General features: G+C 43.7%; 3 protein-coding genes across 7 annotated transcripts; 2 read left to right on the top strand and 1 right to left on the bottom strand.

The window, feature by feature from the left end:
- The first annotated feature begins 447 nt into the window (after positions 1-447).
- Positions 448-2,181, top strand: LOC101169770 (transcription factor JunB). Of its 2 annotated transcripts, XM_011480690.4 has the most exons (2): positions 448-683; positions 906-2,181. In XM_011480690.4, the coding sequence occupies exon 2, from the start codon at positions 944-946 to the stop codon at positions 1,850-1,852; it is 909 nt and encodes a 302-aa protein (XP_011478992.1). In that variant the 5' UTR covers positions 448-683; positions 906-943; the 3' UTR covers positions 1,853-2,181. The 2 variants fall into 2 exon arrangements, with proteins under 2 accessions (XP_011478992.1, XP_004066340.1); XM_004066292.5 differs by having other exon boundaries at positions 580-2,181.
- A 2,740-nt stretch (positions 2,182-4,921) lies between these two features.
- prdx2 (peroxiredoxin 2) lies at positions 4,922-11,492 on the bottom strand. Of its 3 annotated transcripts, none has more exons than XM_011480675.4 (6): positions 11,316-11,492; positions 10,540-10,670; positions 10,265-10,418; positions 7,296-7,418; positions 7,078-7,208; positions 4,922-5,190 (listed from the first exon to the last, which is right to left on the bottom strand). In XM_011480675.4, the coding sequence occupies exons 2-6, from the start codon at positions 10,640-10,642 to the stop codon at positions 5,108-5,110; spliced, it is 594 nt and encodes a 197-aa protein (XP_011478977.1). In that variant the 5' UTR covers positions 10,643-10,670; positions 11,316-11,492; the 3' UTR covers positions 4,922-5,107. The 3 variants fall into 3 exon arrangements, with proteins under 3 accessions (XP_011478977.1, XP_020561900.1, XP_078808131.1); XM_020706241.3 differs by having other exon boundaries at positions 11,296-11,380; XM_078952005.1 differs by lacking the exon at positions 11,316-11,492 and adding an exon at positions 10,959-11,111.
- Positions 11,493-13,111: 1,619 nt separating this feature from the next.
- LOC101173041 (protein Wiz) lies at positions 13,112-28,419 on the top strand. 2 transcript variants are annotated; one of them, XM_020706232.2, is made up of 9 exons: positions 13,112-13,205; positions 15,955-16,017; positions 18,131-18,622; positions 18,753-19,544; positions 22,040-22,363; positions 23,317-23,531; positions 23,606-23,750; positions 23,821-23,974; positions 27,762-28,419. In XM_020706232.2, the coding sequence occupies exons 1-9, from the start codon at positions 13,151-13,153 to the stop codon at positions 27,916-27,918; spliced, it is 2,397 nt and encodes a 798-aa protein (XP_020561891.1). In that variant the 5' UTR covers positions 13,112-13,150; the 3' UTR covers positions 27,919-28,419. The 2 variants fall into 2 exon arrangements, with proteins under 2 accessions (XP_020561891.1, XP_023821020.1); XM_023965252.2 differs by lacking the exon at positions 13,112-13,205 and adding an exon at positions 15,396-15,632.
- Positions 28,420-54,912: the final 26,493 nt, after the last annotated feature.

Here is a 54,912-nt window from a genome sequence, read left to right as displayed (position 1 = left end):
TTCCCCCATCATGACGCGGAATCAAAGACGCCTTTGGGGAGAGACAGGAGTCGGGTTTGCATGAGGAGCAACTTGGTGGACCAGGTCCCCGTCAAGAAGATGAGTCTGACGTTCTGAACTCCTGCCAAAGCCCATCCCGCCTTCACACATTGTTGGAGGCGTCAAGCCGAGCTGAGGCTGCTGGGTGCACCTCCTTCTCCCACCTCCCTCCCAGGAGCTGGATGCGCGCCAGGATGGGATCGGCTTCCTCATCCCGTCAGGAAGGACTTGGATCGACACCCAAATATGGAGAGACCGAACACCAAGACATGCTCAGGTGGAGCAGGAGACGAGCCAAAGAGGAGTGCACCCTCTATGAAGAAACTATATGACTGTGGTCTGGGCGCGCAGGGGCTGGTGGGTCGAGCCCCGCAGCCGTCTTTGCGCAGCAGAGGTCTGGTCTTGCTTACAGCGCTGTTCCTGGCAACAGCGTCATCAGAAGTGTGCGTGAGGCCGGAGGCGGGAGCGCAGAGGGAAAAACCAATCAGCTCGGCGCGCGGCGCGCTATAAAGGCGGCGCAGCCGGCCGGCCGCCTGTCATAAGGAAACTGAGGCGAAAACTTTCAGCAGAAGCGTCTCCTTTGCCCGCAGTGGAATGAAAACTCCCGAATTTATCAGTGGATCCCGCTTTGAATCCAACTAAAGGTACAAATCGACGACGTGGTACAGTACAGTTCCAGTGTTTGGGGAAGTTTTGCTGTTTCTGGTAGCTTTTGCTCGTAATTCCGCGGGACTTTGGACAGTGACTCCTTGGGGACACTGACGCCGCAGCGCACTCTGTGTTTGACTGTCTGATTTGAAATATGTCCACAATTATGGAACAACCTTTTTATGACGACTCGTTTCTCTCTGCTTATGGCCATCCAGGCGCAGCGCTGCCAGACTACAAGCTGCTTAAGCAGAATATGAACTTGAACTTCACCGATTCATATCGGAACTCCAACTTCAAGCCCCAGCTCCTGCGCGCCGACACCGATTTCTATCCGGCGGGGACGGCGGACGTGAGCTCGCTGAAGCTCGCCTCTCCGGAACTCGAGCGGCTGATCATCCAGAACAGCAACGGGATCATCACGACCACCCCCACGCCCGCGCCGTACCTGTACAACCGCGGCATCACCGAGGAGCAGGAGGGCTTCGCGGAGGGCTTCGTCAAAGCTCTGGACGACCTGCACAAGATGAACCAGATGGCTCCGCCAAACGTCTCCATCGGTTCCGGCGGGGTGGGCTGCCCGGCTCCGTCCTCCGTGTTCGGCGGGTCCATGCAGCCCGAAGCTCTGGAGTACACCAACCTGAGCAGCTGCACCACGAACAGCGGCCTGGGCGCCGCGGCCAGCTACCCCCCCACCACCATCAGCTACCTGCAGCACCACCACCACCACCACCACCAGTTCCACCAGCACCCCCAGGCCGTTGCGCACGGCTCCCACCACTTCCAGCACTCCCTGTCTGGGGCCCCCGTGCACTCGCAGCGCTACGGGGGCCTGAAGGAGGAGCCCCAGACGGTCCCCGACATGCAAAGCAGCGACAACGGCTCCCCCCCCATGTCTCCCATCGACATGGAGAACCAGGAGCGGATCAAGGCGGAGCGCAAGCGGCTGAGGAACCGGCTCGCCGCGTCCAAGTGCCGCAGGCGCAAACTGGAGCGCATCGCGCGCCTGGAGGACAAAGTCAAGGTGCTGAAAACGGACAACGCGGGCCTGTCGAGCACGGCCTCCCTGCTGCGGGAGCAGGTGGCGCAGCTCAAACAGAAAGTCATGACGCACGTCAGCAGCGGCTGCCAGCTCCTGTTAGCGCCCAAAGTCAAGTCCTACTGAAGAAACGCTGCACTTTTTTTGGTTTTTGTTTTGTTTTGAAACACTGGACATGAACTGCACTGAAGGGACGCGCAGTCTGCACGCACGCAGTGCACGCGCGGCGTGAACTGAGCCTCCGTGGTTTCTTCTGCGTCAGGAGAAGACTGAGAAACCTCAACCAGAAAACACTTAAGGCATTTCGGAACACAAGTGTCGTCCCGGTTTGACCCGTTTACACTTTCTTTCTTTTCCATTTGTTGTAAATTATTTGTGCTCATCAGGTTGAACCGGGTGATCCTCTTATTTTGTACTTGTAAAGTATATATTTAAGTAAATGAAGTGAAGAAGTCTTGGCTTGTGCTGTGGTTCTGGTAAACGTGGCCCGCTTCTGAGCAGAGAAAAACGCCCCGGTGGAGGATCGTTTCCTCGTGACGCACGCGCGTCACGCCTGTGAAGAAGGTGAGAGGAGCTGCCCGACCCGGCGTCATAACGCGACAAGGTTTCCGGGAACTCCCTCCCACGCTGCCGGTCACAGAGGCTGCGTTCTCCCCTTCCGAACCACAGACTCAGGCGTTTGTCAATGAGTGGTTCTTTCGAGCGAATTGGGACTTTCCCGCCGCGCGCGCGAGCGCGCGCTCGGTTTCCCAAAACAAGGCGCACGAGCTCTGGCTCACGAACAACCCAAAGGTTCCATGTAAACATGCAAACCAAAAAACTTCAGAGAAACTTACAAGAACTGATGCTCAGTAGAAGAAAAACAAAAAGTTATTTTTAGCTCAACAGTTCAGCTTTTTATCTGCTGAATCAGCAGCTTCCTCAGAACCTGCAGCTCAGACCAGAACTGCAGCAGAACTGACGTCACTATGTCTAGGGGGGTCTGAAAGCCTGAGGCTCCGGGGGCCACATGGATTTTTCATTTGATAAGGTCACTGTAAAGTATAAGAAAGTAACTTTATTGACAAACAGTTAGAGTACGCATCACACCTGACTACAGTACCCACAATGCCTCAGGAATCTATCAAGAGGTTTGGCTTGCTAGTTTAAGAAAGTCGAGACAAGCACACACAGATGAAGGTGCGCCTCTTACAGGAGGGACTTTCTATTTATGATGAAATTCAAGGAGTTAAGAATGGTTCAAAAATAAGAAGAGTTCACTCTACGGGCTCGGATTTCATTTGTTTGTTCGGTTGACACATTTGTGGCTAAAAAACACGGAATCGGTCAAATAAACTGCTTTTAATGTTTGTTTTTACTTTTTTTTTGACAGGACATTTACCGTCTACATTTGATTTGATGCATTTAGATGATTCTATGTGACACACGGTGCCTTTTCTTTTGAAAGGAAGTCTCGTGAACTTCGATCAATTTTATTTTTTCTCTTCATCTTCTAAATTGTTTTGTCCCATGGGGGGTCACGGGGATGCCGGTGCCTATCCCGGCCGCTCGTGGGCGAAGGCTGGGGACACCCTGGACAGGTCTGTCCCAGGGCCACAAATCATACAGCCGTGCACACTCACATGCACTCCTAGGGACAATTTAGAGTAACCAATGACGCATGTTTTTGGACGGTGGGAGGAAGATGGAGTCCCCGGAGAAAACCCACGCATGCACGGGGAGAACATGCAAACTCTACACAGAAAGGCCCCCCCCCTTGGTGTTCTGGTTCAGGCCTTTTGCTGTAACGGAAGGGGGCTAACCGCTGCGTCACCGTGCAATGTTTTTATTTTTATGCCATAAAATACCCATTAATTTATTTAACTTTATCGTAACAAAAATACACTTCAGTGTCTTTTATTTTATTTTTTGAAATGACTCATGAGACGCCGAGGCTCCTGTTGGGTTGGGGTCAGTAAGAAATCGACCTGAGCGGCTCGTGTACCCCGTCCCGAACAGAAACGCTCTCAAACTGTCCCCAATTTAAAGCTGCTTTGAACACAGAGGAGAGCAAAACTAAAATAAATCTTTTGGAGTTTGTCAGAAGTTTACCACCATCTAACGTCTGTATAGATATTAGGATAAAATGCTTTATCATTCAAGGACCAGAACAACATTTGAGGCGTCCATCATAATAAGGTGCATTAGGGATCTACAAACTATGGAAAGCAAAATAAAAGCAGTATAAATACGTACACATGCAAAAATGTTTAAATATTTCCCTCATGAGCCAGATGCACTATGGGTAAAATCTGTTTGGTCCTGTCTCTGTGGGATCTAGATCTAGTTTGAATAAGTGATGTCCTGAGTGACAGCAGTGGTCAGTTTTTGTCTTTGCTCGACCAAAGCTAGCGATGTTCTCCAGATGGCAACCGATGACCTTTCCTGGTCGCCCTCTGCTGGCCCCTCCCATCTACAGAGACACAGATGAACGCTTCCCTCCTGGTTGGCGGCGCCTTTCGGATGCGTCGACAGCCCGGGTAGGGTCCTCAGAGATGACCTTGAAGGGGGACACGTTCTCCTCGCCGTTTGATGGACAGCGGAGCGCCATTCCCCTTGAAGTCGATGGTCACCTTTTCAGTCTCTGTGGCGTTTAGCTGCAGGTGGTTTCTGGCGCTCCGCTTTGCACGCGCCCGGATTCCCTCTTTGGCGTTTCATCGAGATCCGGGCCACCACTGCTGTGGCAGTATCCCCTATTTTAGCCATTTATACATACCGCTTCCTAAAGAGATCCACTGGCCGCCACGGTGACGACATCCAAGTTACTTGATGGAAAAACGATCCGTTTTCCAGCTCCGAGGCCTTTTTCCAGTGGTTTCGGAGAGGAGTAGATGACAGTAGCCCCAACCTGATCAGCTGGTTCTTTTATTCTGGAGTTCCTATGAAATGTAGGCAAAAGGCGGAACCAAGAGAAGAAGCAGAAGCAGCCAACGTGTCGGCAGAGTGAAGCGTTCTAGACCTTCAAAGGACTGAAAGGGGACATTTTTGTTGGACTGGAGCTCGTTCTAAACAAGTTTGAAATGAGTCAAAGGCTGATATAGTATGGAAGTTGGACATCCAAGCAGCAGACCATCAAAATAAAATGTGAAGAATGCTGCCCCCTAGAGGACAACAAAAGCTGGTGATTTTCTTTTAACCTGAAATCAGACACTCATGAAGTCTCCCCACGGTTTTTATTAAAGACAGTTGTAGGTCAGTCATACCAGCAAACAATAAACAGTCAGTGCTTTGGACTACAAGGTGAATCTCTGCAGGCTGGACTCTAAACAGCAGAAGGGCCTTAAAGGGACATCTCTACTGACGGCGAGCGCTGTGGTCATGGAAACGGCCGGCCGAAAACCTTCACTGCTTGGAGAAGAAGGCTTTGCTCTTCTCCACGTCTGGGACGATGGTGTCGCTCCCGGGTTTCCAGCCGGCGGGGCAAACTGCGGGGAGGAACAGCGGTTATTCCAAGCTGCCGGGTCATTTCTGAGCGGTGCCACAGCTGAGGGCAAAGTGCAGGCGTGAAGGCCCAGGGGGGGCAGTAAAACCCCGCCAAGCACCCGGCTTCACAGCAAACGCTACAGACCTGGAAGCATGTGGCCTTCAAAATAAAAGTCCACACTGCTAATGCGGGACTGATGTTACAAAAGGGGAAAAAATGTCTCCTTTACCGTCACGCCAGCAAACAAAAACGATCTTAGTTGGAGAAGATTTTTTAAAAGGTTTTTCAAAGAAAAACTCATGCGGTCAGCAGTTGCATGACGGTCTGTGGACTTCAAAGACTGAACCGAGACTACATGCCAAAATCTGTTCTGAATCTGATTCTAATGTGAACAGACTGGATGGTTCCTGCAGGGCCGGGAGACGGGCGGAACCAAGGATCCGACTCTTTGGTCTTCAGCCTTGGATCCACATATTCAGTAATGAACGAAGAGAAAAGCTGCACTTGTAATGAACGACATGCATAGTTGTATTAGGAAAGTAATCAAGCAGCTCTGGAGTCCTTCAGGTAATTAAGTAAGGCCCTGTTGACAGGCCCTGACAGTTCAAATCAACGTGCAGTGTTGCTACCGGATCTGTGCCAGAAACCCGATCGGTACCCTACACGTGCCGATCGTCTGTCGCTTTTTTCAAAAGGGCCGCCAACTTTGTGTAAGACGTCTGCAACTCGCCCAAAAGGCTTCTAGCACAAATGCCTCCTTTGGTGTCCAGTTCAATTCAAAGTTTTACTTTGACCTTCCAACCCTCTACTCTCCGGCCCGGTCCCTGATGTCTGCCCACCAAAAACGATGACATATTCCAAAAAAAAAAAAAAACGCTACAAAACCAGAGGAGACCTCGCCTTTCGAGCGGTTGCTCCTCATCTCCGTTTTAAAAGTGGGGGTTTTATTCAGAAGAGCTGAATTCAGTAGTTAATCTCATTTTTCCCTTCATTGTCTTACTTTGCCTCTTTCTGATGAATGGTTGTAAATGGATCGTTTTTCACTATTACGAAGTACTTGGTGATTTTTATCTGAGAATCGTTCTATAGAATTAAACATTCAATTACTGGAACTAGATCAGCTCCTCGTAGTATTTTCCAACAGTTGTGTCTCCTTTACAATCACCAAGCTCTTTCAACAATGAACACCTCTGTGTTCTTGAACAACCAAAAGCTTCCCCGGCTGAATTACACCACCGTATACAACACCGTTTAATCCTAGATTGTGCTTTAGCGCGGACGTTTCCCGCCCCTGAGACCGCTAAAAACCCCAAACGCCAACTTAGATCGTTTCCGTTTATTTCCTGATACTGAAGGAACTTTTATTTTGGAAAACTACCGGATTCTGTTAACCACATCCGTCCGCCTTGACGCGTCACGAGACCATAAGCTGCTGCTCGGAACGGTAAAAGCTAACAAAAACCAAACAATAAGACGTGTTTGGAAAGTGTCTTCGGGGAGAAGAGAGTCGGTGAGGAAACTGAAGAAGAGCCTTCGGCTTCAAAGAAACATGAAACTGCTGCTTCCAGACAAAAGAGGGAGTCTTCCTCCAAATGCCAACCAGAGGCCGATCCGGAATGCAGATCAGGAACAAATCAGGGACTTTGTTCGGTTTAATCTTTGTCATTTGAAAAAGAAAAGTTTTTAAACTACATTTCTTGTAGCATTTTAATTTGAAAAATACGTTTTTCAGAAACTGGAAGCAAAAAAAAGAAAAAGGTAAAACTTTGGCCCCGTTTGGACCGGACCGTGAAGATATTGTCCGACATTAAACCGCCTGAAAAGGGTTTGCCTTAGTGGACTCGACACATTTAGCGCATGTTCGTGCACGGTTTTTCTTTTTACTCACCCTCTCCATATTTATCGGTGTGCTGGAAGGCTTGGATCAGACGGAGAGTTTCATCCACGGAGCGACCCACGGGCAAATCGTTAATGGTGATCTGTCTCAAGACGCCGTTGCCGTCGATCACAAACAGACCTCTAGGGACAAAAACAAACACGTCCTGTTGGGATCCTGCGTTCTCCCACAGCTCAGAAAGCCGGACGACGGAAGGGAAAGAATCGGACCTGTATGCGATTCCGTCGTCCTCCTTCAACACGCCGTAGTCTCTGGAGATGGACTTGGTGAGGTCGGCCACCAGCGGGATCTTCATGCTGCCCAGACCCCCCTGCTTCCTCGGGGTGTTGATCCTTTTGCAGGTTAGGAACATAAAACATGTTTAGACTTTACCACAGATCCACTTAAGATCCCACGTCTCCAACAGGATTCTTTAAATTAAAAAAAAAATAAAATAAACATATTAGGGAATTCACGAAAAAAGCAGACACGTTTCTATTCAGGGAAGCTCCGCCCCTTTTACAATGTTCACAAAGTTTCAGAGCGAACCGAAGCTGTGGGGCAAAAACAGCCAGCAGCAGAGGTCAGAGTACTTGCTCAAGGGCACCACAGCTGTGGGCCGTTTGTCCCGCACACATGTGATCTTTGTTGGGGCAGGAAATTCCAACCAATCAGAAGTTCCCGTCCAAAAATAACTCTCATGCCACCTTTTTTATCAAAACGATGTACATTCTGCTCAATGTCTTGAAAGGCAAAGGAATATGGGCAAAAAAAAAGAAAAGACTAAGTTTGAATGAAGAGACGCCAGATTTCCACCAGTCCATCTGTCAAGTGCAACCTTGGTTAATCAATAGGAATGTTTACGTCGCCTCCGTCACGCCAGCGTCTGGCGTCCGTCCCTCTGCAACGCAACGGTTCCATTTCCAATCCCACGACGCATCAAAAGCAAAAGGCCGGAAAAAGTAAAAACTTTCATTGAACTTTCAAAATAAAACTTTAGGAACTTTTATATTTAAGGTAACGTGCCAAACCATGCCCCCAATAGAAAGGGGGGGGGGGGGGGTGGAATGGGGTTGGAATTAGAAATGTGAATAAGGAAGCCAAGTCAAACAAGGTATTTTCTGTAACTATGACTATCGTCATTCTTTTTTCCTTTTTTCCTATCAAATCTACACATTGCAGTTCTATACTTTAAGATTTTTGCTCTGAACAGATGAAGCTGTGCACGTCCAGCTTAGAGGTAAAATCTTAAGCCCGGGCTCGAGTCTGAACGGTTATTAAAGTTAATTGGTCAGGTTCGGACCGGGTTCGGCTTTAATGCCCGCGGGCCTGTGTCGGGTCGGGCTGGATATTTTAGGCCTGATCTTACCTCTAGTCCAGCTCGACTATTTGACAGATTTGTGTTCAAACTGTCCTGTTTCTATGTTGTTTGTCTGAAAATTCCCCTTTTCACGACAAACGTCTGCAAGTCAAACTGAGCAAAATGTGATGATGAGGGAAGTGATCTTCACCTTTTCCTTACTGCAGCTCACTGCAACTCAGATCACACAACCTGCAACCACGCATGTTGACCTGAAGGGCCGCATTTACGGGAACGCTTTGTGGAAAAGAAAAAAAAAGTTTCGAGTGGAAGAATATTGGGGGGACTTTAACGTCTGACAGGGAGGGGCAGGTTTTTACTCCATAGGCTTTAGGTTTAAATCTGGACCAAGACCCGGACTGAAGAGGAGGAGCAGCTTAAGGATGAACTTAAGGGAGGAGCTGTGAGACCGTTGGGTCAGCACTTATCAAGACCCTGCAGCCAGACCCTGACCGGAGATAAACCTGGGTGTGTGTGTGTGGGGGGGGGTCTTCAGAACCAGCTGATGTAAGCTGTTGTACCACATCTGCTCTCTGGTTAGAAAGTGTTCCTATAGAATTGCTCCACGTTTGTAAATACTGCCGGTGCAGACTCAAATCCTGCACCGCCCTGTGTGTGCGTGTGTGTGTGGGTGTGTGTGTGTTTATGGGTGTGGGTGGGGGGTTCCCCAGTCCACCATAAACTGAGATTCGGATTTAAATTCGAGGACAACGCGTCGATCCTCACAGGTTAAACCTCCGCCTGCGTTCCCCTGCCGACCTTTTCTTATCAAAGCTTTCCGACTTGTCCTTGACCTTTGCAAAGACTCCCAACCCGCTCAAACGCAGTTTTTCCAGGAACAGGTTCTGATAGCAACCCGCTGACTCATCAGGAGCTGCGCTTACATGGACAAAAGTAATCGGAACGAACGCCAGATCAAAAGAAAAATGTGTCATGTAAATACGCCGTTCCACCAACACGGATTATGCAGATTGTTGATCAGATCATGGTGCATGTAAACCGTTTACTCTAATCGTGGGTCACTGCTGCCCTGGTTTACGTCACCTATAGACGGTGTGACGCTCCGGAGGAGACTTTGGAGCACAAACAGGACCGACCGCCTGCTCCACCCGTGTGAAGCGTGTCTCTGATCAGAGCAGAGACGTGTAGCTTCGTGGGGGGCGTTTTGTTGCGGTGTGGCGCTCCAGAAGAGGCTTTGAACCGCCGTCCGTCCTGCTTCTCTGCGTGAGCGAGCTGCTGGACTCAGGAGAACCGGGTCTCCCGATAGAACCGGGTCTCCTAGCAGAGGAGCGGCTCTGGGACGGATGTGAGCTAACGGAGGCGGCTATTCAATGGAGAAACGCTGCAGAGTCCTGAGAAACCGTGGAAACAATCCTGTGAATTCATGTTATTTCTGAATAAAGGCTGATGTTGTTCCCACATGTTTACATGCAGGCAGCAGAGATGCAGATTGCAGCATCGACCGCATGGATTTGAACTGCATCCACGGCTAAATGTTGTTGTTAGCACGTGTTAGCCTAAGCTAACCCTTCTTCTGGCTCTGTGCAGCCAAGAAAACATGTGAACAAGCACTAAAATCACCTCTATGCTGCAGCTTGTTTACAACAGAACTCAATGTTTCGTCTTCTACAGACGTTTCCGGTATTTTAGAGAGTTCTGCTCGTGTCACAATGATTTAATCCGAACCAAAAGTGTGACATATGTAAACGTTTGTTATAATCGTATAAAGTGTTTCTGGGCCCATGAACACGGTTCAATTCTACTCCGATCAAAGACATTTTGCACACGTCACCGCGGCTGCTGTGGGTGATCTCCGGTTCTTCCAGCAGGAGGACTCACCACGCCAGGTGGCTGAAGTGAGAATCTACGGAGCAGCCGATGACCTCGCACCCGATCTTGCGAAACTCCTCCGCCCGGTCGCTGAAGGCGATAATCTCGGTGGGGCAAACGAAGGTGAAGTCCAAAGGGTAGAAAAAGAAAACCACATACTTCCCTGAAACACACAGAAGGAACCGGTTACTCAACCCAGAGAGGATGAATCCAGTTACCCCAACGATGGCGTCGGTGACACCAATCCAAGCAGGAGCAGGTGCAAATACTGAATAATGGAGTACCTTTGTAGTCCGACAGCTTCAGGTCCTTAAACTGTCCATCCACTACAGCGGTGGCTTTAAAGTCTGGGGCAGGCTGGCCTATCTGAGCTTTTCCAGCGGACATGATGGTGGAGGATGAGCAACTGCAGGGACTAGAAGATCCACGGATGAAGAAGACAGAAAAACAACACGTTTAGGCACTGCAGCTGAAACAAAGTCTCACGGTTTGAGATCTCTGCATTCATCCCCCCTGCACCCCCCCCCCCTCCTCCTCAAGGAGGTCACGCGGCAGTCAGGAGAACAAAAGCCTTTAAGAGGCGCGCGGAACCTACAGCCTTAAACGACTCAAAAGGAGAAAGATAAGAAGAAAAAAGAGAGACGCACTTTTAAGGCGGGAATGAAGACTAAAGGTTGTTTAACTGAAGTTCAAAGTTCATTACCTGAAGTGTTACACACACACACACACACAAAGAAAGCACACATGTTCCTTCATTGTCTCTTAAGTTGGTCGAAAACCAACAAACGCCGCGCGGCTCCGGTTAGATCAAAGGCACCGCCAGCGACTTTCAAACGCGTCTCCAAGGCTGTTCGACCGAACCAACCCGGACCCAAACAAAGACGGAACCGCAGGCAGGCGGGCCCGGACCGTCGCTACTAGCTAGCTTCTTTTAAACATTAGCTTAAGAAACCGGGTTTTTTCTTCTTTTTTTTTTTGTTGTCAGTTTCTTCCGGAACAAACCGCAAAACCCGGAGACGCTGACGTCAGACCAGACTGACCCCGTTCACTCCCAACACACCTGACTGCCCGCCGAGAACTCGGAGGAAGGTTTGAAGCTTCTGGAGAAAAGAAGCGCGGCTGCGTGGAAACAAGTAGACCCCGACAGCTGCGCCCCCGGAAGTACTACACCCTTCAAAATAAAAGCCGCTCCTTCGGCCCTGAGAAATCTTTGGAAGAAGTTTGTGCGTTGGGGCTCACTAAAGCAGTGACACTACTAAGGAGTTAGGAACGTTGTTATTTACACGAGGACTTTTCCTATTCGGTCTGAATATTGAGGGAAAAAATCATGTGAAATCACTAATAGTGAAGAAGAAACACAATTTTCATCAGGTTGATTTTTATTACCCCTAGAATTAAAACAAAACCAAAATAACAGACATTGACTGTGTCAATAGCACTCTTACACAAGTGCTACATGCAGTTCTGCTCAGGTCACTTGCATGTCTCTGCTTCCGCTGATCCCCGACCTGCTCTATTGGGTTCAGGTCAAGGGTCATTGCTGGCTACTAGAAAAGCCACTCCCACTTCCTGAAGTCCAGCTGTGACAGTTCTGGCACCATGTGGTGGATCATCATCATCCATGAACAGGAAGTTGGGGGTGTTCTGGTGGAATTGGGGGATGATGATGGTTCTATAACGTCTCTGAGGTCAGAACCTGCAGTGACTGGACCGTCTACAAGAACCTGGTGATGCCGGTCCAAACTGTTGCTCCTCCCCCACCAAAGTGAACCCTGGAGACCATGTTGACCTCATCGTCTCGCTCCACCTCGCGTTCTCCAGCAACGCTGGTGACCATCTTTTCTGCACGGTGACCCGACCCTCATCCGTGAACAGGACGGCAGACCGTGGCTGCATCGTCCAGGTAACATGGTCTGTATTGCAAACGTTCACGGCGGCGTCTTGGTGTGGGTGGGGTCACCTGCAGCGGTCGTCTGTCATTCCAATGTGGTGGAGTCGGTTGGGAATGGTTAGTGTGGAAACCTTACTGTAAGTGTAAATTCAAAGTGCCCAACATGCTAACTTTTAAAATAAATAGCTTACAATATAACTCAAGATCAAATTAAACATGAAACTTGTGACATTTACAATGCACAGCCTTATTGTACTGTAATCTAACGTGTGTGGAAATAGATGAAATAAAGATGATCTGCGGACTGAAATCCAGTCCATTGTAAATGTTGCTTTATTTATGCTATGTCAGTCTTTTATATTTGTCCAGTTTGTAATTATTATTTACATTTTTGTATTTGTGGCCTTAAAAAAAAGAGTGGATCAGGTCCAAGTCCTCTCTGTTTTGCCAACCTGTTTCGAATCATCACTTAGCAGTGTCAGTTTTCTTTCCTGTTCCTTTTTCAGTGATGTTTTTTTGCCCCCCTTTGTCCCTTCCTGTCGCCCATGACTGAGAGCTCTCACTTATGCTGCGAGCTCCTGCTAGCTTACAGCCCCTCACACCCCCATCCTAATATTACCTGTGCAACAAAAACGGTGAGCCGCTTTAGATCCAGATACCAGTTCAGAAGAGGTGATTTAAATAAAGAAATACTCAGAAATCCAATGTTGAGCATCATTTTCTTTATATTTGTCCTTTTCCATCAGAAAAAGGCTACAAGAACATGTTAGAAATCGGAGTGGGCCTTTAAAATACTTTTGCATTTGACAACTATGTTCTCTTTCATACACACATTTACAAAACAGTAATAAGTCTGTCATCGAAAAAGCAAGTAATATGAGATGTGGCAGTCCCCCCTAGCAGTAGGTAGGAAATGCCAATCACCCACAGTTTTATCGGGTCAAGTCTCATTTTAATGCAGTAACCCAACACTTCCGGGAGACGGCAGTAGTGCGTTGGTATGTATGGGTTGGTACAGTGAAATCCATAGAAGAAGAACTCTGTGGAGCGCTACTTCCGGTGAGCTAGCATATCCTGATGTTTCAGGCACTTTCTGAGAGATTTTAAGTAGATTCACGACTTTAATAAATGTGTTATGAAGTTAACACGTGTCTGTGAGGTAGATTATAAAACTTTCCGGTATTTAACTGAATAAAAACGGATCAAGCAGTCACTGCTGTACCTGCTGCAGTGTAGCAGGCAGCACACAAACAATGGCGGCTGCTAGTACTACAGTAGAGTACTATCTTAGCTAAATCCATCGAATACCTTTGTACGTTTTTATATTTTAATCCTACTAACGAAAAAGTACGATAATCGAAATGGTAAACTGGTAATGAAACGAGGAACAAAATAAAAAGAGACCTGGAAAAGAAAATGCTTTCTACGACTCATCGCGACAATTGTCTGATCGCGTGTTTTTTTTTTTTATTATTATTATTTTTCTTATCGCGTGGGTTCAGGAAAGAGTGTGGATGATAGCATGCAGGCGTCTGCAAGCTTTGACTCTAAAAGGGCCGGTTTTGAATCAAAATTATTGTGAATTTCGTAGTTGAACACCAAAAATAAAATACGTTTTAGACTAAAATTAAAAGTCTGTCTTGAAAAGAAAACCTTTTGTCAACATAAACCTGAGTTCCTGACATGTACAGTATATTTTTCCACAATTTAAATGCTCTGAGTAAACTTCTAAATTGAAATCACATGAACAGGAAAATAACAGAAATAGTTATCTTCTTCAAAAGTATAAACACTGTGGTTTTGATCACAGAAACGAATAAATCTGTTCCTCTCGTTTGGCCCTCAAGGCTCTGAAGGTCCAGTTGCCACAGGTTGTTGTTACAGGTTTACAACAGCTTATAGCCTAATTTAGCCAATCATTATCAAGAAATTTCTTGAAATGTTCTTGGAAAGTTCTGGGGGATGCATATTATTGATTTTATGACAAGAGTTTGCGGGCAAACGGAAATTTGAAGATCCTTCTGCAGCAACAGATTTACTAGAATAAAAAAATGTAGGAAAGTAATGGCATAGCCTGTGATTATGACTACTGTGCAGTCGTTCATATCCTCCTTTTCCTACTGAATATAAACATGACCAACAAAACTACAGAAACTAGACACTATTGTGCAGAAAAAACGATATTTGCCATATTTCTTTTCTAATAAATAACAGCCCTGACTGTAGTTTATATATTTTACCATCATTTTGCTCAGTTATCTGACATGCTTGAATTCAGGAGGAGTGGGAAATCACACAAGACCTTTTTTTTTAGTGTAGTGTCAACAGTTGTAAAAAAAAAACATGTTCATCTATCTATCTATCTATCTATCTATCTATCTATCTATCTATCTATCTATCTATCTATCTATCTATCTATCTATCTATCTATCTATCTATCCATCCATCCATCCATCCATCCATCCATCCATCCATCCATCCATCCATCCATCCATCCATCCATCCATCCATCCATCCATCCATCCATCCATCCATCCATCCATCCATCCATCCATCCATCCATCCATCCATCTATCATCTACATGCTATAGAAGTAAATGGTCTCAAACCGTAAAGTGTATTTTTTTAAACAGTAGAGTGGGTTTATTGGTCCTTTTGGTGTGAAAAGGTTGCAGGTTCTTAACAGTTCTTCCTGCTGCTGCTCTGCTTCATGGCTCATAGTTCCATCAGTGAATTTGATAAACTCTACAAAAAAGAAAAGGAAAGTAGACATGCAGAAATGACAAGAATATGGCAGATTTATTGCAGTGTGAAAACGATGATCCTAATGGGCCTCGTGTCTTTATGTGTTGTGGGATAAATTTCCGTCTCTAATAAAACGCTGAAACTACATCAGATCTCATTGCAAGTGAAGGATACTGACAGATTCAACCACTTTCATTTCAATAAATATTTTAATTTATGATTTCCTTGTATGTAGTACAACTTAAAGTCGGTAACTTGCGAATAATGACACATTTAGTTTTATAAAGAATCTGCATCTTTAGTCAAAAAAACCGGTTCATGTTTTTCTTATATGTCGACGATGTGATTGTTTTGTTCAGTGACTTTTTCTGTAGTTTCTTCACTTATAACTTGTTTGCCAGCGCTGGTCTTTGGGGAACACTGTCCTGCATGTCCTCCATGCTTCCCTGCTAAAGCACACCTGAATCAGGTCATCGTCAGGTTCTACAGAGGCCTGACGATGGCAGTCATCAAATGCAGGTGTGTATGAGTGGGTAAGGATAAAAAAAAACAAAAAAAACATGCAGAACAGTGTTTCACCAGATACCAGGGTTGGGAAACGCTGCATCACAGCCCCTAGGTTAGATCAGTTTAGCCTGATCCTGGTTCTCGATGAGAGACGTAGCGTCCTGCTCATTTCTGCAGACATCGCTGCCCCACCCACCCACCCCGATCAGCTGGATCAGGTCGTTCAGGGTTCAGGTCAGCTAAACTCTCCCGATCAGTCTCATCAGCAAATAGGGGAGAACTAACTGGCGGGAAAGTAGAGCTTGAAAACCAGCTGTAGGTCAGAACAAAAATGTTTTTGTCTGTCCAGCGTCTTCATTCTTCTGCTGGAAAAATGTTTGGTTCGTAGATGTTTTCGGACTTTGAAGTCAAAGAGGCTCTGAGGTTCCATCAAACTAGCTGACTAGCTGTCAGATGAAGTTGGCGGCTCTCGTTCAGTGTGCCACCTGCCTAGTTTACTAGAACTAGAACTGTAGTTAGTAGTGGTTAACCTGCCACTTCTCTTTTTGTTTTTAAGTCACTGAGGTGCAAAGACCACCAGGAAGAGCTTTGCCATCATCCGCTCACATGGAGTCACAAGGTAAGGTGCACCAACGCTTAACCATGAAGCCACTCATTCACTCCTTTTAATATTAGTGCTGCAGCATCATATTAACAGCATTGATGTTATAATATTTGATGGTTTTTATGAAATATGAAACCACAGACTATGGATTAGAAGGACAAATGGATCCATGAACGTCTTTGTTTTCCTCGTCTGAGCTGGAATCTGGATCTAAGCTGTTCGGCGGGGTGTGGCTGCCATTTTTGTTGCACCGCTAATGTTAGGTCGGGGATGTGAGGGGCTGTAAGCTAGTGGGGGAGAGTGTAGAGAGGAGGGGAAGGGCGGGGTGAACTGTTGCCGCTCTGCAGAAACGATGTCGTAGAACAGTGTTTGTCAACCGTGGGAAATTACTCAAAGCGTCTACCATCGCCAACACATCAGCTCTTCAGCTGTTTTTGGGAAGTCCCGCCCCTTCATCTGTCCCCGCCGATCATTCCTGGGGGCGTAATCATATGTCATCAGGCTGACCAATCATCACAAGTGGTTAACGGCCTCACTTCCTTGTTCCGACTCGGCTCACAAAGTCTCTCATTTCCAACAAAAATAGCAGCTAAAGCTCGTGTTTGGCGGTGTAGCTTCCCGCGGGATCCAAATGATTCAGCTCAGAGACGTGAGTCTGTCTGGCATCGGCATCGCACTACATCTCCCATAATGCATTGGGTTAAAGTGACAGCCAGACATCCCTGTGTTCAGCCTGAGTCATCTTTCTGACTGAAACACTTTTCCAATCATGTCTGTTTGAAGGACGAATTCAGTTTCAGACTTCAGTTAGGCGTTAAGCTTAAATAGAAGGAATGATCAAACAAAAGAAACAGGATTAAGGCTAAGGGGCCAACAGACACTTTAATAAATGGATAAAAAAAAAGAAATAGTTTTGCTAAAGTTACGTTTTTGAATGAGACTAAAGAAAAGTAATGAAACTTCATCATGTTCACTTTTGGTGATGCTATAGTTGAACATAAATATAAATATGATGTTAGTTTTTATGTGTGTGAAATTTATTAAGCATGTTGTGATCTTATAATTGTTCCAAAATTACATTTGCTGTTGCACAAACATTAAAAAACATTAAAAATAGATAAATGGCAATTGTTTATTTTTATTACTCAAAATTGAATATTAATAAACTGGAGGGAAAAATTTCAACTAATTTAGTTGAATATCATTATTAAAAACTTTCATAATTTTTATGGCAACTTCCAGCTTTTTCTGCCACGATTATTACAAAAATGCGTGTGAGATCATGGAGGGACTGTACATCCATACAGTCTATGTCTTTGACATTTTTGGAGGATTTCTGTCAAGGAAAAAGTGTACCTTGGCTTAAAAGAAGGTTGAAAATCACAGTCCTGGAAACTGAGTTTTAAATTTAGGCTAAAACAGTATAATCGTAGCTAAAAGATCAAAGGTGATTGAAGCGGGGCTTTAAAACAATGATTACTAGAGTTGGAGATGATTGGAAGATGTGAATGTAATGTGAGGAAAGCAGCTGGAGGTTGAGTCTGATTACCTTTAGTTTGTGTTTTTTGTTTGTTTCAGATTTTGTTTTGTGTTTTCCAAAGTGTAAAGACTTTTTATGACTTGTGCTGAGTTCACTAAAGACTGGAATGATGGTCTGCTTTATGTTTTTTAATGTTTTGGTCCCTCACAGACCCACTCAGTTCTTTTAGTTTGAGCCATTTTTAACACGCGTTCCCAGTAAGGCCGTCTCTGATACGTCGAGGTTTTTCTTTTTTGATATAATCAACCACCACATAGTCAGCTATGACCGCGTTTGGATTGCAAAGCATGATGGGAGCTTCAGGAGCTTTATTATGGCAGTACATCCAAACCTCAACCAAACCAGACGATAGATTTCAAAATACCGGTGGAACAGGAAGCAGTCGTCTTTTCATGGTGATGAAGCCGTTTTTAGCCTGGATTTGTTTTCTAGGACAAAGTTTCTGCAGAGCGGCATGAGTTGATTAGAAATTCACCTCTGAGTTGTGGGCGGGGCCGGCCTATCATGGGGGGGGGGGGGGGGGGATTTGCCAATAATTGACCTGCTGTTTTTGTTTTTACCCAACCTGGTTCGTGTTCTCAACCACAGAAGCTCCGCCCGTTAAATCTGCCTCTGCCCCCTCGGGGCCAGTGGTCTGTGAGGTCTGTGGGCTGTATTTCGAGACCCGGCGAGGACTCTCCAGCCACGCTCGCCTCCACCTGCGGCAGCTGGGCGTGACCGTGTCGGAGAGCAGCGGCGCTCCCATAGAGCTGCTCTACCAGCTCATCCAGGAGAGAGACGGCTCCCTGTCGGCCTTCAACGCAGACCCCTCTGGAGCCGGATCCACAGCTCCTAAGAAGAAACCCCAACAGGAACCCAAGACGTCGTCTGTGCAAGAAGAGAAGAGCTCGACCTCCAAGGCAGGAGGGAATCGCTCGACGGCCCCACAAAAGGCCGATCGCCAGGGACCGTCAGGCCGACTGACAGAGCCAGCGGAGCCTCTGAGGTCGGCCGAAGGCAGCAGCTCCTCTTTCTCAGATCATCAAAGTGTCACCAAGCCTCTGTGGGCGCCACTGGATACGGATGCTCCCATTACCTTAAGTACAGCTGACAATTTCCTTTCCTACAGTAGCAGAAATGTAATATTCCTACTATGAAATGTACGTCTGCTGATCTCCTGCTGATTTTTTTTTTTTTACTTTTTGCTTCTTTTCTTCCTTTCGTGCTGCAGCTTCAGACACGAGTCACGAGGCCCACGTTTGCCAGCTTTGTGGCTGCTGGTACGAGACACGGCGAGGTCTCTCCAGTCACGCCCGAGCCCACCTTCGCCAAATTGGGATCCCCGACAGTGCCATAAAGGGGGGGCCCATAGAGTTCCTTTACAAGATGATGGAGGAGGACCCAAAGCCCTTGAGCGCAGAGCTACAGGATGAAGGCGCATCCTCCCCCAAACGTCCCGCCGAACTGTCGTCTCCGCCCACATCTCCTGCCAGCAAGCGGCCCAAAGCGTCTGAGGACTGCACCTGCGTCCTGTGCGGGGAGCAGTTTGAGAACCGAAAGGGGCTGGGCAGCCACGCACGCTCTCACCTGCGTCACATCGGGGTGAGCGACCTGGTGGGGAAGAACTCCGCCATCGACACGGTGGAGGAGCTGGTCAGCAGCGGCATGATCGAAGTCATGCACCCCCCGAAAACCAGCAGCTCCCCTGCGACCACGTCTCCGGCGCCGCCCTCCCCCGGGCTCCCTGCTTCCTCTCCGCCTCCGAGCCAAGGCAGGACCGTCTTCCTCTCCTCGGCCCCCCCCCAGAGTCCAAAGATGAGCTCCCAGGTTCCTCTGCACCCCAGTAACAGAGCTCCAAAGGCCAAGAAAGGCTTCCGGCTGGCAGTGGACCCCCTCCTCCGGAAACCGAAGCCTGAGCCCGTCGAGGTCGAGGTCTCTGAATCCAAGACATCCAGTCCTGAGGACGGCTCCTCTGTGGCCAGTTTTCCTGCAGCTCCCACCTCTGCGGCGCCTCTTGACTCAGGTACGGATTTTTAATTTTTGGACATTGTCTCCTACAAAAATGTTGGGCTGCAGCAGGAAATGACATCATCAGCGTCAGCACGCACATTTCATTTAACTCCTTTTGTCAGGAAAAGGAACCCACTTAAAGTCAAAGTTTAATAAATAAGCAGAAAAAGCTAACAAAAACTTAGATTAGCTTTAATAATGGAGCACTTAAACTTTAAAGGGAGCTCTAACATATAGACTCATTTTAAGGGCGTGTCACGCAAAGAACACGAAAGCTAACGTAGAACAGGAACCGTGTTTAATGAGCTGTTTATATGCAATTCATTAATGATTCGCCCATCAATTACATGATTTAAATGAGACGTATGCGCTGTATATAAAAGTTATACATTGGTGGTTCAGGCGTGTAAAGTCTGTTAGACAGACGTGGAACGGTCGTGGAAAGACTCACATTTTATGCATCTTGCACAAAGTACACGCAATTTATATAATAATTGCGTATAAACTACGTAAAATACACATATACTGCGACGGACATCTGCGCACATTGACGGACTCTACCAGCACGTATGAATTACGTGCACCACACGCGTATCACGGCCCATCATATGTGGAGAATGCACAAACGTACGCCGTGGCTGTGTGTCACGGCCTTCAGGCAGACGTCTTGAGGCCACATTCTGGTTTACTGTCAGACAATATTTTTACACACGGACTTGTATACGAGGCTGAAGAGGGCGTCGGATTTCTTTCTTTTCTGTTTTTTTAACCTTCAGCTTCCTTTTAACTTTGTAGGATAAAGTTTATCTTCGTCCTCTTGTGAAATATCTGCAGCTGCTTCAAACTTTATTTGTAAACTAAAGTTCATGTAGGAACCATTAAAATGTGAAATGGATTTTCCCAAAACACATTTCTCTCTAAGTAACGTGCGACAGATGAATCCAAATAAATCCCTTGTCCATAAAAACTGCTATTTCACTAGATGTAGTAATAATAAAGGTGAATCCACCATTTGAACAACTTTATTAACAACACCTTTGTAACATTAGACAGCTGGTTGGTCAATTTTCTGCATTATGCCCCAGTCATGGAACTTGAACGTGACCCCCCCCCCCATCAGAACAGAGAAATGACTAAAATGTTAGGGAAGACAAACATTGATCCAGAATGCAGGTTATCCAGCCAGCGGGGGACAACATGCATTTCTTTGTTCAACATAAAGAAAAGGCTGTTTGTCTGGTGGCGGTTTTCAAAGAACACCATCTACGCTGACATCATGAATCACAAAGACTAATATGACGGAGCAAATGCGAGCAGACAAACTCTCAAAGCTAAAAAGTGGGCTGTGAGCTCAGCAGACGGTGATACTACACATTTGCTGACTTTTAATGTAAAGAACAGATATCAGATCGGGTCATTAATATATTTGGTTATGTGTGGCTTTCTGGGAAACGATAAATGTTTACATTTAGACATCCCTGCGATCGTCACACTTTTCTGTTTCAAACTGACCCTGACCCCGATCAGAGAATGGAAACGTCATGTGGCCCTCACTGGAAAACGTTTGGGGACCCCTGCTCTAAAGGATTCAACCAACTGTTTTCCTGTTTCTATTTCTTTATTCTAGTATCTTCCACCATTTTTTGCCGCTTAACTCCTTCTAGAATTTTTCAATTTTATCCATCCAAATTTTTTTCCAGCTGTGACTTTTGGTCTTTGAAATCTTTGAACTTTCCCAGATATTCCTGGATTTCTGCCTCCATTGAAATAAATGGGGAATCCTTGGTGCAGAAGCTCGCTGGTTCGATACCCGGCTCTGGCATTTTTCACAAACATATCTATTTTGTTATTGTGCTGTTTTCACTTTATTTATGGTCAACTTTGATCATTTCTTTATTTAATTTTTTCCAATCATGACCCTTTAAGTTTAATTTTCATTCAGTAATATAGCATCAATCCTCCATTTTCTTCTGGACATGCAGCTCCTTCTAGTTGTTATTATGGTCTGTGGTAACAACAGTGAGTAAAGACTCCTGGTTTTGTCTTTTATTTTGAAGCTGCAGGCTCCTCTTCTGTTTCCTTTCTAGCTCTTCTCCCCCAAAAGAAACTTTCCAAATCGTTTGTTTTGGGTTAACTTTGCTATCTTTAGGGGTTTCACTTCAGCGGTCTTTAGGAAAGCCACAAATGGATTTTTGACACATGACCGACAGACTTGGCGTGCGCCAAGAGGGCGTGGTTGCAGACATCAACGTCCAGAAATCAACCAGAACTCTATTTTAACTGGTGACCTGTGCGATTAATTTTTGTTGTTGTTGTTTTTTTCTTCAATTCTCAAAACCTTTGGGCTAAAATATAAATGAAAAAATTGTAAGCTTTTTTTCTCTACGACCCGCGACCAGCTGTCCAGGGGGTTGGAGATTTTTGATTTAAGGAATCCAAATGTCTACATTTCCTCTAGTCCATCCCTGACGACCTGCTGTGCTTCCTGTTGTGGGTTTTGTTCCACAGACCTGCAGTCTCCTCCAACCGTTCTCTGTGACTTCTGCGGTCAGCTGTTCGAAACGCGCAAAGCCCTGTCCTGCCACGTCCGCGCCCACCTGCGCCAGCTCGGCCTGACCTGGTCGATCAGAACCTCTCCCATCGACCTCCTCAAAGAGGTCATGCTGCACGGTGAAGACGGGAAGGCCAAACAGCCGTGGGCCCCGCAGGGCTCCAAAAGGCCCCGGAGGAGCCTCTCTGCCGAGGAAGGCGCTTCCACCTCCTGCACGTCACCTGTGGATTATTCCATGAAAGACAAGTCTCTGCCGGGGAAGACGGCGGTCCCTCGTGTGGGTAAGTCACCCGGCTTTAGGAGCACGAGTTCAGGAATCATTAGGGATTCCCAGCTCTCAGAGCCAATGAGACTCTTCCGTCTGGACCAACAGGAGCTAGCTTTAACAGCTCACAAACATCTTCTCTTTAAGCATCTCTTTAGGTTTGCTCTGGAAAGAAGAACAAAATCGTGTTTCTGCACATGTAACCAGCTGACCGGCAGGTTTCTTGAGGGGTTTCCTAGGCGTCACAGTTGTTTGTAATCCGGAGGAAGGATTAAGGAAACCGGGTTACCCTGAGGTCCATTTTTGTTTGTTTCTGCTGAAAAATCTGTTTCTTTTCCATTTGAACGAACCTTAAAACGATTGAATGGAGATGTTTACCGGGGAGATGAGAACCTTCACCGATTCAGGTTACTGGAGCTCACGTGAACTGGGATTTCCTAGAGGCCAGGTGGCATCAGAGGCACCGGTGAACGTGTCAACCAATGTTGTCGGATAAAATCCTGTAATCCTGACATTCCCCTCCCCAACCTGCTCCGAAATCTCTGAGATGACAAGGTTGAAGGTCCGGCCTCGAGCCCTTGATTTTTGAGATGGTCAGAGGAGATCTGCTGCTCGTTCTGGTTCCTCTCTGAGCTCTCGCCTGTGACCAAAATCACTCAGCGGTGAAATCCTAATAATTTTCGATGTTGTCCAGAGCCTCAGACTCTGGGATTTTCTGTTGGTTGTAGTTTTTGATGGTTTATTTAAACAATATTTTAGCCTAGCAGTCTCACAAGCGCTTCCTGCTTCCTGTCCCGTGACAGGAAGAACTGTGTGACAGGCGCTAGCCTAGTTCTGTAAAGCTTTGATGTTTATTGGGAAACGCCCCCTTTGGGATTCTGGGCCGAACTGCTCTATAAGTCGGGGGGGTTGGTAAAGCGTTTGTTCTTTGTGAATAAAACGGCGTTCTCCTGGCTCTGCCCCCACCAGACACCTGCTGCCAGCTCTGCGGGTTCGACTTTGAGAACCGTAAGGCGCTGGCGAGCCACGCTCGGGCGCACCTCCGGCAGCTGGGCATATTTGAGTGGAAGGTGGACGGAGCGACGTCGCCCATCGAGCTCCTCAGTGAAATCATCCAAAAAGATCCCGCCAGGGTGGCTGAGATTACCAAACGCTATCGCTTCGGAGACCTCTACATCAAGAAGGTGGGCTGCGCTCTCATGACCTTCTGCAAAGTATGACGGATGTGAAGTAAAGCCCACGCTGCTTTCACCTTTAGTCCCAGAGAACCCAGAGATCGACTTCCCCCTCCGCCTCGCCGGACTCTGGCGCTGTGGGCGGCGGCAGCAGGAGGACGTTCGCGCAGCAGGAGCTCAAGGCCAGCAGGAAGGACCACGGCAGCATGAGCGCTCACACGCCGAAGGGTGAGGGAAGACGCCAAATGGCGAAAGCGGACGTCTGTCGTTGTCTTCAACTGGGCTCTCCGCTCTTTAGGGGTCCATCCACTGAAACACGGAGTGTCGTCAGGGCAGGAAAACCGGAAACCGCAGCGGCCGCCTCGCTCCGGCAGCATCCCGGCGCTGCTGCCGAAGCCCCCCCTCACCCCGCTGGTCAAACTGGTGGGGAAGGTCTACTCCCTCAAGTGCAGGTGAGTGTGTCCGAGCACAAACAGGTGAGCAGCGTTAGGCTCAAGCTTAGAGTTTGTGCCTCAAAGTTCAGAAGAAAAAGAACAATTTTCAAAAGTTGTTCTCAGAAAATGTTTGAGTCAGCTGGTTGACAAACCAATAGAGGTGTAACGAGTCATTCTGAACGATCCGATTGGATCCAGATCCTCTGCCCTAAAGTGGATCCAGATCCTCTGACCTAAAGTGGATCCAGATCCTCTTGATCCGAACTTCCAGCAGTGAGACTCAGACAGAAATTCCTGCTACTGAACAGTTTTCCAGATTCTTGGATTTCTTCCAGATCATCAAGTTAATGAAATCTGTGTCCAAACCAACAAGTAAACTAGAATGAATGTCAAATCCATTCACATGTTAGTTTCCTAAAGTTCACCACTGTTGTTTTTCCACATCCAGAGAATCCAAAGGGAACATTCTTAGAACATTCTAGACACTGGATGGTCACATGACTTTAGTCAAAGTCTGTCCACACATTGGACTGGAATGATGGACGGATCCATTTCTGTGATTGGTCGGTTTTACCCTATAGTCAAATAAACCCACCGTACCCCAATCCAAATGGTATTTTCCGATTATTAGAATTGAAAATTCTCAACTTGAAACATAAGGCCAACATAAAATGATACATGAATAAACCTGAAGAGGAAAACTGGCTTTGACGCTGATGTGAGGAAGTTATATCGCCATGGGAAACCCTTTGATCAAAGCGAGCAGCCAGACCCGGAAGGTCCCACTACAACGGCCACCGTTCCACAGTTGGTGACTGTGGGGAGGGTCCCCCTGAAGTTTAAAAAGGTTTCAGTGCATAAAAGTAAAAGCAAAAATGAATAATCAAATAAATATTGTATTTGGTATTTATTGGTGAATTGAACTGAGTGGCTGTTTTTGATGCTCCAAACGTATTTTCGTTGTTTCACTGACAATGACAAATAAATCTCCTGAATCTTGAAATACAATTTTAGACGACCCGCTCCAATAAAAATGGTGTTTTCTGGCGTTTTTCACATGTTCCGAGGCACTAATGAAGAAAATGAAGCTCAAAAATAGCATTTCCGGGGTTTTCTAACTCCAGTTTTGCTGCCATTTTGTGTTGCAACGCTAATGTTAGCTTCGGGTTATGAGGGGCTGTAAGCTAGCATGAGATGACATAAACAGATGGATGATGGGAAGGGAGGGTGGGGTTGCTCTGTTTCAACTGTCCCGCCCATAACTCTGAGGTGAATTTCTGATGAGCTCCTGCCGCTCTGCAGACACTATATCGTAGAAAACAACACAGGTTATTAGGCTTTGGATAAAAAACAACATAACCAGAATTAAAAAACCACTGGGAACGCTTGGAAAATAGATCAAAAGATGATCGGAGTGGGACTTTAAAGGGCAGGTTAAAAAAAAACAATTGACCACGAATTAAAGAGTCTAAATTTAATTAACAAATTATCGTATTTCTACATTTCAACTAAAAGCCAGATTATGAAGGTAAGTAAAGAGCCTTCTTTTAAAAACATGAACAGTCTCTGCTGCCCCATTGGTCTCTGGGAGGCTCACCCACAGACCATAATAACTGAAGAAAGCCTCACCGTTTGTTTGACTCATGCGCAGATACATAAATTACAAAATACATCTGATAAAGGTGGAAACAAACCAGTAAGTATCAGCGTTTTGGGAAAAAGCTGGTGTTAATATAATATAATAATAATAATGGAGTAAATATTGATTGAAGGATCTGGAATTGATGGGATGTCTGCTGTCCGTCCTCACCAGCTCACTGGTTGGGCTGGAAATCTCTGCCAGATCCTGGAATCATCAGGTGATCACAAGATCACCGATTCACTCTGCAGCTCCACTCAGTCCTGAACCTGTCGAGTCACAGGGTTGCTGGAGCCTATCTCAGCTGCAGGACCACTCTCTCACATTCATACGGTGGCCCTGAGGGACAAATTACATCAGCAAAACCCCTTAAGAGATCACGACTACTAAAAAAGGCTAACATATAATAAAAATCAACATTACACTTAGAACGAATGTTTCTGAAAACAAAACAAAAAGATGAAACCCGATGAGGTGGATACTGTGGGACGTGGCTGACTGGAAGAAGGCGTTTTAGATTTTTCGAATGTCTGAATGACAAATAAAATTTAGATTAGTACGAAGCAGATCCGGTATCGCTTAAAGCCAAATAACTTTCAGTTTCAATGATGGAGAAGCAGCATCATCCAATCAGTCTCATCGACCTTTTTCGCTTCCTTAGTGTGTTTCAACATTTCTGGAAATCAATTTTTGTTTTCTGAAACATTTCATTTGAACTCATTTTTTTTGTAATCATGTTTTGATTTCTAGAATTAAAAGTCTTTATTTGTTTTTTGTCAATTGTTGTTGTGATCTTTAATGTCTTTTTTTGCGTCGCGGTTTATTGATGTGATTTGCACTTCAAGGCCACCGTACATTCACGCCTAAAACAATTTAGAGTCGCCAGATAAGCTATGAAGCCTTTTTTCTTTGTCCGTGGGGGGGAACCCGCATGCACATGGAGAACATGCAAACTCCACACAGAGTACATACAAATGTCACAACATCCCCTCATGGTCCCTGTTTCTATTTTCCCATTTGACACAAAAATGCATGAATTTTTATAAACTGGTATTGCAAGGAGGGGGGGGGGGGTCAAACTCTAGAACTCGCTTTAGGTGGAATAAGATAAACATTTACTGAACACACCAAAGCTGTAACTTTTCAAACAAAAAGATGAATAAAAACAGGAACATTAATCCAGAATAAATCAAGTTAAATAACGTATAAAAATATATTCTCAATAAAAATATATTCTGTCAAAATTCTACAAATATGAACGTGCTGCAGAACAAAACAAACAAAGCCTGGAAATATTTATAATTAGAAATAAAAAATCAAATCATTCCGTTTTGCTGTTTTGTCATTTTGTTAGAGCTGGACTCCTGCATCATTTTTAGCAATAAGTTCATTTTTTGGTGTGTGAGGTCCTGTGTGTGTCTTTGTGAAACGGATCAGAGGGATTGGATATTTTTGCATTTCCTCCTGTCTTTATGTCAAATACTGACACCAACTAGACGATATGCAGGCATAAAAAAAATACGTTTTATATGGAAAATAAAGATGTCATAAAAATGTCAGCAATAGTTAATAAAGAACGACATTATTAGCATGAGCTGAGTGATCCAAGGCACGGTCCAGATGTTCGCAACTTTTAGTTGCGAATTGGCGCAACTGAAGGAAAAATCAAAACACAAAGAAAAGCTGTTTCACTTAAATAATACAATTTAGAATCAGAAAAAATAAGATCAAGACAAAGGAATTAGACATTCACAAATCACAGATGTAGAGGGGGGATATTACTCTATTATCTCTTCCATTATCTGTGAAATAACAGATAATTGAAAACCGAGAGTGACACAATTTTTTTCCTTTTCTTTTTCTTCCAAGCACGGGGATGGCACCCCCCTTTAAATTTGCGCCCCGGGCAATCGCCCGTATGGCCTGTGCCTAAAACTGCTACTTCTGTTTCTGCTCCATCAGCACATAAACACTCTCTGGAGGAAACAGAAGACTGTTAGGAAAACACACGGATGTTCGGTTATTCTCGCATCAGCTCCACCTTTGCCTTCCTCCAGCCCAAAGGGCCTGCAGGCTCCGACGAATGGGGTCTGGCGATGCCACACACTCCGTCTGACGCAGCCCGGTGTTCCTGTCTGCTCACCGCCTTCCTCTGTTCTGTTTCAGGTTCTGTGACGAGGTGTTCCACGGACCTCTGTCCGTTCAGGAGCAGTGGATCAGCCATCTGCAGAAGCATATCCTGTTGCTGGGCTACAAAAGCACAGAAGCGGCTCCGCCCACACCCGTGACCCGCCCTACACTCGTTGATCCCGTCGCTGTCTAGTCCACCTCTTTGCTGTCTGATGAAAAGAAGGAAGCTTTTGAAGAAGAGATGTTCCCCGTTTGTCCACAGGAGGGCAGACATGAGCTGGAGGAGTGTCACCCACTCAGGTGAAATCCCACCTAGACTGCTGTTTTTACTGAAACCACCAGGTTTTTAAATAGTTTTCTGTGTTGGTTTGGTTTGGATGAACTTTTTAAAAGCCAATCTTTGATCAAACCACAAAAACATTCTCTGAAAATGAACTTTGTATGCAAACTTTTTACTGGAGTTCCCATAAATTTCCTCTGTTCATCAAATAATCTAAATATTTGTGATGTTTGTACTCTTGTTTACTGTTTTAAGGCCTAAAATGTCTTTTTTTTTTAAATAATTCAGCTCAACTTTAACTATGTAAATGTTTTTTGTTCTTCTAGAGTGGCCAGACTGTAGAAGTTTCTTGTTCTTCTGCCATGAAACACATCTGTTACTGTTTCAACAGAAATAAATGGAACATTTTGTGAATGACTGCTGACATCTTTCCATATGGATGTGTATTCAACGGATCTGTTTGTAATTAACCCCAGAAACTCTCGTCTGCGTCTTTGTGTCTTTTTTCCGGCTGGTTTCCTCTTTGTCGGACTTAGTTTCCCTTTAAGACGAATCCAAAGTCCTTATTTTCTGATCGAAAACAAGAACCATCCTGAAATATTTGATTATTTTTCAGTAATACTGATCTCATGTGGCTCCAGTGGTGTTTGTATTTATCCAGGCCTATAATTGTTCTGTAACACACCATGTTTTTAATTAATGAAAACGTCTTCAAATGTAGACTTTTGTAAAACAGAATCATGTTTTGATTCTTTTCAATGACATTCAGACAGGTTTAAATTCCTTGTCATGTTGAAATGTCCAAGTGTGTCCCATGTGAAGCTGGAGAGTCACACTTATGATAATTTGCTGAATTCATCTCGCCATCAATTCTGATCAAGTTTCCTGTGCTCTCACAGCGCACACATCCCCAAACCATCAGCCATCCGCCTCCGTGTTTCACAGTAGGAATGGTGTTCTTTTCATCCCGTCCTCTCCAAATGTTTATGATTGTGGCCAAAAGGTTCAGTCTTGGTCTCATCACTCCAAATGACTTTGGTCCAGATGTTTGGGGGCGTGTCTCTGGACTGTTTGGCGTTTCGTAAGAGAGTCATTTTGTGGCATCTGCGTGAAAAAGGTCTTTCTTCTGGCGACTCGACCATGCAGCCCTTTTTTTTCCAGGTTCCTCCTTGTTCTATATCTGGAAAAACATCCACTCCACAGTGTTTCAGAGTCCTGGTTCACAGCTGACGTTCTTTGTGGGTTTTTCTTTGCATCCTGGACGATTTTTCTGGCAGAAATGTTTGTGACTGTGGTTTGGTTTCAACAGAACGCCTCACTTTCTACTTCTTGATCAAAGTCTGAATCCTCCTTGGTGTCTTCTTCTATCCCTTTCCTGTGTCAAGTTACCTTTACCCGTAGATCTTTTAACAGCTTTTTGCTGAAAATAAATGGTTTCAACCAGCCACTAACTGAGTGGGGGGGGGGGGGGTCGTGTTATTATTTATATTCTGTGAAAACTAACCTAGAGATCATCATTTCTCCCAGAGTCTGTAAACTGATGATCAGAACTGTTCGTGCACAGACTCATCCATAAGCATCCATCATGGAACTAGCGGTAAAGGCACCGGAGGACTAAAGTCAAAATAATCTCTATCCATTTCTAACGCTCTCTGTCCGATTGCCCATCCAAAACTCTTGACTCCTTTTTTCTGTTTCCCATATTTCATACAATAGATTTTCTTGTTGTTGGATGACTCGGCTCGTGTCCCGTTAGATTCGCCCAGTATTGAAATGAACAAACAAGGAATGTGGGCGTGGTTAAGAAAAAACCTGTGTTGCCAAGGAAATAAAAACGTTTACTTGAGCAGATTCTTCAAAAAAATTACGTAGACCTGTCCGTCACCCCCAGGCGACCAAAAAGTGAAATGGTTGCTATGGAGATAAGACCAACAGAAAAGCCGCCAAAGGGTTTTACTCGTGAATTTGTCAGGTGAAAGAGGCAGAGAGGAAGCGACAGGGGGGCCTGCTACACAAACTTTCTAAATGTCCAGTTGATATGTATTTGTCTAGAACTTTTTAGCTGATGGAAAAACAGTTGATGTTTAAGATTATAGATATGCAGAAAACTGCATTTTGTTAAGGTGACTGTATTTGTGCCAGAAGCTGAATTTCAGTCAGACAACTCTTGCAGTAAGAAATATTTATTTGACATTTTCCACATTCTTTAAGTTGGCATTCACATATTTTCGTTTGGCATAAGGCTCCGTTCAATTCCATGAGAATTTTCCATAACACTTTCGGGTAACAAAACCCCCCCTTTACGGAGCCCACAGGTGGAAACCGGGGAGGAGGGTGGGGCGAAGAATGAGCGCTGAAGGTAAGAAAGAGAATGAACGACTGCGCACCTGGGCTTAAATAGGACGCTGAGCAGGTGAGTTAACTGACTGAACCGCCCTAGGGTATTTATCTGTAAAACACTGCAGCGAGTATCTGCCCGAAATACGATAAATCGTCATTTATTTTCAGAGTAACAGTGTAGATTGAAGATAAACTACAAGGAATTAACAGGTAAAACAAAATTTAGACGGGAATTGTCTAAATAAATGAAAAAACTGACGAGTGTGTTAATTTATAATGTTTTTATCTCTAGTCAGTATTAAATCGGGGCGGATTAAATTCTTAACACAACTCAACATTTCACAAACCCAAACAATGCTTGGTGTACTATATATATATGTTTTTGTACATTTTTGTCAAAAAGGGAAAAAAAACAAAGCAAACTGACTGTTCGGTTAACAAAACAATCTGAGAAACTACGTTTAGCGCACTAGACAGTGCTCTGAACCTTTTTTCTTCAATGATCTTCACTGGTGTCCATGGATTACATGAAATCTTTCCACCTTTATCCACCTTTGTCATGGTAGGGAGAACACGTCAACGGCCTTCTTAAAAAGGGGGAACCACCGCCCCAGTCTGCCAGACCAGTGGTTCAGTTCCAGACCGGCACACGATGCTGCAGAGACGTGTCAGCCAAGACACTCCCACAGCATCCAGACACTTGAGGGAAGAACGGCAGGAAGGAAGAAAAAGAAACTTCCTGGTTGAATGAACGTCAAAACGAAAAACAAACAGACAAAAAAAAACGGCTAAAAGACGAAAACCTGGCCGTCTGATCTGCTGCAGAGATAAAAAAGAAAAAAAAGTCTGAATTATTTGTTCCCTCAGAAAAAAGGTGGTGAAATTGATCCTCCATATGTGCCCACATTATTCATGTGTACTGTTCCCATGACCTATTATGGACTGGATCTCCGGGGTCTCATTTGAGCTGTGAATGATTCCAGAGAGCAAAGAATAGATGTAAATGTGGCGTCTGACAGTGTCACCAGTCATAAAATACAAAGGCATTTGAAGTCACAGAGGAGGGCAGGAAAAAAAAAACAAGACAAAAAATGAACAATTAGGTGATGAAAAGTAACAGAATTTTTCCAGAAGATCACAGAGTTTTTGCTGCGAACAATCTTCTCTCATTTTTACGTCGGGTATTAACCGAGAGCACCAACTGCACATTTTAAACAATCTACTGAAAACATTTTAATATATATATAAAATTAAGCAAATATTTGTGGATCTTCTAAAGCCTGTTTTCAGATTAATTTCTATTTATTTTAATTTTTAGTCTGACGCAAGCACACTTGCTAAATTGCATTTTGAAACATGTTAGAGAGGGATGCTCTGTTAAGAGAGGCTTTTTCTGTGGGTTTGATCCACTCAAAGTAATCAAATTCAAACTCAGATGAGTCGTGTTGAGAACTATGAAAAGGAAAAAAAGGAGAAAAACTCCTGAGCAGAAGATGGAGCCAGAACTTCAGGAGAAAATGTCGAATAGAGGAGCTGCAGCAGAGAGGAGGATGCTGCAGTTTGACTAGAAGAGCTTCATCGCACCTCAAAGACCTCAGAGTTCCACTCTTCCCAAACAGACCTCTTTGCCCCCCAGGATCCTTCCTATCACCTGAATGGAGGCAGCATCCTCAGCTATCAAGCTCCTCCCTAATTAAGAGGTGTGGGGTCGCGTGACCACGCCCTTCTCCTCTGCCGTCATAGTTTTGTCCAATGAGTTCAATCGCTAGAGGAGACATCACCTGGTTCCTCATGGGAGGAAAGCACCGCCATCTTGGTGAGGTCCAGTCACTGCTGCAGTGCAGCATGTGAACACATTTTTGGCAAAATGCCAGTTCATTGTTTGGGTTTCAACTGCCAAAACCGAAGAAATAAGTCCATGAAGGAGGAAGGCAGAACACTTCACAGGTAAATACTATCATTTTTTTCTTTTAATGCTGCAGGGGCTTCATTAATAGAACACATGTTGACATGCATGATGCTGCAGGGCTGTTATCAACATGCTGCCTGATGTACGGATAATTTGCTGTCGACATAAATGTAAACTTTATTGTGTTAAAGCTGTATACAGTATACTAGGACTATTCTATTATAGTAATATAGATTTATACATGTCTGAAACCCGACACCATACACTCTGTGTTACACAAATTGATCACTCACATGAATCAGTAAATCTATTGTTTTTTCTTTGTTTTTTTAAGGGTAAATCTTTGACATTTGAACTTATTGTTGACTTATTATTGATTTATTGTCATCATTCATTATCATTGACTTATTATTGATTTTTTTGTTGGTATTTATTAATATTATTGACTTACTATTTATTTACTATTTATTTATTATTATTATTAATTATTGATTCATTATTATTATTATTATTATTATTGACTTACTATTTATTTATTATTATTATTAATTATTGATTCATTATTATTATTATTGACTTATTGTTGGGCTTTTCTAAATCATTTAAATTACATGTCAAAGAGGTCTTAAACTTCTAAATGTTTAAAAATTATTTTTAAAAATTCTTTGCAATAATTTTTTATCTGTAAGAAGTCCTCCAACTATGCATGTTTCATTAAAGTTTGAGCTTTTTAGGCTGACTGTTTCTCTTATTTAATAATAATAATATTAATAATATATATATTTATATAAATTATCTACATATATATTATATATTTATATATATGTATAAATATATAGATATATGAATATATATAAATTATATAAAAGCTACTTAGATGCCACTAAAGGCTATAGAAATCATTGTCATGTGGGCGCCGTCGACCTGATGGTGCCGCGCTCCGCCGCCGTCGGCCAGGCTTCCCAAGCGGTCGTCTCTCCTCTAACGATAAAACTTGTTGGTTTTGTCCTCTGGATTGACTGTGGAAGGATGCTGGCATGAGTTCCGGCCTCAGCAGCAGCTTCAGGTTCCTCCATGTGAGCTCTGTGGGTCGGCGCTGATGCTGATTCTGGTTTACACGCCATCCATTGTGATTGATTGGTACATCAGTGACACAAACCACCACAGGAACAAGTGACCTGATGACCCTGAGACCCATTCAGTTAAAGAATAACCCCTTTATCCATTTTCATGACCTCCCGCTCATGATTCTGGGGACTTTTGAAAAGTTAACCTGTCAACCTGTCCCACACCACCATCCTCCCTCCACCACACTTCATGTTTAGAACACTGCAGCTGAAATATTTGACCTCCTCCACAGGCCGTGACGGTCGAGGTGGACTTCCTGTTTGTGACTCAGCCGCTGCTGTTTTAATACTTTGCAAAAATACAAACATCATCAACATAAAATACTCCTAACACCGGAATGTGCATCCATCCATCCGTACTGCCATCCATCCGTCTGTCCGTCCGTTCAATTCATCCATCGATCCATCTGTCTACCTATCTATCAATCCATCCACCCATCAATCCATTTATCCAATCCAACGAATCCATAAGTCAGCCCATCCAATATATCCATCTGTCTATCCATCCGCCTGTCCGTCTTTCCATCCATCCATCCTTCCAATCCATCCATTTATCCAATCCATCCGTCCATCCATCTATTAATCCATCAACCCATCAATCCATATGTCGAGGCGGCCGTGGTGCAGCGGTAGGGCGGTCGACCCATGATCGTAAGATTGCAGGTTCGATTCCCGCCTTGCACGCCCATGTGTCGAAGTGTCCTTGGGCAAGACACTGAACCCCACCTTGCCTCTGGTGGGAGGTTGGCACCAGTGTTCGGCAGCGGAGCCGCCATCAGTGTGTGAATGTGTGTGTGCATGGGTGAATGGGACTGTGACTGTAAAGCGCTTTGGGCCTTCGTAAGAAGGTAGAAAGCGCTATATAAGTATACACCATTTACAATTTACCATTTACCATATGTCAGTCAGTTCATCCAATATATCGATCCATCTATTTATCCATACATCCATCAGTCTGTCCGTCTCCAAAATCAGGCCAGATCTTTATCGGGTAATCAATTAAACCACCAACGATCGACTGTTTTTTTAATTCACTTTTATTTATGTGTCCCACAATGGGGAACTTCTTCTCCGCATTTATCTTCTGCCGCCCTTTTTAGTGCTGCTACAAGAAAACTGTAGTTTTAAATCAGGAGGTGGATGTTTCTTCTTCCATGGATCAGGTTATGGCTGCTGTTAGGAAGTGAAGACTTCTGGAGATGGCTTAGGAATGGCTGAAGTGTTTTTGTTACTTGAACAGTTTTCTGCTGCTTTGCTGTCAGCACACATCCAGCTCAGCTTATCTTATAGCAAACATTGTTTAGACCGTCACTCAGGTCTGGCTCGCTGCTGTTCTTTCTCACCAGGTGGAGATGTCCTGCTGTTCATCATCATTTTTTTTACTTTGACTTGTCATTCTGGGAAGTGCGGTCGAGGTTATGACCGTAAAAGTGTCACGCCGTGTCTTTTCCTCGCCACACCATTTCAGTGCAGGTCGTCTGAGAGCAGCAGAGACAGATCTCCAGTCAGGAAAGTCCACACTCAGTAGATGAGTAATCAGCAGGAGAACAAGGAGCGTACTCACACCAGAGCCGTTTAGCAGCACCCTGCCTTTCTTCTGATTGGTGCACACTTGCTTGGAAAAAAAAAAGCTCAAAATGTGTCTATTTTTATAAGCCAACACCACTTTAGGACACATTTATCAAAGTGTAAAGAGGGAACAGGAGGAATCTTAGTAAACTCAAAATCAGTTGTCTAGAACCAAAACCGCTTGTGGTAAAACTGTGATTCTCGCCACAGACTGAAAAAAAAAAACCCAACTAAACCAAGAAACACTTATATCCAAAGGATGTTTTGAAAGTATTATGGGATGGCCACAGGAGTTCAGGCTTAAGGCCGTGCAGCAAAGCCACTATGTACTTTTTGCACTTAGTGCACGGATGAAAGTTGGTCACACAGTTATTTGGGGGAAACGTGAGCAAAGTTGTGGTTTTTACGTGAAATGTTCACAGATGTATCAGGAATGAACCACGTTAAAACCACGGAAAAAGTAGGATTAAGCCACGCAAAGAACACGGAAATCAGCGTAGAATATGATGATTATTGCGCTGTTTATATGCAATTAATTAATGATTCATGCGTCAATTACGTATTTGTGTGAAACGTCCGTTAGACAAACGTGGAAAGGTCGCGGAAAGCCACAAATTTGCATCAGAACAAAAATCACACCCATTTGCTCAAGGTTAGCGTAACTATTGCCGATAAACTACACAACACGTAAACTTGGTAATTCCCAACAGAACAAAAATTCGGAACAGCTCAAAACAGAATTCACGTAAAGACCCATCGGCCGAAAACCCTTGACGGACATCTGCGCACATCGGCGAATGACGAACGGAAGAAACACTAATGAACGACGTTTATCACGCATGGATCAAGAAAGACCGAAATGTCTCATGTGGAAAAAGCGTAAAATGTTGGTAGTGGCTGTGTGACACGGCCTGGAGGCCGTATTCTGTGTGAAAGTGTGAAATTTGGTGATTTTCACATTTTTGCACAATATGGGAAAAGAAAACTTTTGTTTCAACGATCTTCACAAAACTTCACAAAGATGACAGCAGCATAAGTCTACACTGGCAAGCAAAGTTTGGTTGACCTTTGACCTTGGGAAGAGGCTGCCATCTTAAATTAAAAAAATATAAATTATCACCTTTTGTGTCCTCTACAAATTTAAAATCCTCCTGGGGATTTTACTCTATGACCTCCTAACTTTTTTTTTTTTTTTTTTTTTTTTTTTCTCTTTGACCTCCTAACTTCTCGCGCATTAATGGGAAGCTTCTTGGTAAAAAAGTTGGTTTTAAAGTTTGTTGATTTTGAAAGGCATCAGCGTGACAAGCTCGCAAAAGGGATGTTTCCCTGTTGCTCACACATTTTCTACCAGAATATGATGGAAATGTGATATATGAATCCCTGGCTCAAGCTGAACCAAACGATATGACATACAACATGAACATAAAAGGAATGTGGACGTGGTTATCAAAAAACCTCCGTTGCCAAGGAAATCCAAGAAGATACTGACATAGACCTAATGACATAGAAATATGACATAGACCTATCCGTCATCTCCAGGCGGCCAAAAATTAAAATGGTTGCTACGGAGATAAAACCAACAGAAAAGCCGCCAATTTGAAAAAAAGTGGGGTTTTTTTTCATGAATTTGTCACGGCCAGCTCTGTCAAGGGTGGCAGGGGCAGAAGGGAAGAGTGGGGGGTGGGCAGCAGCCAGGTAGCATGTTATGACAGGTTACAGAAGGTGGGGAGGGCACGGGGCGGTTAGCGCCTGGGGGGGTCATACAATGCTGCTCGCGGCTTTAATTGTAATCGTTGCGACCGCATCCTCTGTGTGTCTCATGTTCAGGGGGACAACAGATTGGAAATAATTCAGCTGCCGTACATCTTGTTTATGACACCTTTGTGACTCTTTGTGCGCTCGTGTGAACATGTGACTCAGCTTCCTGATGGCGAGCAGACCGACCTCCATGGACGAATCCAAAAATGTGACATAACTTGGGTGATGTTTACAGTGGCTCCTTGTTAAAAGCTCCCGCCTCCAAGAGGAGTTTGGCTGCCGATCAGGAGCCGATTCACCTCGTTTCATAACGGACGAGTCATCCTCTCTTTAATCAGCTTCATCACCTCCTGTTGGTGTCAGCAGAAGGTCCTTTTAGATGCCGGCGGAACACTAAAACAAAGCGCAGCATATTTAAGCCATGCTTCACAGGGTTTAAAATTAATCTGTGTGTGGATCTTCACTCCCAGTGGCCCCCAGACTCACTTTTCTGTAGGAATTTGTTTTTCGCTGAAGTCACAGCGTTTTTTCGGAGGAGTGCCTTGGTGCACTTTCAAAAAGGCTGTGCTTTTGTGGAAGAGACAAATCCAAGTGCGACTGCGTGATTATTACCAGTCCTCCAGTGTTCCAGAATCTTCTGTTTGTCACCTTCAAATGGGCCGTGAGCCGTTTTGGGACGGTGCTGGAAGCCAGCCAGCGGCTCCTCCCTTTGTCAGCGCACAGCACGCCGCCGTCCTTTCCATCCAGAGCTCCGTAAACACAGGTCAGTCATCCTATACTGCCACAGAAGAACCGACTGTTTTAACCCAGAGCAGGGACCTTCACAGGCCAATTGGATGGGAACACAGGAGCTCTGAGTTTGAGGTTCGCCTGTGAAATATCCCACAAAGGCAGCTTGGGACCTGCTGCACCTCCCAAAGTGTGTAAAAATAACTATGTGAAATGATCTATAACTGACCCACCCAGAGATCCAGCACAGAAAACATCCTGTCAAATACTGTACGTCCCATGTGAACAGAAGGAACTCAAAAGAAAGACAGAAAAATTCTGAACATTTCATACATTTTCCTCGTTTTTTTTCTTCTAATTTCATCCTCCTTTCCATTTCTCTCTCCTCACTTTCCCACTGGAATCAGTTATTCATGAAACCAAGACTCCTTTCTTGAGATCCAAACAAATCCATCAGCGTCTGGGATCTGGAAACACAGCAAAGGCTGTGAAATTCACATCATGTGATCAGGAACATTTCATCGCACAACTGGACTCTGCAGGAACTAAGTGAACCAAATCCACCTTCTCGTCCACCTCTATGATGTTTCACTCCAGAAATGCTCTTTTCAGTCTTGGTCTTATTTGCCCCCTACCCACCTTCTAAACTTGAACAGTTTCAGGTTTTTTTCCCCCCACCCAACAGAGTAGAGTCTTCTTCATTTACTTTTCAGTCGTGGACGTTGACCTTTTTGTGTTTTGCCGTCGTCAGGGCTGTTATGTTTTGACGTGTTCTCATGTAAACTGAATCCTTTCCTGCTGCTGATACCAAATCTTTAGAACTAAAACAAACTCAGATGAAGACCGCGTTATTGTGATTCTTGGGTTTTACCATCATGAGTCGTCGCTATGAAACATCCGATCAATGTCTGAGCAGATTTAGCCAATAGAACTGAACACATTTTCAATTTTATGAAACTCGTTAATGTTGACACTTTGTTGATTTTACCTGTAAATTGAATTTGGAATTGAGGTTAAATAACTTTGAGATTAAAGGACTGCATCTGTAAAACCACTCCATCTGAAATAAATATTTATTACTTTTTTCCCCTGCCATCTTTCTGAAACTCTTTCTTTGGTGAAATATTTATTGAAGTCTGGCTTGTGAAATGAGAAGACTCTGCCCAGAATCTGGTCAAATGGATGAATGTTATTGGTTCCAGATGTCAAAGTCTTCCTCGCATGCACCTGTTTTTGTGAAACTCAAGCTGAAAGTCGGTTGAATAACAGAATTTTTTTATCAGATTTTTCTGGGCTTGGACTTCAATAAAGCTAATGAGACTCAGCACAGAGTGGAGTTGACATCAAATATATTTTTTATGTCCTTGGAGAGAGAGGCTGTGTTACTGCAGGTCGCACAGCCATCATTGCTGGATGATCGGTAGAACAGTGGGATTGAAACACTTTGGCCAAACCTACAAGACGTGCATATTTAAGGTTCTGTCAGCAAAAACAGAGACACAGAAAGTTCATAACTTGAGGCCCTAAGGCCGTGTCTCACACCCATTTATGACGCACATATTGAACGGATGAACATTGGTCAGACATGAATCTACGTGGAAAAACTGTGAAAGGTTGTGGTCCATACATGAAATTTTCACAGACGTATCACAAATGAACTACGTTAAAACCACAGAAGAAGTACCAATAAACCATGCAAAGAACACTTAGACCAACGTATGCCATAAACTGTGTGTGATTATTGTGCTGTTTATCTCCTATTCATTAGTGATTCGTGCGTCAATTATGTCATTTTAACGTGACATGTGATATAAAAGTTATAGATCGGTGGTTCATGCATGAAAAGTCCGTCAGATGTACGTGGAACAGTCTTGAAAAGACACAAGTTTTTGTAGCCATCTCACAAAAGTCCAGCACAATTGTGTAAGATTTAACAATTGCGTAAAAACCATGTAAAACAGGCATAACATTTTGAACGGCTCAAATTCACGGAAAGACATCTGACATGACAGACATCTGCACACATTGATGAATGACGAACGCTAGAAACACGTATGAATGACGTATATCAAACATGGACAACGAAAGACTAAAATTCATATGTGGAAAATACGAAAAGCGCATGTAGTGAATGTCTGACACGGCCTTAACTTCACAGCCAAAGGCTCCATGCAGCTCTTTATCCTGCAGAAGACGATGTGTTTATGTTAGAATGTGGGGGAAAAAACAGGAAAAAATGTTTTTATTCGTTTTAATTTGACACTACAGCATAAAAACTAAAATCCTGATTATAGATTCTGTTTTTTTGATCAACACTTCAGAAATAACCTTTTTTATTACTAGAAATATTTAGAAATACTAGAAATGATGCTTCTTAGTCACTGAGTTGAAAACAAAACAAATCTGACATTCTATTATTGTTAGCTCTAGAGCTTTTCCACCTTTATGTCCTCCTGAGTCATTCCTTGGAAGACTGCCTTACAGCTACTCTGTCCCTCCATGCTGGTGGGAGGGATCATAAAATCACATGTTTGAAGTTCACTCAGATATTTTACATCCATCGGGGCCGAAAAGGAAGATTTCTGAAGCTGACTGTGAAAAATCCACGTTGGCATCACTAGAAATCATTCTGCGAGATTCTGGTCAAACAGTCGAAATGTTGAAAGAGATGCTCAGCGACCATGTTTGGGTGTTCTGCAGGTTTTAGTGTCTTTATGGCTGTCTGACTGTCTGTTTGTCCTCAGATCCCCTGTTCATCTGACAGAGGGCGAGCAGCACTTTGCTTTTCACAGATTCAACATGGTTCGGTCCAAAACTCTCACCTTTACGTTTCACTCTGCTTTGACTGATCACCTGGAAGAACCAGAAAGACCTCTGAGAAGGTTCTGCGTCATCGTGCACAAAGTGAACCTGCTAATCAACGATTCTGAGCAGGTTCAGTGTTATGAAAGCACGGTCAAGGTTAGGAGAAAGTGAGTTATCTGTCTGCAGCATCGCACAGCTGTGGGCGGCCCACTCTAAATATGTCCCTCCGTGATGCTCACTCATCCCCGAATTCCTGTGCAGGCTGAAGACAAACGCAGAGAGAGCAGCAGCCGGCTGTCACACCTTAATCTCAGCCCTCTTCATCACTGCAGTAACTCAGGATGTTACCGACTTCACTGTGAGGAGGAGGAGCGTTCCAGTGCAGGTCAGAACGATGAGGCTGCCGGTTGAATCACCGCTCACTGGAAGTCCTGATTTAAAGGAGGAGCCTCCTGCCAGCTGGATTTGTTTAAGTTGGGTCCATATGTCAAACCGCAGGAATTTAGTCGTCCAACATGTCCAGCCACACTGTGGGGTAAAAAGGTAAAGTAAAAAAAGTTCAAAAAGATGAGAGGCCTGTAGACAAAATCAGAAATTCACATTTGTCTGTTTTTTAAATAATTTATTTTTAAATTATGGTGGAAAATAAGTATTTGGTCACCTACAAACAAGCCAGATTTCAGCCTCTCACAGACCTGTAACTTCTTCTGTAGAGGATCCTCTGTCCTCCACTGGTTACCTGTATGAATGACACCTGTTTGAACTGTTATCCACAACCTCAAACTGTCCCACTGCAAACTCCACTATGACCAAGGAGCTGTCTGAGGACACCAGAAACGTGGCACTGTTTTGAAGGGACACATCACTTCTTAAAGAGACGCTGATAAAACGAAGGATCAATCTGCCAGATCCGCACCGCCCGCAGGTTTCCACTCGTTTCCTTTCAGTGAAGGTCTCCGTGTGAGGCAGGCCGGTTGTTGCAGCATTACATCTCACTGATAGCATTTCTGCTGACTTGATTACTGGGCTTCGGGTGCTAAATCTTGCTTGGCTGTAATTACCACCTACCTGCTTTTATTCGCACTGACAACACCATTCATGAATCAGAGCACAGAAGCAAGACCTCCTCCTTTATTAGCACATACATCAGCACGGCCGCCCACACAGCTGGGGGGGGGTCATATCACATCCCTCAGTGGTGCCTCACAAAGCCTCGGCCTCTGTGAGGCGCAACCAAAGCACAAAGCTGCTCCTTAATCAGACTTAATTGAATGTAAAACAGCAACACGTGATCCCACTTCATCTCGGATTGAAATGACTGAATTTCATGCAGCTGAACAATCCGTCTCAGCAAATATGCTGGGTGAAAAGGTGTCGGGTGGTTACAGATTCCACATGTTGTTCCACCTAAAAAGAGGAGTTTTGGGGGCTGTAGCCGGGGAACACAGACTCTCAACTCTCTCCACAGATTCCGTGTTAGACTGAGGTCCTGAGACTGGCCAGAACATCCCAGAACCTTGAAATGCTTTGTGGGTAGCCACTCCTTGGTTGCCGTGGTGATGTGTTTGGGCTGATTGCCAGCCAGGTTTCCTCCTCAACGCCGTCTTGGTGTCATGAAATGCTTAATTGTTGTTGATTAGTCTGGCAGGCTGTGACTTCTCCTGGATACCCTCCCCGTCTCTGGGGTCTCCTGTGGGAGTCCCAGCTGCAATCTATTTCTTATCGGGCTCCAATATAAGGTGTGGTCTTCTTGTGTTCAGTGTCTGAGCGTCGTTGAACCTTCCCTGTTCTTGGTTCTGTTCACTCTGGTTATTGAAACCTTTCTTAATTTGAACAACTGCGTCATGTTCTTCCTGCGCCGGGGTTTCATCGTTGGCCAATCCGTCACATTCGGTTCATTCCAGTCTGGTTCTGGTCTACAGTCTTGTCCCTGGTGTCCTCCAGCAGCTCTTTGGTCAGGGTGGAGAGATCAGTCTGACTGTTTGAGGGCGTGGACAGGTGACTTTTCAGATAACCAATCAAACATGTGACATTACTACAGGTAACCAGTGGGAGATAGAAAAGCGTCCTAAAGAAGAAGAAGCTGATCTTTTGAAGTTGGACAAGTTGCAGAATTGCTGACTGACTGTCAGGTTTTGAATAAGCTGGACCCAAAAGCAGACAGGGATTAGGTTAGAAGTTGCACAGATTACTGATCGAAAAAATGTGGATAGCAGATCTGGCGAAGAAGCAACTGGCAGACGGGCTGCAGGTCCAGAGTTTTTCAGTAGAGGGGAAGAATCCAGAAGGATCTGGCGTGGCTTGGCTTCAAGTGACTTGGCTTGATGTGGTTTGGTTCGGGTTGCTTGAAGTGGCTTGAAGAGGCTTGGCTTAATGGGGCTGGGCTTGGCTTGGTTTAGAGGGGATTGTCTTGGCTTTGCTTGAAGTGGCTTAGCCCTGCTTTACTTGGCTTCAACCAGCAGAGATCGGTGTAATCTTCCATAGAGAAGCAGACAAACCAACAGTGGCTGGAGGGCTGTCTGATTAGCTGTAGAACAGGTGACCAAAATCCCGAGGGAAGTGTGCGAGGGCGACCCCGACACCTGGCACTGACAAATACTTTTTGTCCCACTGTGTCTCAATTCAGAGTGTGTGTTTGTGTGTGGGTCCCTGTACTGCAGTTGGCTCTCATGTTAATCAGCAGCTTCAGCAGCTCATTGCTGCAATCCCAGGAAGCATGAGAATTCCTGTGTTTATTGAACTTCCACGGCGCCTTCATGCTCCTTTGTTTGTTTACTGTTTCTTTCAAGGTGAGTGGAGGAGATGTGACGGCGCCGTTTTAATAGCAAGGAAAACTGATTCACTTCTATCCAGATTGGCTTCTGTAGTCCGAAGGAAAATTTGGAGATTTCTGTTGGAAACGACTGTCCCAATAAAGTTGCTTTTGAACGATGTCCCTTCACCTATATGACAAAACATCTGCAGAGAATTCAGTGGACTGCCAATAGGTTTGTGATCGCTGATTAAATCCAGACACGGTTCATCCTTTTTAAAAGCCGTTTTTACTAAAGATGTCTTTGAAAAAGTGTTTGAAAACGTTACAGTTTCCATGTAGCATCACAGCTGCAGCCAAACAGCTTTGAAGCATTAAGGATTCACAAAAGTCTGCACATCCCAGCAGAGACCATGAAGTGAAGCATTAATTATCAAGAAAAGGTTATATGTAAAGCACATTACAAAAAGTTGACTTTTTTCCTGCAAATTTCCATGTTTGATTATGAATTATTTTAATAGAAAGAACAAAAGATCAGCACTTTCTCTTTTCTGTCTTTGTGTAATTTATGAACAAACTGTAATAAAACCTGGAAAATATCCACATTTGAAAGACATTAAGAGAATAAATAAGTGTTAGCAAAGACCAGGAGTGTCACAACAGAACACTGGGCTGGACTCAGATGCAGAGTTTTAAGAGGTTTTAATCTCTGAAAAAGCTTACGCTATGACTCATGAATTAACCAAACAAACTGGCACAGGACAAAGAGAGACTCAGACTATTTAAGACATGAAGAAGCGAAACACAGGTGGAAACAATCAGAGAAGATTACACAGTTCCACCTGTAAAGGAACAGACAAGGGCAGAAAGAAACAAGGCCTGAAACGAGAGGAGAGTTAGTGTTTCAAAATAAAACAGGAAGTGCAACACGAGACAACACAAGTGACAGACATGGACCAAAAGGGCACAACTCAGGACAAAAGATAAGAATGACGAGACATGACAAGGAGTTTTTAATACAAAATACAATAAATGGTTAAAGAAAGAACAAACACATCAATGCAAAATAGCTTTTGACAACATTTTAACACAGGAAAGCCTACTGTGTCAAATTTGGCAGCTGTTAAATTTTCTTTTTATCAATTTATATAGTTATCTATCAACCCATCTACCTACCGAACTACCTACTGACTGACTGACTGACCCACCTACCAACCTACCAAACTACTGTTAGAATGATTGAATTTGTTTTGCTGCTTAACTAGCAAAAACAAATATTTAAATGAACTTTAAAAGCCCTGAAGAACATGGTTTGTCACAGATGCCGCCTCACTGGCTCCTCTTTACAGGTCCCGTGTCCCGGGATGTTTCCAACTTTAAGCTGCAGTTTTGTGATAAATCTAAGTTCATACAAGGTTTTATTTATGAAATTACCAAATAGAATTAAAGACAAAGAAAAGCTTACACAGTTCCATTTCTGCTAACAGAACAACAAACTGCATCCACTGCTGCCTGTTTTACAAAAACTTTTGGACTTTGACAAAAGAGACTGCAGAGTCCGGCACCAGATATGAATTTTGATGCTGGAACATTTTATTGCAAAAATATTACATTAAACTATACTAATAATTACTGATACATTTTGTTTCAAGACAAAAAACAAAAAAAACACGAGTTTCCTTTAAGTTTGCTTCTAAGAAAATCCTCAGAGGTTTTTGCCTTCAGGCACATGGAAAGGCTTTTCCACAGACAATGGATTTCCTAATGAAATAAGGCCACAGCACGGGCTTCAGAGCAAATCAGATAAGTAACAACGGCAACCACTAAGAGATTCACAAACCAATTAAAGAATCCTAAAATCAATTCCAAGGCTAAGGGTTTGCTGGTTTAGAGACTGTGATTGTTTTCCTTCTTGGTTCTGTTTTCACGGTGTTTCCCAGCAAAAGTCTTTTGTTTGGTGTTTTGAGGATAATTTAGAGAGACCAGTGTCTGTCCTACAGCGTCTTACAGGCCAACCCATGCAAAGGAAAGTGGCCACACTGGCCTGGTAGAAGTTTGTGTCGGACACGATCACATCTGCAGGTGCGTCTCCATTGAGCAAACAAACCAGCTGCTATTTAGAAAAGTAGACGCCAATTTGCGAAACTCATCTTGGAAAACATGGACTCTGCTCCTCGACAAAGTTTTTCTTCCCTGTCCCCAAAGTGGCAGCCATAAATTCAGATCCAGAGTGCCCTTTGATCACTGAACCCCTGTGGGACACGCAGGCAGGCCTGAACCTAAACCCCCCCGGAATGTAAAGTGACCCAAAGCTCAGAATGACCAAATTTGGAAGAAATATTCTGAAAACGACATTATTGATGGACCAGCAGAACCTGACAGGACCGAGGACTACAGACCTCAACAAAGACAGGAGGGTCTAACATTCAGCATTCACACAAAAACAGAGGATATCATTAGAAAGTTTACAATAACAGGGGTGGGATTACATAAGTTCACTTCCTTCCTCTCCCTTTCAAGCAATCTTAGATTTAAAACCGAATCATCCTAAGTTTGATACGTCTTTGAATGAATGGATGAATGCTTATTGTATTGTTTTGTGCATTATTCATTGATTGCTTGAAACAAACCATTTTAAATCAAATCAAATCAAATCGGTTTACATTTGGAGAATAGATGGAAATGTGTGAAAAGCACAAACTAGTGCACAGCCACTGCAGGAGAATTTTGGATCGTTCTGTCTGCTCTGGAAACAAGTAACATCAGATATGACGATGATTTCATACGGACTTTTTCACCGTAAGAACCACCACTGCACATTTATTCATTCATCGATGTGCGCTGATGTCCAGCGACGGGTCTTTCCGTGAATTCGGTTTGGAGGTGTTTAAGATTTTTGGTTTATTGAAAATTTTGCAGTTTGCGTAGTTTATATGCAATTATTGCTTTAATCTTATACAATTGTGATCATTCAGAGATGCATGCACAAATGTGACTTTCGAACGACCGTTCCACGTACGTCAAACAGACTTTTCACGCATGAACCACCGATGTTTAACTTTTATATCGCGTATACGGCGCACATTTCTCATTCAAATGACGTATAATTGACACATGAATTACTAATGACTTGGTTATAAACACAGTTCAAGCATGATTGGCGTATTGTGCGACGGGTACATAAATCATGTGTTGCGGGAGGTGGCCAAATACGGCGATCTGGACCCGCGCCAGGCTCCTCTGGTGGGAGCCCGGCCGTGGCCCCCACCGCCTGGCAGCTGACGTAGAACTGGTGCGGATCCGGGGAATTTTTTATTAAAACGAAGCATCGTGGCGGGCGCTGACCATGGTGCTGATGTGATGTGACATCAGCTCAGTGCTCTGAATGGCAAAGTGAAGAAATTCAGTGAAGCACGGGTTTATGTGTTCTTTTGGGTGATTTATTCGTACTTCTTTCGTGGCACGAGAGATTACGCAATCCTGAGTGAAGTCGGGTTGATTGTTCCTTTAGTTTACTCAGCGTATGGTTATAATGTAAAGCTCGTTATTATTGTTCAACATTCTAGACCTTTTTATTCCATGTCCTCCCTTTCTATATGTTAGATCATGAATTTTTTACTTCAGATCTGATCTGAAGCAGCGCTGAAAAGACAGAATGATGCAGAAAAACAGCTGAACTTTTTGTTATATTAATATAAATAATGGATTCATTTGTTTTATGAATGCATATATAAGTTTTGGGGAGGATTTTTACTGATGGTGTTGCGTAAATTTTGTTTTAATGCACAATTAGAAAAACTAAATGTATTTTTCTGGAGTCATCTCAGATGATATTTGATTTAGTTCTTAATATTTGATTTAATACTTGTAAATTTAACTTTTATTTTTATATTGAAATTGATAGATTTTATATTGTCTCTGACAACAACAACGGTGGATCAATAAAATGTGTTCAAGTTGGACTTTTAACCAAATTGGGAAGTAATATATAATGGATGATTAATTAATGCTAATTATTTACTGATTAATATTTTGGGTGGGAGGTTTTTTTGGGGGTCTGGTGGTCTTTAGACGACTTTTAGGCTGGAAAACCGTGACTCTATCTGGCAACACTGGAAGAGATTACATAATGATTCACAGCTTTTATTTAAAAAAAGTGGTCAAATGAAGCAGAGAGGGGCTGTGAAAAGAGAAAAAGGCAAAGAGAAAGCAAAACCTTTGTTGCCAAATAAAATCTCTGTTTCTTTTGTTCGCTTTAGTAAAACCTGACAAAATAAAGAAAAGACAGAAAATCATGATTTTTTTTTCCGTCTGGGACTGATTAAATTAAATTAGTGCATTTAATAAAGTTTTTCCAAGTAAAAATAATGTAAATAATATAAAATGCATTTCTTGATTTGTGATTTCAGTCTTTAAATTCTTGACATTAACATTGTCTAAAAGTGGACCAGTAAGAATGTAAGGATTAAAAGTATCCATCTGCTGCAGAGGGCCTCATGTCTTTGCTCGCCTGGGGCCCCCATGGGGCCCCCAAACTGCTAAGTCCGCCACTGCTCTTTAGGAGAGTCTAAAGCAAACAAAAAAGCTTCTGTGGTTTTTTTTAGAGCACATCCAACAGACATGGAGCTCTGCATTCCAACGGAAAAGCAGCCGCATGAAGGTCCTGATGATGTTTGATGAATGCTTTCCGTGAAAACGCGTAGGCTCTTCAGGAGAGCCAGATAACCGAGGTGCATGTAAACACACCTCGCCACTGTGGAGGCGGAGCTCTTTCTCCTCAGACCCTGAGGCTGGAGGACGCCGTTTTCATTTCAGGTTCCCACAGGTAAACATCAAGGCAACATTAAGGGTTGGTGCTCAGACCTTTTTATAATGTGTTTGTGGACATTTTTAAAAGCATGAGGGGAAAAATAAAATTTCTTATTTTGGTCAGAGATAGACTGATTGAACTTTTTACCACCTGTGGAGGAAATCTGCTTCCTGACATTTTGTTGACTGCACTGCAGCACAGAAACCCCTTTTTGTGTGAATCACTGACTGCTGCTGAGGGACACTAAGGACCACTGCATCATCTTCATCCAACTCCAATCGTCTTCTGATCTTTTTCCAAAGTCTTCCCTGTGGTCTTTTTAGTTAGGCTGATGCCGTTTTCTAGCCAAAATCTAAAAACCTGTGTGGCTTTTTAGGACATAGTTTCTGCAGAGCGGCAGGAGCTCATCAGCAATTGCCCCATGGGTTGTAGGCGGGACTGTTGGGATGAAGCAACCCCACTCTCCGTTACCCCTCCCTGTTGCTGAGAGCTCGGGGCAGAGCGACATTTTTTTCATCTGCTCCTGATTCAGATAAAGAAACACTGAGAAATGCCATTTTAAGATTCCTTTTCTTCATACATTCGTAAAAACACCCTTTTTTTTATCAGAGTGGGTCTTTCTTGATGCTGCAGGAAAAGCTGCAGCAGATGAATATTGTGTCCTCATGCTGCTCTGTGTCTTCCAATAAAAAGAAAGTTCATTTATGGCTGTAAGGTCGATTTTTTGGGGATAAAAACGTTTTTTTTGAATCAACATCAGTTGAGAAAAAGTGCTGTTTGCAATTATTCCTGCAATTATAATCTGCACTACAACATTCAAAGGACCTGTATTATGCAAAATCAGCTTTTTGGGGCTTTTAAGTGTATTTTAATGGTCATTCCTCACTAAAAACAACCCCAAAATGGTATTTTGATCCATTCACACATTTCTGAGGATTCCTTTAAAAACCTGCTCTCTGAGCACCAGCCCCTCCCAATCCATGAAAACCAGTGGCAACTTGACATACCCTGAAACATCCCTCCATTTCTGGACCTGAAAGCTGAGGTTATCCACTTCCTTAGCCTCAAACTTACCGTGGTAACTAGCATAACCTGCTTTCTGGAATACCCCCCAGGGCTGCTAGACGTTTATTTCCAACTCAAACCCAACTTTCCAAGCAGCCCAAACATTTGGGATTCCCGCCTTTTTCCATCTCCTCTACCGAGCCCGCGTCATCACACATGGAACCAGGTCTTCCGGTGGAATCAGGGCAACGCCTACTTATGTCGTTGTCCATGACAACCGCAGTTACACAAACTAAAGGCAACAAAAAGGTGTGTGTGTGTGGCACCTGGCAGCCCCCACCCCTTTGCGCGGTAAAGGCCTCAGGGGTTGACCGGTCCACAGCCACATAAAGGTTAGGGACCTTCATGATAAACTGAAACTTGTGATGTCACACCGCCACCATCCAGACTTGTTCTGTGCGAGCTTCAACTGGCGCTGCAGGAACGGCAGCAATCAGACACAACATGAACCCTGAAGGCTTGGAAACCTGTTCTTTGTTTCAAACTTCATTCATAAAATGACACGGAGTTCTTAATGTTTGTGCATTAATTTTCTAGTCCTTCTGAGTAATTCCTAGTTTTAGCTCTTTTAACAATTTTAACACATTGATTCTTTTAAATGTTTCACCGTGAAATGTTCAATGACTTATAATTGACTTTATTGTTTTTATTAATAGAAGACTTTTCTATTGCTGGCGTAATCCAAGGCTTATCAAATCTTTCTTTCTTCTTTTTGTACAAAAAGAAAAACCTCATCAATCGAAACCTTCAGATAATTGTTTAAAACTTCATCCAGAGACGTTTTGGCTCATGATGTTCTGCATGTCTTCATTTTTCAAAGTAAAAGTTCCATAAGTTAAATGCAGGTTCTTAAAGTTATTGTTTGTCAGACGCGGTTTGTGTTTGTCACATTCCTGCCATGTTTCGGCAGAATCACTAACGCCGTCATCAGAGTCATTGAGTGATTCCACCGAAACATGCCAGGTATGTGACAAACACAAACCACACCTGAGAAACAATAACTTTAAGAGGTCAGTTCACTCTGTTGACACAATGAACTTTATTAAATTAAATTTAGGCTGTTTTTGCAGAAATGAAAGACAGGAAGATGATCTGAAATATCTGTGAACATGTAGTGTTTGTCTTTTCAACAGAACTTAAAAAAATATAAATACTTATAGTTGCAGAAGAGCTTGTTATCGTTGATGGCTCCACGATAGGAGGAAGAAATGAATTTGTATAAACAATATTATGAAAATCAACTGTTCACTTCATGATTTATGAAGTCAATATTGAAATCTCCAAGCACTAGTCATCTCCATTAAAAAATATGAATAATAATCTCTACAATCTGTGATTTCTATGAAAACTGATTCAATGTCTGTTTAAAAAATTGATCTTTCAGTCTTCCCTTTGAAAAAACACAAAATCCTCATTTACATATGAAGAAACTCCTCCCCCTTTTTGTTTTTTGCTTAAAGTTATTCAGTGTCATCATTTAACCACGTTCCAGATAAAGACAGTTCAGTAAACTCATGCTCTAGTGCAGATAGATACTGCAATCATAAATCCATTCTTTGGTAAGCTTTGGACATTTAGGTGAAAACTGGGAAAAAACACAAAAACTCTTTGCTCTGGTTGTTGTGATTATTTTAAATGTTAAAAGGCTACTTTCTAATATTTACATCCACCATTTCCAATCTTGCTAAGACCATTTTTTTCCTGGATCAATGAAATCGATAAACGCTGTGTCCATCTAGTTGAATTAAGATCATTTACAGTCAGCCTTTGTGAAACACGGACAGTTAAAGTAGAGAATATGACGTCAATTACCTGGAAAGGCGGAGGGTGGCCAACCCATCAATCATGCTTCCCCGTTTCCCTCCCTTTTGTAGTAGTGGGTCTTCCCACGTCATGTGACCCCCCATGAAGACGTTTGTGCCCAGAGCTGTGACGGTGTAGGGTTTGTGATCACCCCGGTGATGAAGCAGCAAGAGTCGCGGTTAACCGCACGTACCCCCCCCCCGTGTTTGTGTGTATTTGATTTAACATTATCTGTAAACATCACGCAAGCAGTTCATTCAAAATCAGACGCACACACAAAAATCCCCCGTACAGTTTAATGGACTGTCCCTCCCCTGCACAGGAGGATGCAGCTTTTTCCCCCCAGGAGCCCTTGAACTTTGAACACAGGACTTGTAAAAAAAATTCAACGAGCTTTGAATCCATGTTCAAGTGTTCCTGCAAAGGTTTTTGGACTCTGTCTCACTCCGTAGTTCAGATTTTGTATCTTAGTGATGTTCTTTTCTCTTGTGTTATCCATCATGTCTGGTTCAGCTGCTAAGTAGGTTAAGGAAGCTTGATGGTCATTTAGACGTTTGGTTGGGAAAACTGGAGGCTTGTTTTTAGGTCTTGGATCTCTTTAGTCACACTTTGGACGTCTTAGTCTACGATCACTTCAACACAAGATTGAAAACTTTGTTTGTTGTTGATTTTCTGTAAAAAAAAAAAGGAGCCTTCGCTGGTCAAACAATTCTTGAACCATGGGCAGAGTACGGTGGCCCTGAAGGGCAAATCCTTCAACACATCGCTCAATACAAAAACCTTTTTGAGATCACAACGACAAAAAAAACAAATGTTAATAAGAAGTATTACATTTTACAAAACCCAATTTCAGAAACCACAACTTAAAAAACAAAGAGGAAAAAACATGTCAGAAAACAAAATGAAATATTAAAAAATGAAAACATTTTACTCTTTGTTTTTTATCCACTGTCCAGAAAGATAATAAAATAATAAGAGTTTGTTTTTGGAAAAAAAAGACTTTAAAAAAGTGTTAAAAATGCAATTTATGGAATCAAGCTAATAATCCACCACTGCTTTAAAAAGAAGAGACAACAAAATTAAAACAAACATAAACTTAAAATTAAAAAAGTAAAAGAGACCCAAAGTGAAAGAACAAGTCAAAAAAATAAAAGACAAAAAAGAGATGGATAAACAGACAGGCATGCTTTAAAGGAATGAAAGTTACCAGAAATATGATAAAAAGATTATAAAATACAAAATATTGATCAGCCAGTCAGCCAGTGTCTCAAGTCCGGGTAAACGCAGAGGGGATCCTCAGAAATGCCACAAAACCTGGAAGACAAATCAAGTGGATCCCAGGAGGCAATTCTGGATCATCTTAGGGGCTTGGAAGGATTTGATACCCCAACCTCTCAGTAGACCCAAAATAGCCCCCCTGATATTCTATCTGCACCCCCCACCGGAGCCGTATTGCTGTAGCTCTTCAGTACATAATTCATCACGTGTTTCATATCTATATTAAACATAAAAAGCAATTCCTTCTTTCATATGTGCTCGTTGTTGCTGCAGCCTGAATGCGATGAGGAGTTTTCATGACCAGATCATATCAATGGACCAGTTTATTAGTTCCTGTTGTGTTTGACAGATTATTGATTTAATCTGTTGTTTTTTTTAATCACCGTCTCCAGGAGCCCCACACTCTGCAGCCGCCTCGCTGCCGTCTACAGCAGCATTCCCATCACAAAGAAACAAAATCCTGAACTTCCATCCGCTGGAACGCCTGTGTCTGTTCTCTGCGTTAAGACAAAAAGCAAGAAACACTTTCTGTTGTGTTAAACGTTTATCAACAACGCTTTTTGAGCCCGGAGTCCCAAGTGTGTGGCCTTCTGGCTTTAACGGATGGTTTTTGTTAGCCGTTAGCGGTTAGCTACTACAACATTTATTTAGAATATACAAAATAAATCAATATCCTGATCGGGAGACAACATCGAATTCCATTGAGGCTGACGCTACGTGATCAAACCCCATTTCTGATCACGTGATCACGGACATCTCTAAAAGAAATGTGATCATTTCATGCAAATCATACGACTGAAAATGTTCTAAATTAAGAGATTCAAATGAATTAACTATTTTGGAAACAGCTTTTTGACATCATGCGCTCTCCTCATAAAAAGAACAAAAAAAGAATTACAGCAGGTGCGACCCGCCCTTTTACCCGTTTCACCTGCCCTCACTGGCTGAACGCCCCCCCCCCCCCCCACCCCACCGTCTGCCACCCTTTGGACTTTTTAGAAAAATTGACAAAAGTAAACTTTTGTATTTCCTTGGCAACCGAGGTTTTTTGTAAATCACGCCCACATTCCTAAAATGTTCATATTGTCCTGTGCAGCTCGAGCCAATTATTCATGTGCTAAATTTACACAATGTTTCTGTAAAAAAGGTGCTCACGCCGCTTTTGCAGGCTCACGCCGCTTTTGCCGTTCAAATTCTACAGGCTCTAAAAACCAACATATTTTCCCTAAGTAGCTTCCCAACGATGCTCAAGGAGCGAGGAGGAGGAGTTTCAATTTTGTAGAAAGTATTAATTATTCTGATTTTGATTTCTATTCAAGATGGCAGCCAGTTACCAAGGTCAAAGGTCAATAGAACTTCAGTTATGGTGATGACATCTCAGTGATTTTTTGTGAAAGTCGCTTAAACAAAAGGTGGTAGCATTTTTTACATAAATGTTTGACCCCCACAAGAGATTTTGGGCCCTGTCATTTTTTTTTCTTGCTGTGATGTCATCATGAGGGCGGGGCAGGTGGAGGGGTTGTTCACTCTATAGGTGCTGGGGGTTTTGCTAAAAGGCGCAGTAAGAAAGACGATACGTGTAAACAACCTACAGTCCCTCAGGTCCGAACTGCTGCGGGACGTGAAAAGTGTCCAAATGTCATTTTTTATGTCTCTGTCATTTCCTGGTGTGTGATGCTTTGATGTTGCGCATCTCGGCTACATTTGGACAGAACTCTTTGATGTGCCGCTCTTTTTTCCCGTGTTTCGTCCACCAGACCCCATTCCGAGCCCAGATGCCAACAGCTGGTTGTGAGTTCCTCATAAAAGCATAAAGCAAACACCAGCTGCCCTCAGTTTGGGGGAAACAGGCATGAAGCCTGTTGGCATCAGGCGTGCAGACAGCTGTGCAAACCTCTTCAAGAACATCTGGAGTGGACTCTTTCACGTGTTCCTAAGGATTTCCATAACTGATGATGGTCAGAATAAACAACAACAACTACCTCAGAGACAGAACCATTTTATCATTAGGTCTCGTTTCTTGTGTTGGTTGTGTTACACAAACCCACGCAGCCGTTTCTGCAGAACAGTGACAACGTAGACCTGCCTGATGCTGGACTCGCACCCGTGCTGAGATAAAGCAGGCCACAGGCGTGCTAAACCTAGAGACACGTTGGAATGACACATCAAGTGAGCATCAGCACTGGATTACCGCGCAGGTTTGGCGCGTGCACAGACTGCGGAGCGCGGGAGGGGGGTGAGTCCGGCTCAGGCGCGCAGCCCCCGCGGGGAGGATATAAAAGCCCCACGCCGCGCCTCAGACTCAAGAGTGGATCCTGCAGAGTCCCCACGGAGCGCGAAGGGATAAAGCTCCTCAACGCCATTAATAACGCATGACGTTTACGCGTTTTTACGCATTTTCTTCAGACCCCCCCGGATGGCTAGAAGCTCCTCGGGGTTTTTGGTTTGGGGATTTCCTGGACTTTGAAAGGAAATTCCACGAGACTCTGATATTTTAAAGCTGTCTGGTAAGTTTTCAGGGTTTCTGTGGCGCATCAGTAAAGGAGTCCTTTAGTGTAGACCGATGAAAAACTCTAGACGGTTTTTTCATTTACAATGGAGTTTTATCATTTTTAGTGAGTAATTACCTTCATTGCAATTTATTTTTAATTTATTTTAGCCTACCACATTACCATTGTTTTATATTCCGCGCCTTTGGACAGTAGATCAGTTCTAATCCATGTTTATACAAAAGAATCAAGTTTGACCTTTTACCACTTTTCAATATTCTGGTTACGTTACCATTTTTTTTAGTTATTTCTATGTTACTTTGAGGATGTATTTAGCTAAATTATCATTTTATCCACAGCTTTGGCGGTTATTTTTGGCTTGTCCAGATTGACAGAATTAATTTTATTCTCACCTTTTTTTAATTCCCTGTTGAAGCTCTTGCAGCTGATCTTTTGTTTTTGTGTTTTTTTCT

The sequence above is a fragment of the Oryzias latipes genome, chromosome 1 (assembly GCF_053564925.1).
Source record: "Oryzias latipes strain Hd-rR chromosome 1, Olatipes_Hd-rR_3.1".
In the NCBI taxonomy this organism is placed as follows: Eukaryota; Metazoa; Chordata; class Actinopteri; order Beloniformes; family Adrianichthyidae; genus Oryzias; species Oryzias latipes.
The sequence above is the reverse complement of the archived record's forward strand: the minus strand, read 5'-3'. Positions and strand labels throughout refer to the sequence as shown.

What these genes read in the sequence shown, in the direction of transcription:
- prdx2 (XM_011480675.4), bottom strand. Translation starts at nt 10,642, where the DNA reads ATGTCCGCTGGAAAAGCTCAGATAGGCCAGCCTGCCCCAGACTTTAAA. An exon ending in GACGACGGAATCGCATACAG is followed by an intron (nt 7,209 to 7,295) that starts GTCCGATTCTTT and finishes TTTTGTCCCTAG; the next exon opens with AGGTCTGTTTGTGATCGACG. An exon ending in CACCGATAAATATGGAGAGG is followed by an intron (nt 5,191 to 7,077) that starts GTGAGTAAAAAG and finishes TCCTCCCCGCAG; the next exon opens with TTTGCCCCGCCGGCTGGAAA.
- LOC101173041 (XM_023965252.2), top strand. Translation starts at nt 15,452, where the DNA reads ATGCAGAACAGTGTTTCACCAGATACCAGGGTTGGGAAACGCTGCATC. An exon ending in TCAGGTCGTTCAGGGTTCAG is followed by an intron (nt 15,633 to 15,954) that starts GTCAGCTAAACT and finishes TTTGTTTTTAAG; the next exon opens with TCACTGAGGTGCAAAGACCA. An exon ending in GTCTACTCCCTCAAGTGCAG is followed by an intron (nt 23,975 to 27,761) that starts GTGAGTGTGTCC and finishes GTTCTGTTTCAG; the next exon opens with GTTCTGTGACGAGGTGTTCC.
- LOC101169770 (XM_004066292.5), top strand. Translation starts at nt 842, where the DNA reads ATGTCCACAATTATGGAACAACCTTTTTATGACGACTCGTTTCTCTCT.